At 45.9% G+C, this 60,633-nt stretch overlaps 1 protein-coding gene and 1 non-coding gene across 2 annotated transcripts; one reads left to right on the top strand and one right to left on the bottom strand.

Moving 5' to 3' along the window:
• Positions 1-2,972: 2,972 nt before the first annotated feature.
• On the top strand, positions 2,973-35,333 carry MYL3 (myosin light chain 3). Its single transcript, XM_035129918.2, has 7 exons — positions 2,973-3,193; positions 14,215-14,242; positions 19,031-19,180; positions 20,257-20,430; positions 22,093-22,170; positions 24,055-24,090; positions 33,737-35,333. Exons 1-6 carry the CDS (start codon positions 3,062-3,064, stop codon positions 24,081-24,083), a joined length of 591 nt encoding a protein of 196 aa, XP_034985809.1. The 5' UTR covers positions 2,973-3,061; the 3' UTR covers positions 24,084-24,090; positions 33,737-35,333.
• Positions 7,473-7,545, bottom strand: TRNAK-CUU (transfer RNA lysine (anticodon CUU)). Its single transcript has one exon. It is a non-coding gene; the product is annotated as a tRNA-Lys (tRNA).
• Positions 35,334-60,633: the final 25,300 nt, after the last annotated feature.

The raw sequence follows: 60,633 nt of genomic DNA, 5'->3' as shown, positions 1-60,633 counted from the left end.
ACAGACCATTTGCTTAATGATCTGCTCTATAATCTTTCCTGGTATTGATGTCAGGCTGACTGGGCGGTAATTGTTTGGGTCCTCTCTTTCCCCCTTTTTGAAAATAGGGACAACATTTGCCCTCCTCCAGTCTGCTGGAACTTCGCCTGTTCTCCAGGAATTTTCAGAGACTATTGCCAGTGGTTCTGAAATCACCTCTGCCAGTTCTTTTAATACTCTTGGATGTAGTTCATCTGGCTCTGGAGACTTGAATACATCTAAACTAGCCAAGTATTCTTGTACTACCTCCTTACTTATTCTGGGCTGTGTTTCCTCTGCTGAGTGGGTTTGGGATCTATGATTCGGCCAGGTCCAGTGCACAGCTTGAGTCATTGTAGGCAGGGCCGGAGCGTCCATGACAGCGAGACAGCGTGCATGCACACGAAAGCTCATACCAATAACAAGCTTAGTTGGTCTCTAAGGTGCTACTGGAAGGAATTTTTTTATTTAGCTTCTATATAGAGAGTAGGGACCCAGGTGGCACTGTGGGTTAAACCACTGAGCCTAGGGCTTGCTGATCAGAAGGTCGGCGGTTCAAATCCCTGTGAAGGGGTGAGCTCCCGTTGCTCGGTCCCAGCTCCTGCCAACCTAGCAGTTCAGAAGCACATCAAAATGCAAGTAGATAAATAGGAACCGCTACAGTGGGAAGGTAAACGGTGTTTCCATGTGCTGCTCTGGTTCGCCAGAAGCAGCTTTGTCATGCTGGCCACATGACCTGGAAGCTGTACGCCGGCTCCCTCGGCCAATAATGCGAGATGAGCGCGCAACCCCAGAGTCGGTCACGACTGGACCTAATGGTCAGGGGTCCCTTTACCTTTACCTTTTAAGCTTGCCATTGGTATGAGCTTTCGTGTGCATGCTGTATCTGAAGAAGTGTGCATGCACACGAAAGCTCATACCAATAACAAGCTTAGTTGGTCTCTAAGGTGCTACTGGGAAGGAATTTTTTATTTAGCTTCTACATAGAGAGTAATCATAGCATCCTATTTTTTGCTCTTCAAAATATGGCAACCCTACACTGCAAGAACTTTGCAATGGAGAACTAGCACCTGAGCTTGCTTTTCTTTTCCTCCCTCCGAACGCCCTTTCCTTTTGTGCCATGTCTTTTAGACATGTGAGCCCGAGCACAATGACTGTCTCATCCCTGGCATTTGTAAGCTGCTCTGCCAACCAGAGAGCTGGATATAAATAGCTGTCAGTCACGGCCAACTTATTTATATATGTACATTTCCCAGAGATTTGTGGTCTGCGAAGCACGGCCGGCCTCAATAGAACAATGCTGTCCACATAAGGCAGAATTGTTGCGGCTGTAACATTTAAAAGTTTTAAGTATATAAGGTAAGGATTTGAAGAGGAGGTGGGGAGGGAGTGAGCTAGAGGAAAGGTAACGGAGAGAAGCAGATCTTAAATCTCAGGAGTTCCAGTGAAAAGAAAAGTCAGAGGATATCTCAGGCTAAATGTCCGCTGTCCTTCCCTGCTCTACTGGAATCTGAGACTCTCGCTCTGCTACGTCTCTTCCTGCCAAGCTTCTACTTATCGCTGCTTCTACTCAAGCGCAAGCAAGTCTGAAGAATATACTGTGCAGCAGAGGATCGCCGAGGCTTTGCCAAACATTTCTGCCTCTGAAGCATCTAGCTGTCCGAAGGAAAACAACCAACATGCAACAGGTGTTGCTTGCCTTGTCTCCAAACTGAAAAATACCAAACAATGCAACATTTCTTCATAGGGAAGTCAAGTTGAGTTGCATGTTTTAGAGGGGATTCAAATGGAAGTTGCCCTGATTTAATCCTGCTCAGTGCTCCCCCCCCCTAAAAAAGGGGCCATCTCGGTAGTGGCACCCACCCTGTGGAACGCCCTCCCAGCAGATGTCAAGGCAATAAGCAACTATTTTACTTTTAGAAGACAACTGAAGGCGGCCCTGTTTAGGGAAGTTTTTAATGTTCGATGCTGTACTTTTTTAAATATTTGGTTGGAAGCCGCCCAGAGTGGCTGGGGAAACCCAGCCAGATGGGTGGGGTATAAATAATAAATTATTATTATTATTATTATTATTATTATTATTATTATTATTATTTTGGGGTACTCTCATTTTCCTACTCATATTGAAATACTGCCCCTCAATGAGGCCAAACTTAGATTCACAAAATGTTTAGGGGTATTTGTACCCCTGCGTCCCCACCCAGAAAAAAAGCACTGGTCCTGTTTGACTTTTAGAAGACATCTGAAGACAGCGCTGTATAGGGAAGTTTTTTTAATGTTTGATGTCTTATTGGGTTTTAATTTGTTGGAGTGGCTGGGGTAACCCAGTCAGATGGGTGGAATAATAATAATAATAATAATAATAATAATAATAATAATAATAATAGCAGCTGCAGGGGTTGGACTAGAAGACTCTTTGGGTCCCTTTCAACTCTCCAATTCTATGATGCTATGAAACCCAGCTGCAACCTGCCAGCTCTTTCTTTGATCACTCCTCGCCGGTTAATTTCCTCGAAACCGATTCGTTCCGGACAGCTTTGCGATGAACCAAGCGCCAGCCTCCCTCCTTTTCGCTCGGATGCAAATGCGGAGCCTGGAGCAACATTGGGGAACAGCCGTCCTCTCTGCACCTCGGGGGATGAAATCGATACAGCTGGCCACGTGCCCCCCCCACCTCACCCCAAGATGGGCTGTTCTGACCTCTCTCCAGGCTCCATACCCGATACCCTCCAACCATCATTCCATTTCAACGCTAATTCAGAACAATGCCCTAAGCGGACGCTCCAAAATAGCCGGGCCAGATATCTTCTCCTTTTATAGGAATGACCCTATTGTGAGACGTGGTATGTGTGGCTGGGGAGGGGGCAATGGATGAGGTGGTGGGGGGTGGTTTGGTTTGGAAGCCAAGTGTCATGACGTGTGACATCCAAGGACCAGGAGGTGGATAAAGGCCTCTGCGAGGAGGGACATCCTCCGCTCTGTTGAATCGCCCCCCGAGCGGCCAGCCTCTCCTTCTCCTTCATCCCGGTGCAGAACCAACACCATGGCCCCCAAGAAACCAGAACCCAAGAAAGCAGAAGCTAAGAAAGAGGAGCCCAAGGCGGCCCCTAAGCCAGCACCCCCACCCGAGCCAGAAGTCCGCAAGGAAGTGGAGTTTAACCCAGCACACATCAAAGTAAGTGCCTCTTTTTGCCATCCTTAAATTGTGCATTAACAGGGCAGGGGAGGACTGCTCTTTCTTTGGTTCCTGGGTGAAGCTTCCTCCACCTCCTCCTCCTCCTCCTCCTCCTCCTCCTCCTCCTCCTCCTCCTCCTCCTCCTCCTCCTCCTCTTCTTCTTCTTCTTCTTCTTCTTCGCTACAATGTGATTGACATAAAAACAAGGACAATCGCTTTGAAAGCAGCACAAGTCAATCAACCACAGCTAAGGACAGTGTGGCGAGTTTGGGAGGGTCAGTTTGGATGATTCCCTGAGTCCCTTCCAAGTCTTGGGTTCCTGTGCCCAGTGAGAGTAGGAATCTAACGGTTTCTGAACAAGTTTATTTGTAAGACAAGGAGCTTAGCTGGTTACTTTCAGTGCCCTCATCCGCATCCCAAAAGAATGAGTTCAGTTATAGGAGCTACAGCTAATTAAGCTAATTCGTTTAAAGAAGAGCGTCCGCTTAGGGCATTGTTCTGAATTAGCGTTGAAATGGAATGATGGTTGGAGGGTATCGGGTATGGAGCCTGGAGAGAGGTGAGAACAGCCCATCTTGGGGTGAGGTGTGTGGGGGGGCACGTGGCCAGCTGTATCGAGCAACGGATTCAAACTACAAGAAAGAAAATTCCACCTAAACATTAGGAAGAACTTCCTGACAGTAAGAGCTGTTCGGCAGTGGAATTTGCTGCCAAGGAGTGTGGTGGAGTCTCCTTCTTTGGAGGTCTTTAAGCAGAGGCTTGACAGCCATCTGTCAGGAATGCTTTGATGGTGTTTCCTGCTTGGCAGGGGGTTGGACTGGATGGCCCTTGTGGTCTCTTCCAACTCTATGATTCTATGATTCTATGATTCTAAGATTGGAAAACGTTTATTGAATATATGGGGGGGGGAATTGTGTACACTTGAAAACGTTGGCAGCATTAAGATAAATCCAGCAGTGTAAATAAGTTTTGATGACTGCAATAACGGAATACTGAATGGTTTAGTTTATGTAAAAATATACAGGGATTTATGCTATGCAAAATGAACCATGGAAAGAGAAGAAGGGAAGTCACTGGTATTTTAAGGTTGTTTAAATGAATATTCTAAATCCATATATATGTATGCATCTGGATGTGATGGAGTGTGAATTCAGTTGTGTCCCCTTGGGGCACCTGAGGAGGAAATTTCCTGCATCTGGGGAGACCTCGTAGAAGGTGACCGAGCGAAGGAACCAGCATTCCCTCCTGTGCTAAACCAGGCAACCCTAGCACACAATCATGCTTTGCAGGATCAAACCACGGTCCGTCTCGGCAGGGGTGGAGGAAGGGGCGGTGCGGTGGGGGCGGGCCGCCCCGGGTGCCATCACTGAGGGGGGTGACATTAGGCCCGCCACCTGCCCACCTGCCACTCTCAAGCGTACCCCGAGCCGTCGGGGGAAGGGCCGGAGCTGCGCCGCCTTGCCAACGGCCTTGCCCCCTCCCCATTTCATTTTGACAGCTTTGGGGAGTGTCATTGCTTCCGGGCTGCTTACTGTGGGGGGTGGGAGCCTCCCCCGAGCTGTCAAAAGGAAGAGGGAAGGGAGGAAGGCTGCTGGCAAAGTGGCACAGCTCCCTCCCCCCCCGCCCAGAAAGCAGCCCATCATGGGTGGGCATCTCGGCTCCTGTGACACTCGCCCCGCCCCCTTGGGATGCTCACCCCGCCCCTATGGCCCCACCCCCAGGTGCAGAGCACGTGCGGCGAGCCAGGTGCCGGAGCAGCTAGCTCCGCCTCTGCGTCTCGGCCAGCGTTCTGGTTCAATCACTCCCCAACCGGCTTCCTACCTAGGAACATAAGAAATTCTGTTGGATCGAATCTAGCATCTAGTTCTCCCCGTGGCCGCCAACTGGTCAGGGATGTGGCCTGGGAAAGGTGAAACAATCTGATAAGAGTGTTGGGGACCAGATCGTTCCTGAGGTTCCTCATCTCTGCTGAATAATAATAATAATAATAATAATAATAATAATAATAATAATTTATTATTTATTAGTGTCATTCAGCCCGTTCAGTAAATGGGCGCTAGCCGGGCAGGAACAGAGGGGAAGCCCTGGGACACGAAGATCGGTGGGCGCTGCTTGCCGGGGCTTGTCAACCCTGGCAAACAGCGCCCGCCAATCTTCGGCTCTGTCCCCCGATGAGCTACGGCTCGGGGAAGCAGGCAGGGAGACAGCAACAGGCCGCAGCTTCCCGGGCTGTTGCCGTCTCCCTGCCTGCTTCCCCAAGCCAAAGCATGCGTGGGACGGAGCCGAATTGCGGCGCGGTGGGGGCTTTTCGCCGTTTGCCTTCCCGAAGCCAAGGGGGAGGCAAATGGCGAAAAGCCCCCACCGCACCACAATTTGTCTTGGGGACTGGCTTGGCGGCGGCGGGAAGAAGGGGAGGAATTCATGGTATGATATGTGTAAGGGGGAGAGATTATAGAGAACCTCCCCCTCTCATCAGGAGCAGTTCGTCCCCAAGCAGCCATGGTAGTGCAGGGTCTGAAGGGGCTAGTCAGGAAACGGAGAGAGAGTGCCAGGTCTCTGGCAGCATGGGAGAGCCCCTGCTCCACAGGCGGGAAGAGAGAGAGGCGGAAAGGGGGGAGAGGGAAAAGACGGAGCGTAGACCCTTTCCCCCGGCACCAGAATTACGGAGGAGGAGAAAGGGGAGGAGATTCACTGTCCTGAGGCTGTTATGTTGGTCAAAGTCATGAAAAGGAGCAGTGCCGGATCCTGAAACGGAATGAGGGGACATGAAACCGACAGCTCACTACACTGTAAATAACGTTCACCAGTAAAGACTTTTAAAAGACAAGTATGTGGAAGGTCTGTACTCAGGAGTAGCCGTAACAACCCCTGACAATATGTTATGAGAAAGTACGGAAAATGATAACAGGAATTGGATAAGGAATGTAAGTACATTCAGTGTTACAAATGTAAAGGATTTGGGGAAATGACAGGAGTCTACACGTTTAGTTGAATTTTTGTTTATTTAACATAGTTAGGTTAATCAAATGTAATATTTGAATATGTGACAGTCCAATGCAAACACCGTAAAGGAAAAGAAACAGGAAGCGTGTACTCTTAAAGTGTAAATTGTGTCTAATAGTGTATGTAACTAATGTTGTACATGTGCAAAAGACTGTGTATGGATTAACATAATAAAATAAAAGGAGAAATTCAAAAAAGGAAAGAAAAGAAACCTGGTAGGATTGGGTCCAGTTTCTCTCTCATCCACCCCAAATATCCCATTGATTTAGCTCTGAAGGGTTACCGCCACCCCGCTGACCTGGTAGAGGCAAATCGTTGTGGGTTCCTCTCTCTACATACATTTTGAGCCATTTTGGCTGCGTCGGGTGTTATTGAATGCCAGGAATTGCTGGTAGGGAGAGTTGGTCCTGCGTTCAGATCCTGCCTGTGGTCGGCCACTGGGAGAACAGGATGCTGGAATGCATGGGCCATTAGGGTGTGTCGTTTCCAGGGGTGAACTTTTGCAAATTTCTTCAGCCAGCAGTCTTTCAAATATGTTTTTGGGTGTGAGGAATCTGCTGTTTTTGTTGCGACTGAACAACATTTATCTCCCTAAGGTCTGCCTTTGATGAACGACAGCTTTCGGGAAAATCGAATAATTTTAATTTTACCTTCCGAAAATGTCAGGTAATGCTAATGAATGAATGAATGAATATCACACACACTCTCTCTCTCTCCCACACAAGCTGCAAGTACTTAGAAATCATTTTTCATGGTTTCTATGCAATTTCACACCCACTTTGCTTACCAAGCAAAACTAAATGATATTAATTTACCCAAAATATCTCTTGGATTCCCAAGTCATGTGCCAACATTTTAGCACCCGTCATTTTTTGGGACTTTGAAAGTTGGAAATTCAACATGCCCTAAAGGGCTCCTGGCCTCATCCTGCAGGTCCCTTTTATGTTCTTGAAGTAAAAAGGATAGTCTGTATTCTGTGTTTCTAAATTTGATGAGAAAGAGAATATTAAAGATGACCATTTCCTGCCCACAAAGAACAGAAACGGTGGTTTGTTTACATGGTTAAGTCATCTCAGACTATTAAGAACAACGCCTTGTTTCTTTGGAGACCTCAGCGAGGGACGGTTGTGAAGTTTTCACATTAAATGTATGTCTGTTTCATTGAGTAACTTCACCCTAATCCCTTCCTTTCTGTTATCAGAGAATCATAGAATTGTAGAGTCGGAAGGGATCCTGAGGATCATCTAGTCCAACCCCCTACAATACAGGAATCTTTTGCCCAACGTGGGGCTCGAACCCACAACCCTGAGATGAAGAGTCTCATGCTCTACTGACTGAGCTACCAAGGCAGATCTCCCACATTTCACATCTACAGGCCCCTTTCTTACATAATTTTCAAATGTTTCAGTCTGTTCTTTGCCTGGGCTTGAGAAGGGCAGAAGTAGAATCATAGAATCATAGAGTTGGAAGAGACCACAAGGGCCATCCAGTCCAACCCCCTGCCAAGCAGGAAACACCATCAAAGCATTCTTGACATATGGCTGTCAAGCCTTTCTGCTTAAAGACCTCCAAAGAAGGAGACTCCACCACACTCCTTGGCAGCAAATTCCACTGCCGAACAGCTCTTACTGTCAGGAAGTTCTTCCTAATGTTTAGGTGGAATTTTCTTTCTTGTAGTTTGAATCCGTTGCTCCGTGTCCGCTTCTCTGGAGCAGCAGAAAACAACCTTTCTCCCTCCTTTATATGACATCATTTTATATATTTGAACATGGTTATCATATCACCCCTTAACCTTCTCTTCTCCAGGCTAAACATACCCAGCTCCCTAAGCCGTTCCTCATAAGGCATCGTTTCCAGGCCTTTGACCATTTTGGTTGCCCTCTTCTGGACACGTTCCAGCTTATCAGTATCCTTCTTGAACTGTGGTGCCCAGAACTGGACACAATACTCCAGGTGAGGTCTGACCAGAGCAGAATACAGTGGTACTATTACTTCCCTTGATCTAGATGCTATACTCCTATTGATGCAGCCCAGAATTGCATTGGCTTTTTTAGCTGCTGCATCACACTGCTGACTCATGTCAAGTTTGTGGTCAACCAAAACTCCTAGATCATTTTCACATGTACTGCTCTCAAGCCAGGTGTCTCCCATCCTGTATTTGTGCCTTTCATATTTTTTGCCCAAGTGTAGTACTTTACATTTCTCCTTGTTAAAATTCATCTTGTTTGCTTTGGCCCAGTTGTCTAATCTGTTAAGGTCATTCTGAAGTGTGATCCTGTCCTCTGGGGTGTTAGCCACCCCTCCCAATTTGGTGTCATCTGCAAACTTGCTCAGGATTCCCTCAAGCCCATCATCCAAGTCATTGATAAAGATGTTGAACAAGACTGGGCCCAAGACAGAACCCTGTAGCACCCCACTAGTCACTACTCTCCAGGATGAGGAGGAGCCATTGATGAGCACCCTTTGGGTTCGGTCAGTAAGCCAGTTACAAATCCACTGAATGGTAGCATTGTCTAGCCCGCATTTTACCAGCTTCTTTACAAGAATATCATGGGGCACCTTGTCAAAGGCCTTGCTGAAATCAAGATAGGCTACATCCACAGCGTTCCCTTCATCTACCAGGCTTGTAATTCTGTCAAAAAATGAGATCAGATTAGTCTGACATGACTTATTTTTCAGGAACCCATGCTGACTTTTAGTGATCACAGAGTTTCTTTCTAGGTGCTCACAGACTGTTTGCTTAATGATCTGCTCTAGAATCTTTCCTGGTATTGATGTCAGGCTGACTGGGCGGTAATTGTTTGGGTCCTCTCTTTTCCCCAGCGGGGTGAGCTGTCAGGCTTTTAATAGCCGGACAACTGCGCCTGCCTCCTCTCCCGTTTACCTGGCTCCTGTTGAGCTCGCCCTTTGTCACCGTCCCAAATAGAATCACTAGTTTGAGAACGTAAAAGGAAGGAGGAGAGTGAGCGGCGGGCATGCTTTTTCTTGGCCCAACTCCCGTCGCCTTTTGCAACTGTCCGGCTCGAGGAAAGCCGCTGCATCTCCCTGCCAGGAAGGGTTTTTCGCCTGCAAGGATGGTGTTTCAGCCCTCAAGGGCATCTCCATGTAGCGCTAGGAGAGATCCCCTGCCTGAAACCCGGGAGGGCTGCTGCCAGTCAGTGCAGGCAATATTGAGCTAGAATAGGGTTGCCATATTTCAAAAAGCGGAAATCTGAACACAGAAGTTGTTGAGCATTTCTTGGCAAAAGTTGCTGAGCTTCTTTCAGTTTTGCCCAAAGCAGTTGACCTTTTTTCTTCTTTTTATCTCAAAAAAAAAAAGAAGAAGAAGAAGAAGAAAGAAAAAAGAAGAAGAGATTACTCCGAATCTCGAAACTTCTTCCCATCCCCTTCCTGGGTCCTATTGTCAACATTTTAGAACTGCATATTATTCCATAGTCTATATTTTATACCAATTCATATTGTCCACAATGTTTGTTACATTACAAGTCAGATTAAAATCCTGCTTGCAGTGGTCTCTTAAATAAAATATATTCCCCCCCATTCTTTTTTTAAAAAGTTTTTGCCCTCCTCATTCCTGAGCTTTCCAGTCAGCTTTTGCCATTTTGGCGTAGTCCAGTTCATGAGCTATTTTTTAATGAAATTCACAAACAACTAAACTTCCAACATGGGTTGAAATATGTCTGGATTTGCCGAGACATTTAAGTGATTTCTGCCTGAACACTTGTTTCCAACGACCGAATCCTGGGAAATTCTGGACGTGTGACAATCCTAATAGATCAGGCATCCCCAAACTGCGGCCCTCCAGATGTTTTGGCCTACAACTCCCATGATCCCTAGCTAACAGGACCAGTGGTCGGGGAAGATGGGAATTGTAGTTCAAAACATCTGGAGGGCCGAAGTTTGGGGATGCCTGTAATAGATGGACCCCTGGCCTGATTCGGTCAAAGGCAGCTTCTGATGTTCCTAAAACATCAGGCAAAACTGGGTATCATTTTCTGTGTAAAACAAGAGCAGGGTTTTTAAATTTATTTACAGTGGAACCTCAGTTTACGAACACCTCGGTTTACGAACGCCGCGGACCCATCTGGAATGGATTAATTCACTTTCCATTACTTTCAATGGGAAAGTTCGCTTCAGTTTATGAACGCTTCAGTTTATGAACAGACTTCCAGAACCAATTGTGTTCATAAACCGAGGAACCACTGCATTTATTAATCCCAGGGGTCACATTCTCTTCTGGACAACCTTTCAGGAGTCACGTGGCAGTGGTGGGTGGGGCCAGAGGCCAATGTGGGAGGAGCAATAAATGCAAATTTTGCCTTGGGGTGGTAAGTTAGTTTCTACAGCCGCTCACACACCCTTCCCAGCCTTCATCCAAGCAAGCAAGAAGCATCGAGAGTTCGAGGATGCACTTCAAAGAGGCAAGCACACTCTGAGCAGGACCAACGAGGGGTGTGGCCTGGGGAGAAGGGGCGTGGCTAGTGAGAAAATCTATAAAATCACACGTGGCCTGGAAGATGTGGGTAGAGAAAGGGTTTTCTCCCTCTCACAAAACACTAGAATTCTTGGGCATCAAATGCACATTGGAAGATTTGGGACAGAGGAAAGAAAACCCTTCTTGAATTCTGATTCTGTTTTCTTGTGGGATTAACCGCCCCTCCCAGTTAGGTGTCATCTGCAAAGATTCATCCTTTGCCTAGCTTTTAAACCCCAACCAATATGGTTTTAACGATTTCTTCTTTCATGTGATGCAGCTGCCTGTTGAATTTTTCAACTTTCAGACTCCAAAATTGAGGCGGTGCTAAAAAGCTGTAACGTGACTTGCAGATACGGTAGTGTAGACAGTCTAAAAGCAAAAGACAAACAAACAAACAAACAAAGCAAGCAAACAACTGTCCACGCTTGTTTTTGGTAAGCCTGTGGAAAGGTCAAGAAATAGAGAGTTTCACCCCCTCCAAGTGTCCCTATTTTCAAGGGATGTCTCTGATTTAGAGAAGGAATCACGGTTTCTGATTTGATCCCAAAATGTCCTGCTTTTTCTTAGGATGTCCCTATTTTTATTGGATAAATGTTGAAGGGTATGGAGTTATTCGACCCCCCCAATCCATCTGAAGGCAATCCTGTATAGGGAAGGGTATTTTTTTAAAAAAAATGTTTAATGTTTCATTATGTTTTTTTATATATGTTGGAAGCTGCCCAGAGTGGTTGGGGCAACCCAGTCAGATGGGCGGGGTATAAATAGTAAATTTTTCATTATGGAATGGGACATCCCTATTTTCATCGGAGAAATGTTGGAGGCCATGGAATCTGAAATCATGTTTCTGAAGTCCATTAGCCGGCGGGACAGTCATTCTGTGAAATGCTTTGTATTTTTGGTCATGCACTTGCCAAAAAGCCCATGTCATTTCTCCGAAAAGTCTGCACTTCTCCTTTGCCAATGCTTCGCACTAATTCCCGCCAGGCTGTGGAAGAGGATGGAGGCTTTGCACCGACTCAGTTTAGGAGTCAAAGGAACAAGGCAGACAAACCACACGCTCAAGGTGCCAGTCCTCATTAGACTCCCCCAAACATGTTGTAATAGCACCAGGAACATTTGGGAACGCTGGGGTCCCATTCTCTTCGCCTGGTGTTCTGCCAGGAAATCATCCTAGCAAAAGGAACTGCATTTCTCCTGAGTATTTCGTGGGTTTTTTTAAAATATAAAACCTGCTGCTGTTTATGTACAGTATTGGTTTGTAAAATGAAATTAAAATTCCACCTCCCGAGGAAACCTTCTTAAACTGTTGAGACAAATAAATGTTACACAAGACCCCAAGACCGACACACTTTACAGGGTATCTGTTTCCATTTAGGATAATAAGGCACAATAGAGACTGTGGTGTACTTATGAGAAAAGGTTTTTGTGTGTGTGTGTGCCTGGGCATGTAAGCATGTTGTCTTTGTGTCAATATCCCCGAAGAGTGGAGTCCCCATCTCCTTTTCCAAAGTTGAGCTTTCTGCCTCCATCCATTGAGGTAACGGAACAAGATATTCGGAGCAGGAAATGGGCGTGGTTTGGGCCCTTCCCGAATGCTAAAAAAACCCACAAAGGTTACAAGGCATTCAAAAGGAAATATTAATTTGATAGAGGGTTGTAGCTCCTTCATTTTAGCCCCTGCATTTTAGTCCTGTGTGAGTGTCTGGAGGCGGCTGGAGGATGGATGGCGGCTAACAGATTGAGGTTGAATCCTGACAAGACAGAAGTACTGTTTTGGTGGGACAGGGGGTCTGTGAGGACGGGGGACTCCCTCGTCCTGAATGGGGTAACTGTACCCCTCAAGGACCAGGTGCACAGCCTGGGAGTCATTTTGGACTCACAGCTGTCCATGGAGGCGCAGGTCAATTCTGTGTCCAGGGCAGCTGTTTACCAGCTCCATCTGGTACGCAGGCTGAGACCCTACCTGCCCGTGGACTGTCTCGCCAGAGTGGTGCATGCTCTAGTTATCTCTCGCTTGGACTACTGCAATGTGCTCCATCTTTGAAGGTGACCCACAAACTACAACTAATCCAGAATGCGGCAGCTAGACTGGTGACTGGGAGCGGCCGCCGAGACCACATAACACCGGTCCTGAAAGACCTACATTGACTCCCAGTATGTTTCCGAGCACAATTCAAAGTGTTGGCGCTGACCTTTAAAGCCCTAAATGGCCCTGACCCGGTATACCTGACGGAGCGTCTCCACCTCCATTGTTCAGCCTGGACACTGAGGTCCAGCTCCGGGGGTCTTCTGGCGGTTCCCTCCCCGCGAGAAGTGGGGTTACAGGGAACCAGGCAGAGGGCCTTCTCGGTGGTGGCACCCACCCTGTAGAACGCCCTCCCATCAGATGTCAAGGAGATAAACAACTATCTGACTTTTAGAAGACATCTTTGGAGAAGTTTTCAATGTTTTATGTTTTATTGTGCATTTAATTTTCTGTTGGGAGCCGCCCAGAGTGGCTGGGGTATAAATAATAAATTATTATTATAGTATTATTATTATTATCGAATCTGAATTACTGCAACATGCTCTACGTGGGGTTGCCCTTGGGTCCAGTCCAGATGCTTCGACCCATGCAGAATGCTAGACTGGGGTTGGGGACATACTACCGCAAACAAATGACACAGGTGTCAGGGATTCTCCAGCTGTGATTGCAGGGGGTTGGACTAGATGACCCTTGGGGGTCCCTTCCAACTCTGCAATTCTCTGAGTCCATGAAAACCCTTGCACGGGCTTCCCTACTGCTACGAGGTCAGGTTCAAGTTTCTTGTATTATGGCACAATGCCCCGAACAATTTAGGCCCGGGATACTTTAAGTCATAATTGCCAAGTTCCTCTCTGAAAAATAAGGGACCGGACCGAAATTAGCATACCGGAAGTAGCGCGGCGGCCATTTTGGAACTGGGCGGAGCATGCTCAGAAGTGACTTTTGATGCTGCTGTGCCCAGTTCCAAAATGGCTGCCGCACCAGAAGTCGCACTGCTGCCATTTTGGAACTGGGCAGAGCAGCATGAAAAGTCGCTTCTGAGCATGCTCCGCCCAGTTCCAAAATGGCTGCCACACTAGAATAAACCGGGGGGAAACCAAAAAAATCCGTTTTTTCGGCTGGGGACAGCCGGAAAAACGGGGGTTTCCCGGGGAATACGGGAGACTTGGCAGCTATGCTTTAAGTACCACCTTTAAGTACCATATCACTGAGATCATATGGGGCTGCACTGACCCGGCCATGAACCAGAAGCACATATCCTATCAACGAGGGGACATTCCTTCAGTGTAGTGAGGTGGCCCTAACTGTTGTCTTTCTGTATTTTATTTCTTGCACCAGGCTTAGAGGTGATGTGGTTAAGAGATATATGAATAATTCAAATTAATGCATAAACAACACAGCACTCGCTTCAAGTAAGAGAGGCAAAATGAGCGCGCCGAAAATTGTCAGCCTTGTCAATCTCATGGGACGTCAGGGAGAGGCATCATAGTGAATAATCTCTCTCTTTACTTTCAGGTTGAATTCACTAATGAACAGCTTGAAGGTTAGTAACTTTTCTGTCTTTCACAAATCCCCCTGTTCTCGGAAGCAATGTTAACAGTTATTCCAGAGAGAGAGAGAGAGAGAGAATCATAGAGCTGTAGAGATGCTTGCTCCATCTTCTTTGAGACAGCCTTTGCGATATTTGAAGATGGCTATCATATCTCCTCTCAGCCGCCTCTTCTCTAGGCTGAACATACTCAATTCCTTCGACCGTTCCTCATCGGGCCTGGTTTCCAGACCCTCGATCATCTCGGTTGCATTTACGTTTGCAAACCAGGAAAGCCCAAAGCTAAAAAAGCCAATGCAATTCTGGGCTGCATCAATAGGAGTATAGCATCTAGATCAAGGGAAGTAATAGTACCACTGTATTCTGCTCTGGTCAGACCTCACCTGGAGTACTGTGTCCAGTTCTAGGCACCACAGTTCAAGAAGGATACTGACAAGCTGGGACGTGTCCAGAAGAGGGCAACCAAAATGGTCAAAGGCCTGGAAACAATGTCTTATGAGGAACTGCTTAGGGAGCTGGGTATGTTTAGCCTGGAGAAGAGAAGGTTAAGGGGTGATATGATAGCCATGTTCAAATATATAAAAGGATGTCATATGGAGGAGGGAGAAAGGTTGTTTTCTGCTGCTCCAGAGAAGCAGACACGGAGCAATGGATTCAAACTACAAGAAAGAAGATTCCACCTAAACATTAGGAAGAACTTCCTGACAGTAAGAGCTGTTTGGCAGTGGAATTTGCTGCCAAGGAGTGTGGTGGAGTCTCCTTCTTTGGAGGTCTTTAAGCAGAGGCTTGACAGCCATCTGTCAGGAATGCTTTGATGGTGTTTCCTGCTCGGCAGGGGGTTGGACTGGATGGCCCTTGTGGTCTCTTCCAACTCTATGATTCTATGATTCTACGTTCCTCTGTAAATGAGAGCCATGCAAAGCTTCCCTCCCCAGCATTTGACGGCCCAAACAACAACCCAATCTCTTTCCATACGCTGTTTAGATTAAAATGTTTTGGCTCCACCCCCTGCCCCTTTGCGAAATCTGGCGGGGATGTGTCCCTAAGGATGCAGCGCTTCCCAGAAGACTCTCGTTTTCTTTCTCCTGCTTTTGACTCGTTGCAAAGGCAGACCTTCCGTGGAGGAGAAGTCTCTCAATGACCACTAGGCATGAAAGGCAACACTCTGCTTCCATAGGCAGCAAATGAGCAGGGCAACCAAGATGTCTGGAAACTAAGCCTTACAAGGAGGGCTTGAAGGAGCTGGGTATGTTTAGCCTGGAAAAGAAGAGAGTGAGAGGAGACAGGAGAGCCATCTTCAAATATCTCAAGGGCTGTGGGACATGGAAGGTGGAGCAAGCTTGTTTTCTCCCGCTCTGGAGGGTAGGACTCGAACCCATGGCTTCAACTTACAAGAAAGGAGATTCCAACGAAACATTTGGAAAAAAACTTTCTGTCAGCAAGAGCTGTTGGAAAAGTGGGAAAGACTCCCACGAGAGCTGGTGGACTCTCTTTCCTTGGAGGTTTCAAAGCAGAGGTTTAGGGTGGCCATCTCTCATGGATGCTTTAGCTGAGATTCCTGCATTGCAGGGGGTTGGACTAGATGACCCTTGGGTCCCTTCCAACTCTAAGATTCTATGATTCTGAAGATCATTTGCTGGAAGCCACGGGAAGGGAGAAGGATCCTGAGTTCGAGTCCTGCTTGTGGCGTTCCCACAGGCCAAGGACCGCTTTATTCCAGCATCCTGTTCTCACAGTGGCCATCCAGATGCCTTTGGGAAACATGCAAGCAGGATTTAAGCCGAAGAGCTACTCTTCCCTCCTGTGGCTTCCAGCCATTTCTACCTCCAGGGCTGTTTTTCAGCCAGAACTCACCAGAATCTCAGTTCTGGCTCCTCTCAGGCGGGTGCCACTGCTAGTATAAGAGAACAAAGGAGGCGTTCGTGGCAAGCTCTGGCACCTCTTTCTAGTCAGGGGTGCCAATTTGAATAAAATATTGGGGGGCCCAGGTAATCCCCGCCCCACATAATTGATCATATGACATGACACAAACACATAATTTGAATGGCAATGCCCATCAACAGCGGGGGGGGGAGGGAGCTCAATTTTGGGGGGGGGAGGGCAAAGGGACATTGGCCCCTAGGAACTGGCTCCTATGTAGCTAGCAGTCATTGATAGCTTTCTCCTCCTCCTCTTTCAAAGGCATCCAAATTGTTTCCCGTCCTGTGGGAGTGAGTTCCACAGTTTAACGATGTGTTTCAGGAAAGGCTTTATTTCCTCTGTCAAGAATCTCATTTGGAGCCCCGCTCCTGAGTAGGGGGGGTTGGGGGACCCCCTGGAGTAGATTTAGGGTACGCCCAGGGAGAGGAGAGAAAGGGATAGTCCAATTGCATGGCAGAGGGTTGGACTAGATGGGCCTTTGCGGTCCCTTCCGATTCTACGATTGTGCAAACAGCACCCCACTTGCAGAGTGCTGGATACAATCCGTCATTTTAAGAACCTTAAGAAAGCAAAAGCTTCTAGGCGAGACATATTGGATATGATCAATGCTCTGGGGCTTCTGGGGGGATTTGACCCAGATTGCCTTCCCGAAGCCTTTCCTCCTTCTATTGCGAAGCCGCCCCCCACAACCCCATCCCACTGTCTGTGGTCAGTGAAGCCGGAGATTTCTCTCTGTGGTTCATGCATGAACCCAGGGACTGAGCGGATCCCGCTGACGAGGAGTTTAGATAATGATAGGCCCTAACGAAAGCAAAAGAAGAGGCTGATATTTTTATTGTTCACTATTATTCTTTTAAAAAAGTTTCCATGTTTGTTCAGCTGCCACCAAGTGGGAGCTGCTGCTGATGCCGCCATCGTGTTCCCTCGTTAAAAAAAATAAAACAACAGGCCTTGCGTCCGGGATTCTTTGCAGACAACAGGGTGAAAATAGAAGCTTTTGTTGTGCGAACTCTGCAAGGGAGGCTGCACCCGAGAGTCTGGTGTTGCAATTTCAGGGTCGAAATGGCCATTGTGGTGGGAAGAAATTGGGGTAGGTGGAAGGACAGATCCTGAAGCTGAGGCTCCAATACTTAGGCCACCTCATGAGAAGAGAAGACTCCCTGGAGAAGACCCTGATGTTGGGAAAGATTGCGGGCACAAGGAGGAGGGGGCGACAGAGGACGAGATGGTTGGACAGTGTTCTCGAAGCTACCAACATGAGTCTGACCAAACTGCGGGAGGCAGTGGAAGACAGGAGTGCCTGGCGTGCTCTGGTCCATGGGGTCACGAAGAGTCGGACACGACTAAATAACTAAACAACAACAACAGAAATCACAGAATCATTGAGTTGTAGAGTTGGAAGGGATTCCAACCTCCTGCAATTCAGGAATCTCAGCTGAAGCATCCATGACAGATGGCCACCCAACCTCTGCTTAAAAACCCTCCTGTCCAGCCAAGCAGTATAGACAACATTCAGCTGTATTGCCCAACACAGTTTGACTCCTTCCTAGGAGCTGACAATTCATGCTCTGAGGGGGTTGAGACCCCAGAGATTAGGCGAAGGAAAATATGGAGCCCACAGTGTGATGCAGCAGCAAATAAAGCTAATGTTATTCTGGGCTGCATCATCAGAAGTCTAGTGTCCACGTCAAAGGAAGTCGTAGTATTGCTCTATTCTGCCTTGGTCAGACCACACCTGGAATATTGTGTCCAGTTCTGGACACCATAATTTAAAAAGGATGTTGACAAGCTGGAAGGTGTGCAGAGGAGGGAGATGAAAATGATGAAGGGTCTGGAAACTAAGCCTTATGAGGAACATTTGAAGGAGCTGGGTATGTTTAGCCTGGGAAAGAGGACACTGAGAGGAGATATGGTAGCCATCTTCAAATATCTGAGGGCTGTCACACGGAAGGTGGAGCAAGCTTGTTTTCTTCTGCTCCTGGAGGGTAGGACTCGAACCCATGCCTTCAAATTGCAAGAAAGGAGATTTCCGACTTGACATCAGGAAGAACTGGCATTAAGAGCTGTTCGATGGTGGAACGGACTCCTTTGGTAGGTGGCGGACTCTCCTTCCTTGGGGTTTTAAAGCAGAGGTTGGGTGGCCATCTGTCATGGGTGCGTTAGCTGAGATTCCTGCATTGCAGAGGGTTGGACTAGATGACCCTTGGGTACCTTCCAACTCTAAGATTCTATGATTCTGCAGATCATTTGCTGGAAGCCACGGGAAGGGAGAAGGATCTTGTGTGCTACACTCTTATGTGCTACATTTCTATGTGTGATGATTTTTTGGGGGGGCATTCAGAAATGATGGCTGATGAACCCTCATTGTCACAGACCCCCACAATGCCCCCCAAACTATTGAATTATAGAGATGTTAGAGACAAAGGGGGACGTGCTGGTGGTGTTTTCATTTTCATTTTCATTTTTTTGCACTGAGGACTGCTGCCCTGCCCTGAAACACCACAGAGGTCAATCTCTGACACGGGTTTCTGAGCAATTCCCAATTTTTCCTAGCTTCCTGACCTGGTTCTTTCTCTGCCGCAGTTCCTCCAGGATGTCCACAGGAGATGGAATGTAAACATCTCTGATATCAAGATCAACAGCGAAGTTCATTAAAAAAAACAAAATAAAAAACAATACAAAACACAAGGGGACAGGATCCCTTGAAAATAACAATGATAATGAAGGCTTGACTTTTTCATATACAAGTGAAACTTTTTCCACGATCGCATCCATTCCCTTTTACCTTTCACTTCCTTTCTTCTCCTCCACCTTCCCACTTCCTCAGCAAGCGTTTTTTTGTGTGTCCCCTCTCCTATACAGAATTCAAGGAAGTCTTCATGCTCTTCGACAGAACTCCGAAAGGGGAAGGGAAAATCACGTACGCGCAGTGCGGAGACGTCTTGAGGGCTTGCGGGACAAATCCCACCCAGGCGGAAGTTCTCAAGGTCCTTGGCCGGCCCAAGCATGATGGTGAGAGACTTCTCGTCCTGTTTTCATGATGGCAACTTCATGGGACAGGTTTGGCTTCTCGGGTCTGTCTTAGGAGTGTTGGCGCCAATGAGCTACAGGTTATTGAGGAGGGGCCTCTCTCTGACATTTTATTCATCTGTGCATAACACCTTCATTGGCTCTCAGTACGTTTCCAAGCACAATTCAAAGTGTTGGTGCTGACCTTTAAAGCCCTAAACGGCCTCAGTCCAGTATACCTGAAGGAGCGTCTCTACCCCCATCGTTCAGCCCGGACACTGAGGTCCAGCTCCGAGGGCCTTCTGGCGGTTCCCTCCCTGTGAGAAGTGAGGTTACAGGGAACCAGGCAGAGGGCCTTCTCAGTGGTGATGCCCGCCCTGTGGAAAGGCCCTCCCATCAGATGTCAAGGAAATAAACAACTCTCTGACTTTTAGAAGACATCTGAAGGCAGCCCTGTTTGGGGAGGTTTTTAATGTTTGGTGTTTTATTGTATTTTTAATGTTTTGTTGGAAGCTGCCCAGAGTGGCTGGGAGGCCTGGCTAGATGGGTGGGGTACAAATAAGAAATTATTATTATTATTATTATTATTATTATTATTATTATTATTATTATATACCTGAAGGAGCGTCTCCACCTCCATCGTTCAGCCCTGACACTGAGGTCCAGCACCGAGGGCCTTCTGGCGGTTCCCTCCCTGCCAGAAGGGAGCTTACAGGGCCTTCTCGGTGGTGGTGCCCACCCTGTGAACGCCCTCCCATCAGATGTCAAGGAAATGTACAACTATCTGACTTTTAGAAGACACCTGAAGGCAGCCCTGTTTAGGGAAGTTTTTAATGTTTGATGTTTTATCGTGTTTTTAATATTCTGTTGGGAGCCGCCCGGAGTGGTTGGAGAAACCCAGCCAGATGGGTGGGGTATAAATAATAAAATATGATGATGATGATATATCCCTTACCGTGATCTCAGAGCCTTCATGTTATATTTTGGGTGTTCCCCTCGTTCCTTATTATTTGCATCCTTAACTTGCATGCAAAACGGACGGTCAGCTCTAACCTGATTTCCTGTTTGTCCATCCTCAGAAATGAACCACAAGATGTTAGACTTCGACACCTTTCTGCCCATGCTTCAGCACATCTCCAAAGCCAAAGACACCGGGACCTACGAGGATTTCGTGGAAGGCCTGCGGGTTTTCGACAAGGAAGGGAACGGCAAGGTCATGGGAGCCGAACTTCGCCATGTTTTGGCCACTCTCGGTGAGCTGATCTATAGTCCTACAACGCGGCCCTCTAAGCCGATTTTGCAGGAATCGTAGAATCACGGAACTGTGGCTTTTGTTCTGTATTTTTTACATTGTGAACTGCCCTGAGATTTTCAGATGAAGGGTGGTATATAGATTTAATAAATAAAATAAATAAATAGAATAGTTTGGAAGGATCATAATCATCATTAAGATTTATATACCGCCCTTCAACACAAGATCTCAGGGCAGTTCACAATGTAAACTAGCTGTATACATTTAGTGATATATCTATCTATATCAATCTAATCGTAATGTATAACAAGCATGTAAGAGTGTTGTCACGCTGAAGTTCTCTTGGCCACAGACAGGTGGCGCTGCGAGCTGCGAGCTGCGAGCTGCAGTGTAACGATGGAGGGGCAGGATTGCTGCAATAACATCCATCGTTACTTTCTTTTTAAAAATTTTTTTAAAAAAAACTTTATTCAGATAATTTTAAAAATACAGAAGCAAAAATACAAAATCAAAATCAAAATCAAAAATACAATAAAAATTCAAGAAAAAGGAATCATATAAAACATATAAAGAAAACCCAGTCATACATAAACACAAAAAATACAAAAATGCATATACTGTACTCAAAAAATAGAAAACAACGAAAGAAAAAAGAAAGAAAGAAAAAATAAAAGAAAAAAAAGACATCAAAGAAGATTTACAACACGCTTCCCTATGTAAAGTCATTTTCCATTGCTGTAACTACTACTATGCCTATTTAAAGATCTTTCCATCATTCCTTTCATGATGTTTCTGTTCAAATCCTTTCTCTACTGCCTTAAACGTAACACTGATTTCTATAACATACATATTAAATTCCTTTAACTTTTTTAAAAATTATTTATACTTTTCAGGTTTATACATTTCACTGATTTTACAATCATTTTTGACATTTCAAAACTTGACTTCCTCCCCTCTCTTTCTGCAGTTCCTTAAATTTATTTTTAATATCTTCTGCATATCCAGATTAACTTAATTTGCTCATTGATTCATCTATTTTAAATATGTACTTTAAATATATTACAATAATCATGCCGATCTGTTTACAATTTATCTGTAAATATTCAACAAACCATTTCCATTCTTTTATAAAAAGTTTGTTCTCTTGATTTCTTATTCTTCCGGTAAGTTTTGTCATTTCGTAAGTTTCGTAAGTTTTTGCATCCATTCTTCCTTTGCTGGGACTTCTGCTTCTTTCCATATTGCATTCCTTTATCATTCTCATTCCTTTGCTTATATTTCCTGTCCTACCTGCTGTTTCATTTGACAATAATAATTTCTCCAAGGATCTTCACTCCTCCACAAACATTTCTTCTTTTGGGTCTCTTATTTTTGCCATTAATTTTGCCATCTCCGTCCAATAGTTTTAAAAGTCCACTCCTTTTTCTTTGGAACAACTTCTTTCCATTTCTGGGTATACAGAATTCTGGCTGCGGACATAATATACAGAAACGTTTTAACCAACTTTTTTGGCCCAACGCGGCCAAAACTGGAATCTTGCCCCCCAAATCAGTTAGTGATTTGAGCTTTGACCGAATCACATAGTCCTACTTGTAATTTGCTTTGGGCTCTTACTTAACCCTGAAAATTTGAGTCAACTTGTGTATCTTTTTTTCTGTTCCAGGCGAAAGGCTGACTGAGGAGGAGGTCGATAAGCTAATGGTTGGCCAGGAAGACTCCAATGGTTGCATCAGCTATGAAGGTACCTTGGTTCTCAAACTTAATCCATTCCAGAAATCCGTTCAAAAACCAAAGCGTTCCAAAACCAAGGCACGCTTTCCCATAGAAAGTAATGCAAAACAGAACATCCGTTCCAGACTTTTAAAAACCACCCCTAAAACAGCAATTTAATATGGATTTTACTATCTAACGAGGCCATTGATCCATAAAATGAAAGCATTAATCAATGTACTATACTATAAAATAAGACAGAATGGTAGATGATAAAAATTAAAACTACTTTTTTTCTTTCTTACCTGAACTGAGAATAGTCATTGTTTGGATGGGGGGCTTTTATCCATTTCCACAGCCACACAATCAATCAATTGGTGGCTGAACTGGGTTCCGCACAGTCACGAAAACAAATTAACCGGAAAGGCCCCAGAAAACAAAAAAGCAAAATAAATAGCAAAAACAAAAGCGCCAAACCTAATCCGTTCCGGAAGTCCGTTTGACAAGCGTTTGGCAAGCGCTTTCCGGGCTTTGAGAAGGTGCCCTCCTTGGCTTTGCGCCCGGTGCAACCGCAACCGCTGCTCGCACTGCCCTAAACCCACCTCTGAGCTCTATGTGGTTCTCCTTTTATGCCATTTTACCCTCACAACATCCCTGCGAGGTAGGCTAGACTGAGAGACTGGCCCCCAAGGTCACCCAGTCTCAGGCTTTGGGGACTCGGCTTCCTCCCTGCCTTTGGAGATAGATCAGCAGGACCAAGCGAAAAGAGTCGTTTGCCATTTAAAGAGTCTTTAAGGATCACAGCAAAAGAACAAAGCAGCTATTCTCGGAACGAAGGTGTTCCCAATTAAGGTTTCCACCCGCTTCCCCCCTAGTCACTTCTGTGCCTTGCAACCTGATCTCGCAACCACTGTGCTTTTTATGTAGCCACCTTATCTTCTCTACGTGACCTTGGACTGATAGGCTGGACATTTTCCAGTGAGAGAGAGTCTGTTAGCTCTCTCTCTCTCTCTCTCTTCCAGTTCTTCTTCACTTTGCCGTTCGCCTCTGTGGGAATGTTCAGGGACGCAGGAGAGGATATATTGTTTATTAATATCCTTCCTAACTTGCGCTAGCAAGTTCCGTTACTTAGCAGAGTTTTATATTCCCCTTTAAAACGCACAGCGGGTAGGTAGCCTCTCACTATCATATAATTCAGTACTGAATTGTATGTTCCTGGTAAGTCCCCTTATATCCCTCTTAAAAGAATAAAGATGCCACAATCTTGTGTAAAGTCAACAAAAGAAGCCTACTTACAACATCAGTTCACAGGTGGATCCCTGAAGACAGACTTAGTTACATAGTATATACATGTGGAAGCCAACAGAGCATCTAGCTCAAAAGCTGCTCCAACGATGCAGGAAGTCAAAGAGAGAGAGAGAGAGAGTGCTGCGTGCCTTGTCCCTTTTGTTACCTGGACAGGTAAGGTCACGCCCACCTCTAGTCACATGCAAAGGAAGTATGTCCCAGCCAGGAGGAAACAGGAAGTTTTCGACTGGCTGGACCAAACATTCCCCTGCATGTCCACTCTAGGAAAACAAGGAATGTTGCACTTGACTGCTACTTATGTATCACATTCCACAGTCTCAACTTTTGCCTTCAGAACTATGCCCCTCTGCAAACCACTGCTCCATATCTTTACTGCTCCACTGTTCCTGGGCAACTTTAGGATCCTGGTCAGGAGCAGCAGGAGGGGGAGGCTCCCTCCATTCCTCGTCAGAGCAGTAGTCCTCAGCCTGGTCTCTGACACCCAGTGAGATTCATGACTGAGTTAGGATTCAGACCCTCGTATCCCAAGCTCTAGCCCAACACTCTAACCATTACACCACACTGCCTCTGAGATACCAATGGCTCTCTTCTGTTTTTTTTCCCCCAGCGTTTGTGAAGCATATCATGGCAAGTTGAATGTCAGGTAAGCCAACCAAGGTCATCATTCTTTTGTTTTCAAAACCCCACCCCACCCACCGACCCAGATTGATGCATATACAGCAAAAAGGTGAAGAAACTGATTCTCCAGATGTTGTGGACTGAGGGGAGTTGGCTTGCATCTAGAACATCTGGAGAATGACAGTTATTCACAAATGGGTTGGTTTTGGGATGAATGGGACTATATTTATATAGCTTTCCATTATTAGATAATTTCAGTGAAGGGCTTGCTGATTATCCAAATTGAAGGGCTTTATTCGACAAGCTGGAATGGGTGCAGCGGAAGAAAGCCAAGATGATCAAGGGTCTGCAAACCAAAACTTTTGAGGAACAGTTGAGGGAGATGGGTATGTATAGCTTGGAGAAGAGGAGATATGATGGCCATCTTCCAATATCTGGAAGGGCTGTCCATGGAAGATGGAGCAAGCTTGTTTTCTGCTGCTCCAGAGGGTAGGACCCAAACCATTTTTTTCAATTGACAAGAATCAAGTGGTTTGGGTTTCGAGTGCACATTAGGAGGAACTTCTTGACGGCAAGAACTGCCCAACAGCAGAACAGATTTCCTCAGAAGGTGGTGGAGTCTCCTTCCTTGGAGATTTTTCAACGGAGGTTGGATGGCCATCTGTCATGGATTATTGAGCTGTGATTCCTGCATTGCAGGGGGTTGGACTAGATTACCCTTTACCCCTCAAAGAGCTGCCGTTCTCAGAGTGGTTTAACTATCAATCCCTCTTCCTTAGGGAACTCTGGGGATTGCGGCTTTGGGCAGAGAATAGGGACCTCCCAACAACTCTGACCACCCAGAACAAACTACAGCTCCCAGCAGGCCCGTCCTAGCCATAGAGGCTAGTGGCGCGGAGAACCACGGCGCCGGGCGCTGGAGGGCGCTGGAAGGGCGCCAAGTGAGCGCAGGGTTCCGGCGATCTGGCCAGGTCTGCGCTCCACAAGATGAGAGGCTGCGCCGTGTCTCTCTCCTTCTCTGAGGACTCCACGCTGCGCCTCCTTCTCGTTTCCCCAGCGCTGGGTTCCGCTCAGTCGAGCTTCGCCACCAGCGCGCGCACAGCACCCAAGCAGCTCTTGCTGGTCCCGCGGTGCGCATGCTGGTGGCGAAGCTTGACTGAGCAGAACCCAGCGCTGGGGAAATGAGAAGGACGCAGCACGGAGTCCTCAGAGGTGGCCTCCCGCTGCTGCCGCGGTCCGCTTGGCACTCCCGGGTCCTTGGAGGGGCTCTGGAGGGGGGCGCTGGAGGGACCTTAGCGCCAGGGCGCTGGATGGGCTTAAGACGGCCCTCGCTCCCAGGATTCTTTGGGGCAAACCAGAGCTGTTTAAGGTGGTATCATAGAGCTTTAAATGTATAACGCAGCCGATTTTGCCATTGCAAAGGAGCGCCAATCATCTCTTCCGCAGTCACTGAGGACAGTATCTTCCTGGAAGAAAAACACACAGAGAACAACAACAGAAACATCTGATTACTAAGAACCTCTGCTGATATCTTTTAGGCTGGGGGGAGGGGAATGACCTAGGATGCAACCACAATTTTGTGGGGAAAAATACTCTGTGTGTCTTAGATAAATTAGAAAACAATCCAAACTCTGTCCTATCAGTTCCTGTTTTCCTGCTGCTCTGGTTTATTTATCTGTCGTTGCCTCCTGATCTTGTTTGCTTAGGGAGATCTGAAATTATCCCAGCTTGTGGGGCCAAAGCCCTTTAAAACATGGGCTTTCATCCGGTCAGCAAAACCCCAGGGAGAGAGCAAACAAGAGGAGAAGATAAACTCAGGATGCTGAGTTCGAGTGGATGGCGAGGAGAAAGAGGACAGAGAACAATTTCCCTCCCTCTCTCCATTTGGGACAGATAAAAAATGGCCTTATACGTACCACAGAGTTAAGCTATGGAACTCCTGCAGGAGTCAGGAACGGCCACCAATGTGGATGGCTTTAAAAGAGGATTGGGCAAATTCGTGGAGGAGGAGAGGGCTACCGATGGCTTGTAGCCGGGATGGCTATGCTGAGCTTTCACGGAGCCAGGAAATCTTTCTGAATATCAGTTTCTGGAAACCACAAGGTGGGGAGAGGGCTCTTGTGCTTGGATCCTGCTTGCTGGTTTTCCACAAGTTGGCCCCTGTGAGAACAGGATGCTGGGCTATCTCGGCCATTGGCCTGATCCAGCAGTCTCTTCTGATGTTTTCATGTCAGTCTTGATGATTACGACTGAACCATACCTTCCAGCTCTCCTCCTACTTCTCAACATATGCATGCCATTCCCTCTGTCTCTGCCCTTCTTCTTCTTCTTCTTCTTCTTCTTCTTCTTCTTCTTCTTCTTCTTCTTCTTCTTCTTCTTCTTCTTCTTCTTCTTCTTCTTCTTCTTCTTCTGCTTCTTCTTCTGCTTCTTCTTCTGCTTCTGCTTCTGCTTCTTCTTCTTCTTCTTCTTCTTCTTCTTCTTCTTCTTTCATAAACACGGTTTTAACAATGGATCCGTAAGTGACTGTGGAGGCCAATTCTGGATCCACACTTCCTTCCACAGTGAGGACATTGGTTTCCAGGCGGGAGTTGATCACAGTGTGGATTTGCCAAGCGTGCCTTCCTCTTAGCATGTTTCTCCCTTGTGTCCTGAGATCGAGTGTCTTCAAAGCCCATGACACCTTTGGTCAAGGCTGTTCTCCACCTGGAGCGCTCCCAGGCCAGGGTTTCCCAGCTGTCGGTGTTTATACTACATTTTTAAAGATTTGCCTTGAGACAGTCTTTAAACCTCTTTTGTTGACTGCCAGCATTACGCTTTCCATTTTTAAGTTGGGAATAGACTAGTTGCTTAGGGACCTTAGGGACCCAGGTGGCTCTGTGGGTTAAACCACAGAGTCTAGGGCTTGCTGATCAGAAGGTCGGCGGTTCGAATCCCTGCAACGGGGTGAGCTCCCGTTGCTCGGTCCTAGCTCCTGCCAACCTAGCAGTTCGAAAGCACATCAAAAGTGCAAGTAGATAAATAGGGACCGCTCTGGCGGGAAGGTAAATGGCGTTTCCGTGCGCTGCTCTGGTTCGCCAGAAGCAGCTTTGTCATGCTGGCCACATGACCCGGAAGCTGTCTGCGGACAAACGCCGGCTCCCTCGGCCTATAGAGCGAGATGAGCGCCGCAACCCCAGAGTCGGACACGACTGGACCTGATGGTCAGGGGCCCCTTTACCTTTAGCATTACGCTTTCCATTTTTAAGTTGGGAATAGAGTAGTTGCTTTGGAAGACGATCATCAGGCATCCGCACAACATGACCAGCCCAACAAAGTTGATGTTGAAGAATCATTGCTTCCACACTGGTGATCTTTGCTTCTTCCAGTATACTGGTATTAGTTCGCCTGTCTTCCCAAGCGATGTGTAAAAATTTTCAGAGACACCGTTGATGCTTCCCCATCTCAACCCCTCACCTTCCCTGGGATGGATGTTTTTTTGGGGGGGATTTGGTTCAGTTCACACCTGAAGGCACACCTACCTCATTGAAAACAATACACGAACCATAACCTTAAAAAAACAAAACGCACTTCCCTGAATTTTGCAATATACTTCTCTGGCTAAGGAACACCTACAAAAAAAATTCTATGCTAGGGTAAAGCATGCAGAAGAATATACAAAAATGCACCGCCACTTGGGGCGATTTGCTGGCCAGATGTGTACTTTGGACAAAATGGGCAAAATGGAATATAATAATGTGTATATAAGGAGAAAAATGTTGCATGGTGCTGAATTGAAAATTACTCAAAAGGGCTTTTAAAAAAATGATAATATCAGAAACTGATGTGGAAATTTGGACTGAACCTAAGGCTGGGAAAATAAGGAGCAGAAAGGAAACAAAAATGTTGGAGTCCCTCGTCGTTCCTTCTTTTCCTTTCATCACAGCAAATTGCTGTGTTACTCAGATCTTCCTTTTGGATAGAGACCAGAAAAAATTGTTTGGTCTACTTTCCACAGTGGACCCAACCAGATCTGAGGATCCCAAACTTGCGCACGTCCCTGTGAGATGGCACACTTCTCTGGATTTTCTGAAGCAGCATGGGATTTAATGAAGCAGTCGGTAGTCTGCGAAAGATGAACTCAGAAAATATATATTTTATGTTCAAATCTAATGGAAAGGGTATGTTTTCTAGATGAAAGAGTTGAAAAGCACCAGAGAATTCTTATTTTACATTTTCAGAAATGTGTAGTTTCCATCCACTTTTGCGTACGCACATATTTCAAAAAAAGTTCACATAATCTGCACGAAAAGGAACAGATCTGCAATTGCATTCCAGTGAAATGAAACAGGACAGAATTGGCTACTCTGTCCATCTCTAATATATGGACTCCACAGCAAGTAATTTGTGAAGGAACCTGCTGGATCCCTGTCCCCTCTCCTGGGATCTTTACAGTCCATCTCTCCTTGTGAGTTGAGTCACCCACACTCACCTTGGTTCTCAAACGTAATCCGTTCTGGAAGTCCGTTTCAAAACCAAGGCGTGCTTTCCCATAGAAAGTAATGCAAAACAGATTAATCCGTTCCAGGCTTTTAAAAAGCAACCCCTAAAACAGCAATTTACTATAAAATAAATAAGAAAGGATTGTAGATGATAAAAATTAAAATTATTATTATTTTCTTAGCTGCACTGATGATAGTCATTGTTTGGATGGGGGCTTTTTATCCATTTCCGTAGTCACACAATCAATCAATCAATCAATCAATCAGTAGTTGGACTGGGTTCCACACGGTCACAAAACCAAATCAACCAAAATAGCCTCAAAAATAAAAACACAAAATAAATAGCAAAAACCAAAAGTGCCAAATACAATGGTACCTTGGTTCTTGAACTTAATCCATTCCGGATGTCCGTTTGATTGTCGAAATGTTCAAAAACTAAGGTGGGGCTTCTGGTTGGTGCAGGCGCCCCAGAAACAATAGCCGACAGCTGCATTGGACATTCGGCTTCTGAAAAATGTTTGAAAACCGAAAAACTTACTTCCGGGCTTTTGGCGTTTGGGAACCAAGGTACACTGTATTAAGGAAAATATGGGGGACTTCCTGATGTGGACTGTTCCTCAATTACTATTATTTTTTAAAAAAATTGTTGCTTTGGGGAAGCTCACAAGCAGGGCATAAAGAAAACAGATTGCCAGTCCCAGCAGCTTTTACCGAGAGAGATGTTGTTGTTGTTGTTTAGTCATTTAGTCATGTCCGACTCTTCATGACCCCATGGACCAGAGCACGCCAGGCACTCCTGTCTTGCACTGTCTCCCGCAGTTTGGTCAAACTCATGTTCGTAGCTTCGAGAACACTGTCCAACCATCTCGTCCTCTGTCGTCCCCTTCTCCTAGTGCCCTCAATCTTTCCCAACATCAGGGTCTTTTCCAGGGAGTCTTCTCTTCTCATGATGTGGCCAAAGTATTGGAGCCTCAGCTTCAGGATCTGTCCTTCCAGTGAGCACTCAGGGCTGATTTCCTTCAGAATGGATAGGTTTGATCTTCTTGCAGTCTATGCGACTCTCAAGAGTCTCCTCCAGCACCATAATTCAAAAGCATCCATTCTTCGGCGATCAGCCTTCTTTGTGGTCCAGCTCTCACTTCCATGCATCACTACTGGGAAAACCATAGCTTTAACTATACGGACCTTTGTAGGCAAGGGGATGTCTCTGCTTTTTAAGATGCTGTCTAGGTTTGTCATTGCTTTTCTCCCAAGAAGCAGGCGTCTTTTAATTTCGTGACTGCTGTCACCATCTGCAGTGATCAAGGAGCCCAAGAAAGTAAAATCTCTCACTGCCTCCGTTTCTTCCCCTTCTATTTGTCAGGAGGTGATGGGACCAGTGGCCATGATCTTGGTTTTTTTGATGTTGAGCTTCAGACCATATTTTGCGCTCTCCTCTTTCACCCTCATTAAAAGGTTCTTTAATTCCTTCTCACTTTCTGCCATCAAGGTTGCGTCATCTGCATACCTGAGGTTGTTGATATTTCTTCCGCCAATCTTAATTCCGGTTTGGGATTGGCCCTGCATGACATAGCTCATAGCTTCACTGAGTTATTCAAGCCCCTTTGCCACGACAAGGCATTGATCCATGAAGGGGAGTTGCTGGTAGGCCTGTCTAAAGCCATCCAAGCGCACAACTTGCCAGGGAGCAGCAAAACCCACCACGTGGAAACCTTTGCTCCTTCCCTAGCCCAGAGCCCGTGAGTCACTCTCCGTCTCTTCCGATACCTTTCCCAACGGGGATGTTGCTGTTGTTTAATTTTCAGCCCACACACAGAGCAGCCTCCTTTGCTGGCTCCCTTTCTTGCACAGGCTGCAAAATCTTGATAATCTGGAGCAATTTGTTACATCCGCCCGCAGCTTATTTTTTTTGACCCCCGGGGGTCAAGTACTCGCCTGGCTCGCAGCCCGTTCTCGTCAGATAACTTACAGCTCCTATATAGGCACTTTTCCCAGATTCCGTCTTCTGCGACTTCTTGCCTTGAGCAATGCAGCGAAGTTGTAGCCTACGACTCCCATTGCCAGCCATTTCCCTTATCTCTCCCTCTCTCTCTCCCTCATGGAGATGTACAGTATTGGGATCTTTACAGTAGCAATTCATTCTGAGTCAGCTCTTAAAGTGCCCAAACCTTTTTGGAGGGGGGGCACTGCCCCCTTGGTTCCATAAATTCATCCCTAGCATCCCCTGACCTATGCTATTTGTTGTTGTTTAGTTGTTTAGTCATGTCCGACTCTTCGTGACCCCATGGACCAGAGCACGCCAGGCACTCCTGTCTTCCACTGCCTCCCGCAGTTTGGTCAGACTCATGTTGGTGGCTTCGAGAACACTGTCCAACCATCTCGTCCTCTGTCGTCCCCTTCTCCTTGTGCCCTCCATCTTTCCCAACATCAGGGTCCTTCCCAGGGAGTCTTCTCTTCTCATGAGGTGGCCAAAGTATTGGAGGCTCAGCTTCACAATCTGTCCTTCCAGTGAGCACTCAGGGCTGATTTCCTTCAGAATGGATAGGTTTGATCTTCTTGCAGTCCACAGGACTCTCAAGAGTCTCCTCCAGCACCATAATTCAAAAGCATCAATTCTTCAGCGATCAGCCTTCTTCATGGTCCAGCTCTCACTTCCATACATCACTACTGGGAAAACCATAGCTTTAACTATGCCTGGCGTGCTATGGTCCATGGGGTCACGAAGAGTTGGACACGACTAAACGACTAAACAACAACAACTATACGGACCTTTGTCGGCAAGGTGATGTCTCTGCTTTTTAAGATGTTGTCTAGGTTTGTCATTGCTTTTCTCCCAAGAAGCAGGCTTCTTTTAATTTCGTGACTGCTGTCACCATCTGCAGTGATCAAGGAGCCCAAGAAAATAAAATATCTCACTGCCTCCATTTCTTCCCCTTCCATATGCCAGGAGGTGATGGGACCAGTGGCCCTGATCTTGGTTTTTTTGATGTTGAGCTTCAGACCATATTTTGCGCTCTCCTCTTTCACCCTCATTAAAAGGTTCTTTAATTCCTCCTCACTTTCTGCCATCAAGGCTACAGACCTATGCTATAAAAAGCATTATTCAGAAGAGCTGTTTGCATGACCCACAAAGGAAGATAATAACACGATAAAATTCAAAGCAGAAACAATTAATGGCACACTACTATAGAAAAGGACAGATCTGTCAATTTTGGCAGAACCTTTTCTACCCCATCCTTCAGCGGGCTGCATTTCCACAGAATTTGCAAATCTTCATTTCCAAATGGATTGCAGGAAAAGCCATAGGCCGGCACGTTTTCCTTACAGGATTGAGGTTGAATCCTGACAAGACAGAAGTACTGTTCTTGGGGGACAGGGGGCGGGCTGGTGGGGAGGACTCCCTGGTCCTGAATGAGGCAACTGTGCAGCCTGGGAGTCATTTTGGACTCACAGCTGTCCATGGAGGTGCAAGTCATTTCTGTGTCCAGGACAGCTGTTACCCGCTCCATCTGGTACGCAGGCTGAGACCCTACCTGCCTGCAGACTGTCTCGCCAGAGTGGTGCATGCTCTGGTTATCTCTTGCTTGGACTACTGCAATGCGCTCTATGTGGGGCTACCTTTGAAGGTGACCCAGAAACTACAATTAATCCAGAATGCGGCAGCTAGACTGGTGACTGGGAGCGGTCACCAAGACCATATAACACTGGTCCTGAAAGATCTTCATTGGCTCCCAGTATGTTTTCAAGCACAATTCAAAGTGTTGGTGCTGGCCTTGAAAGCCCTAAACGGCCTTGGTCCAGTATACCTGAAGGAGCGTCTCCACCTCCATCATTCAGCCCAGATACTGAAGTCCAGCTCCGAGGGCCTTCTGGCAGCTCCCTCCCTGTGAGAAGAGAGGATACAGAGAACCAGGCAGAGGGCCTTCTCGGTGGTGGCGCCCGCCCTGTAGAACGCCCTCCCATCAGATGTCAAGGAAATAAACAACTATCTGACTTTTAGAAGACATCTGAAGGCAGCCCTGTTTAGGGAAGTTTTTAATGTCTAACATTTTAATGTATTTTTAATCTTTGTTGGAAGCTGCCCAGAGTGGCTGGGGAGACCCAGCCAGATGGGCGGGGTACAAATATATTATTATTATTATTATTATTATTATTATTATTATTATTATTATTATTTGGGAATTATTGTAAATAATTTTGCCCAGTATTCACATTCCTGCATGCAATCTTGCACTTTTTTTATTTTTCACTAATATTTGCAGTTTTGTGCACACATGTATTTATTTTTTGGCTGGAAGAACTGTGCTGCGTGATTCATTTTATTTTATTTTTTAAAGGAAGGACAATTTTGCATTGTTTTTTGGTTTGGGAAGTGTGAATCAGATGTTAACACTGAACAAATACTGTACGTCTATATCTACCTAGGCAGCTAGCTATCCAGCATCTATGTAGTAGTAGTAAGGTAAAGGTAAAGGGACCCCTGACCATTAGGTCCAGTCGTGACCGACTCTGGGGTTGTGCGCTCATCTGACATTATTGGCCGAGGGAGCCGGCGTATAGCTTCCAGGTCATGTGGCCAGCATGACAAAGCCGCTTCTGGCAAACCAGAGCAGCACATGGAAACGCCGTTTACCTTCCCGCTGTAGCGGTTCCTATTTATCTACTTGCATTTTGACCTGCTTTCGAACTGCTAGGTTGGCAGGAGCTGGGACCAAGCAACGGGAGCTCACCCCATCACAAGGATTCGAACCGGCGACCTTCTGATCGGCAAGCCCTAGGCTCAGTGGATTAACCACAGCGCCACCCGGGGCCCAAGATGTAGTAGTAGTAGTCGTAGTAGTATATTCCACCTTTTCTTCAAGGAGCTCAAGGTGGCAAACAGACTTCTCCCCATTGCCATTTTATCCTCACAGCAACTCTGTCAGGTACTGTAGGTTGGACTGAGAGGCAGCAATTGGCCTACGGCCACCCAGTGAGCTTCATAAATGAGTTGGGATTTCAACTCTCATCTCCCAGGTTGTAGTCCAACACCCTAGTCATTATGCCAAACTTACTGTTTTATCTATCTATCTATCTATCTATCTATCTATCTATCTATCTATCTATCTATCTATCTATCATCTATCTATTCATTGATCTATCAATCTATCAACCAACCAATGAATAAAACTTTGTTTCCAAAATTGTTTTTAGGCTACGTCCACTGGAACTGGATACCGAGATTGGATTTCAACCAAACCCGTGGAATGGAATTAGTATTTCTACTCGTCAGAATCGATGCTCAGATCCCATCAACTGTCTTGTGTTTGTCTCTGTCCCTCTGGGATGGGCTCTTTTTCACTCTGTCTGGCCACCTCACACCTTTCGCCATGTCGTTCCCTCTGCTTGGAACAGCCACCTCCGCTTCCTTCTCCTGAATAAGCCCAGCCCTCTCCACAGACCCACTTCCACTGGTTTCTCTCTATCCCCTTAATTCTTTGGAGCAACTCCATCCTCTGCCTGTCTTTTTCCTGTAATAAAGACACCAGACCCCTGAGCTGGGATGCTGAGACTCAGTGTTCTAGGCAGAGAGCAGTGTTGGCACTCAATTAGCTTGAAATTGTAGTCCTCTACTACTACTACTAGTAGTAGTAGTAGTAACACAATAGTAATTTACTACTAGTAGTAACACAATAGTAATTTACTACTAGTAGTAACACAACAGTAATTTACTGCTAGTAGTAACACAATAGTAATTTACCTCTAGTAGTAACACAATAGTAATTTACTACTATTAGAAATAGTCCTGGCAACTAACCACTATTAGGCCTCTCTTACTGACACACGCAAAAGCATTAATCTTTGGCTCTTGTATGTAGCTGTGCTAAAATGGCTATATCTAGCGAAGCTACCTCATGTTCCAGAGAAGTTAGCCAAACTGGTTATTGGGATGTATAATAATAATAATAATAATAATAATAATAATAATAATAATAATAATTTATTTGTACCCCGTCCATCTGGCTGGCTTTCCCCAGCCACTCTGGCGGCTCCCAACAGATGAAAAACAGAATGAAACATCAAGCATTAAAAACTTCCCTAATCAGGGCTGCCTTCAGACGTCTTCTAAAAGTCAGATAGTTGTTTATGTCCTTGACATCTGATGGGAGGGTGTTCCACAGGGCGGGCGCCACCACCGAGAAGGCCCTTTGCCTGGTATATGCCTTATAAAGTGCCGGTTTCAGAATCTGGGGAAACTCAGAGGCCTGGACATCCATCTGTGCCTCTCTTTAGCTCAGGTGTGCTGAGACTCTGGGGGTCCTTGGGGGGTGCCAGCTTATGCCTAGGCATGCCACCCTCTTGAACCGGCTGCAGCCTCAAATGTTAGCAGGAAGAAACCCCAAAGATCGTGGGGGAGAGTCCCAGACTACACAGCTTTGTGGTTCGGCACAAAGCCAAACGAAGCTTTCCAGAAAGAGCAGAGGACTCTGCTTTTATACTGAGTCGCGCCATTGCTCCACCTAGGTCAGCGTTGTCCCCACTGAGCAAAAACAGTGGCTCTCCTGGGCTTCAGCCCAGGGGTTCCAGAGACCCACCGGGAGATGCCAACAAGGATCGAACCTCACACTTTCTGCGGGTAAAGAAGAAGAGACATCAAACAAGCACATTCACACTTTATCCCTGTCCGTCTGGCAACCTGGGAACAGAAGGAGAAAAGTCCCCTCCGTCTAGCTATCTGGCTCTTGATGACTAACAGTTGTCCAGTTTTGCTGCCTGGTACCTGGATAATAAATATTTGCATCGTCATTTATTTACCGGTATTTATTTGCTTGCTTACTTTCTTAGGAATATTTATACCCTGACTGCTACTCAAAGTTTTTGTCACATCTTTTTTTAAATTAAGTTTTACATTGCAAATTAAAATTCAAAGATCAACATTTGGGGCAGGGGTTAGCGACCTTTTTCAGCCATGGGCCGGTCCACTGTCCCTCAGACCTTGTGGGGGGCCGGACTATATTTTGGGGGGGGGAAGAAAAAAAGAACGAATTCCTATGCCCCACAAATAACCCATTTTAAATAAAAGGACACATTCTACTCATGTAAAAATATGCTGATTCCAGAACCGTCTGCGCATACCTGCCAAGTTCCTCTCTGAAAAAAAGGGACCGGACTGGAAGTAGCATACAGGAAGTAGCGCGGCGGCCATTTTGGAACTGGGTGGAGCATGCTCAGAAGTGACTTTTGATGCTGCTGTGCCCAGTTCCAAAATGGCCACCGCACCAAAAGTCACGCTGCAGCCATTTTGGAACTGGGCAGAGCAGCATAAAAAGTCACTTATGAGCATGCTCCGCCCAGTTCCAAAATGGCCGCCGCGCCAGAATAAACCAGGAAAAAACAAAAAAAATCCGTTTTTTTCCGGCTGGGGACAGCTGGAAAAATGGGGGTTTCCCGGGGAAAACGGGAGACTTGGCAGCTATGAGTCTGCAGGCCGGATTGAGAAGGCAATTGGGCCAGATCCGGCCCCCGGGCCTTAGTTTGCCTACCCATGATTTAGGATTCCCTGAATCTTTCGACAACCCTCTGCCCTTCCCTGGTTACCATTATAAAAAAATAATAATTCAGCTGCTTCTCTTATTTCCTCTATTTTTTTAAAAATAGTCCATTTTAACCATAATTTTTAGTACATTACAAGCATCACTCAAATCCTGCCAAAGTTTTTAATTGTTTACAGTGTTCTCTTAAATACATTTTAAAAAATTTGTCATTCCTTCTTAAAGTTCTTCTCTTCCTGGTTTCTGATTTTCCTGGTCAGTTTCACCATTTCGACATAGTCCATCACCTTCTGAAGAAGTGTGCATGCACACAAAAGCTCATACCAATGACAAACTTAAAGGTAAAGGTAAAGGGGACCCTGACCATCAGGTCCAGTCGTGTCCGACTCTGGGGTTGCGGTGCTCATCTCGCTCTATAGGCCAAGGGAGCCAGCGTTTGTCCGCAGACAGCTTCCGGGTTATGTGGCCAGCATGACAAAGCCGCCTCTGGCGAACCAGAGCAGCGCACGGAAACGCCGTTTACCTTCCCGCCGGAGCGGTACCTATTTATCTACTTGCACTTTGATGTGCTTTCGAACTGCTAGGTGGGCAGGAGCTGGGACCAAGCAACGGGAGCTCACCCCGTTGCGGGGATTCGAACCGCCAACCTTCTGATCAGCCAGCCCTAGACTCTGTGGATTAACCCTCAGCGCCACCTGGGTCCCTCAATGACAAACTTAGTTGGTCTCTAAGGTGCTGTTGGAAGGAATTGTTTTGTTTTGTTCCATCACCTTCATCAACCATTTCTCTCTGGTCGGGGCTTTATTTCCTTTCCATCTCTGGGCCAGTAGTATCTGCGCTGTTGTCGCATACATAAATACGGTAATCGTTTCTGCTCCTTTGGTATCTCTGCACCTAAGATTCCTAATTGGGGGGGGGGAAGCCTCTGGGGTTTTGGGTTTTTTTTACAAACGTTATTTATTTATTTATTTTTAAAAAATCAACTCATTATAAATCATTTCCCAGAATGCTTTACTCAAAGTTTTCGAGGAGGTTTGCAATATGTTTAGGTAAAGGTAAAGGGACCCCTGACCATTAGGTCCAGTCGCAGATAACTCTGGGGTTGCGGCGCTCATCTCGCTTTATTGGCTGAGGGAGCCGGCGTACAGCTTCCGGGTCATGTGGCCAGCATGACAGAACTGCTTCTGGCGAACCAGAGCAGCGCATGAAAACGCCGTTTACCTTCCTGCCAGAGCGGTACCTATTTATCTACTTGCACTTTGATGTGCTTTTGAACTGCTAGTTGGGCAGGAGCTGGGACTGAACAACAGGAGCTCACCCTGTCGTGGGGATTCAAACCGCCGACCTTCTGATTGGCAAGCCGTAAACTCAGTGGTTTAACCCACAAGAAAATAGACAGTAATACAATGGTCAGCTGCTTGGGAGAGGAATGGGGGGGGGCTGGAGTCCCCCTGGCAACAGCACTCCTTTCTCATCGGACAGTTAATCTGCAGAGCTCAGATTTAAATGCATGGCACACTTTATTTGGATTTGTTAGTCCTTGGAGGAGACAAAAACACACATTTCCATAGCTCAGTTGGTTAGAGCATGAGAACGCCAAGGTTGTGGGTTCAATCCCCATATGGGACAGTTGCATTTTGCTCAGTGTCCCTTCCAACTCTATGATTCTATGATCTTCACACTCCTCTGTGGCTGCATCCACACAACAGTTTATTCCATTTTCCTGAGGTCTCCTATACTGTTTATTTCCACATTACACCTGAGCTTTCGTGTGATGCAAAAGCCACTTCTGGAAATAAAGCACAATATAGCACAAGTTTAGGGCTCATTATCTGCTTCCAGGGGAAAAAAAAATCTCTTTGCAAAGAACTTGGAAATGAATCCCAAACTTGTGCTGTCTTCTGCTATATTTCTGGAAGTGGATTTTACATTGTGTGAAAACTCAAAGAATGAGGAAATTAACTGTTAGGGAAAGCTGAAGGAAAGGGGATGAACGGAGGTGTGAATGAAGCCTATATTTAGCTATCCAGAATGTTTGCAAGCAGATTTAAATTGGGAGAAAACTTTTTAAAAGAATGGCCTGTTTCAGCTCAGATAAGACCTATCTGCATTTTATTTATTTTAACCCGCCCCCAATCCCATGGAAGCCTTGTTTGCATTCTCGGACCCTTATGGGCTGGTAACCTGAGAAGACATAAATTTAGGCCTGCAGGACATCTCTGGAGAGCATATCAGTTTCTTCACCCAGCTATTTTTGAGCTATTTAGAGCTCCTTTGTTCTGTGGGGGGAAGGCATATATATATATATATATATATATATATATATATATATATATATATATATATATATATATATCCCCCCGCCCCCGCCCAGCATTGCCTTTTGTGTTTGTCAGTCTTTACGTGTTTTATGACACAGCTGCCCCAAAGAGAGCCACGCTTCTTCACAAGGAAACAAAGCCCGTAGCATGAGCCCCCCCCCAAATCGCCAAACCACGCAGGTGTTTCGAACTCGTGACTGACAGGAACAGAAGCGAGTGCCCTGCCGGTGCTAAAGTTCAGAAAGCTGCAACTGTCCCAAGCAATCAATTCATGCCTCTCTCTCCAGAACAAAGGGCTCTCCAGAGGAGGAACTGTCCTGGACACAGTTGCTCTTCCAAGAAGCTAAAAATAATCACCAGATCTGTCCTTGGCATGAGCCAAACGCTACCCTGGGACATCTCCTTTCAAGTCCTGAAGACAATTGACTGGGTGCACATGTGAAAACAATTGCTGTGTGCGCGGCAGGGAGAGGGCTGAACATCTCAAATGTCACAAATGCATGTCAAGAGCCCCACTTGGGGTATGTTCTCAAAGATGCTTTGAGCTGATCTCTTCCTCTCCATCCAGGGGCGTAGCAAGGTCAGGTGGTACCCGGTGCGATGTCTTGTCATCCCACCTCCCACAACACTCGAGCGGGGGTGCAGAGCAGGAATGGGAAGAGTACAAAGGGCCAGAAAATGGGTGGGTGCATTTAACTCTTGGGTTCCCAATCCCTGCTCTCTTGCCTACCTGCCATGGTTGCCAACTGCTCTCCCTCCTCCTCCTCTACCTAATCGTTGCTGCCACCTGTTTGCTCATGCCGGGCACAGCCAATGAGCAAACAGGTCCTGGCAGGTGATCTAACTACTCCCCACCACTGCTGCTGTTGATTTGCTTGCCAGAGCAAGAGGCCAGAGAGCAAGTAGGTTGCAATGGTGAAGAGGAGGGGCAGGCCTAGGGGGCTCTTTTCAGCAAGCCCTTGGCTGGGGTGCAGACCCTTGGCGCCAGCACTGTTTTCTGGCAATCTTGAGCAATGCACAACAAAGTGATGTCCTAGTATTGGAGTCCACAGGGCATTTCAGCACCATGGAGAGTTCCAAGTAAGACACCTGCTCCAACAAATGTGGAATGCAAACAGGGCCTTAGAAAGCTTTTGCCTCTCATACTAGAATCATAGAATCATAGAGTGGGAAGAGACCACAAGGGCCATCCAGTCCAGCCCCATGCCAAGCAGGAAACACCACCAAAGCATTCCTGACAGATGGCTGTCAAGCCTCCGCTTAAAGACCTCCAAAGAAGGAGACTCCACCACACTGCTTGGCAGCAAATTCCACAGCTCTTACTGTCAGGAAGTTCTTCCTAATGTTTAGGTGGAATCTTCTTTCTTGTAGCTTGAATCCATTGCTCCGTGTCCGCTTCTCTGGAGCAGCAGAAAACAACCTTTCACCTTCTTCTATATGACATCCTTTTATATATTTGAACATGGCTATCATATCACTCCTTAACCTTCTCTTCTCCAGGCTAAACATACCCAGCTCCCTAAGCCGTTCCTCATAAGGCATCGTTTCCAGGCCTTTGACCATTTTGGTTGCCCTCCTCTGGACACGTTCCAGCTTGTCAGTATCCTTCTTGAACTGTGGTGCCCAGAACTGGACATAGTACTCCAGGTGAGGTCTGACCAGAGCAGAATACAGTGATACTATTACTTCCCTTGATCTAGACGCTATACTCCTATTGATGCAGCCCAGAATTGCATGGGCTTTTTTAGCTGCTGCATCACACTGTTGACTCATGCCAAGTTTGTGGTCTACCAAGACTCCTAGATCCTTTTCACATGTACTGCTCTCAAGCCAGGTGTCTCCCATCCTGTATTTGTGCCTTTCTTTCTTTCTTTCTTTCTTTCTTTCTTTCTTTCTTTCTTTCTTTCTTTCTTTCTTTCTTTCTTTCTTTCTTTCTTTCTTTCTTTTTGCCCAAGTGTAGTACTTTACATTTCTCCCTGTTAAAATTCATCTTGTTTGCTTTGGCCCAGTTGTCTACTACCTCTCCCAGGCTCCACCCCCTTGTGGGGACCTTAGATCATAAGAAAATAGAGCCTGCTGGATCAGGCCAATGGCCTATTCAGTCCAGCATCCTGTTCTCAAAGTGTCTAACCAGTTGCCTCCAGGAAATCCACAAGAAAGAGCTGAGAAGAACAGCAACACTCTCCCGTCCTGTGGTTTCCAGCAACTGGTCTTCAGAAGCATTCCTGCCTCCAATCATCAAGGGAGAGCATAGCCTTAAGGACACATACCTCTGATCTGATGGTGGACATTCCTCCTGCAAGAGCACCAAAATCTCAAAAGTGGTTGATGGGGAAGGAACAAATTGACAACCAGGAATTAACAAAGCACTTTGTTGAATTCATCAAATTATTCCTGCATTGCAGGGGGTGGAACTGGACGACCCTTTGGAGCTCTTCCAACTCTACAACTCTATGATTCTAAGATTTATGTATCAGTTAATAATGGGGAGGGGGACTCTTAGGCAATGCCAACCTTTGGCCCTTCAGATGGTACGGGACTCCAACTCCCATCTGCCCTAGCCACCATGGCCAAAGGTCAGGGGTGGTGGGAGTTGTAGTCCAACAAAATCTGGAGAGAACCAGCTTGAGGAAGGCTGACCTATGTAGCAGAATCAAGCACAGCTTCTGAACCCATTAGCACAAGTTTTGTTTTCTGAAACCTGACTTTCTGATGATCTTGCCTTTCTGAACAACTTGTGCCGCAAAGTGACCTCGGTACGTGACCATGAAACCATCTTGCGTATCGTAAATCAGCTGGAGTGACCTCACCCAACTGCTTGTCGTTTCCCATATCCATCCTGCAGCCCACTGGCAAACTCTCTCTCTCCCTCTCTCCCTCGCCCACAGATACACAAGCAGCCCAACTCACCATAACCCAAATCCCAGGAACAATGATTGAGCGTTTACATCCTGTCTAGTAGTGCTTCGGGTCACGGCCAAGGAAATGGGCGTTGTGGCTACTCGCTCCCACAAAACACTGTCTGCCTTGGTCACTTCCTTACTCACTGAGGGCAACTTGGCCATTTTGTTAAGACTGGCACCTTCCAAACGATTCCTAAAAAGGGGGGGAGAGGTTCGCGGTTAGGATGGGAGAAGGGTGCTCCTTTCTCTCCCTGTCTTTTGGTCAAGTCAGAAATTGCCTGGACACCACCAAGGCGTGGGTAGGTGAAGCAGATTGGCAGAGCAGCATGGAATGGCTCGTGATTGGAGTCCCGGGAAATGTCATTTCCCAGAATTCCATTCAGGGTGTTGTTCTGGACTGACAGAGGGTGCAGGGGAAGGGCTGGAGATACCAGTGGGGGAACCCGCAAGGGAAGAAGGCTCAAAGCCAGGGGAGTGGTGGTGAGATGACGATGAGTGGTTAGAGCTCACAAAATTTAAACCAGGCATCCCCAAACTTCGGCCCTCCAGATGTTTTGGACTACAATTCCCACCATCCCTGACCACTGGGCCTGTTAGCTAGGGATCACGGGAGTTGTAGGCCAAAACATCTGGAGGGCCGCAGTTTGGGGATGCCTGATTTAAACCAAAACACAAGCAGGCATTTTGAAAGGAGAGCCAGAAATGGGCCGAGTGAGTAAAATGAATATATGAATGAATAAATAAGCAGCCAATGAGAAATAAGTTTGCATGCAACGTCAGTGAAGAAGGTAAAGAAATTGTTCTCTGGGGGGGGGGGGGGAATGAACAATAAATTAAAATTAAAAGCATTTGGCAATTAGGTCTGCATTATAACAGATCACAGGATATAATATTTCCAATGAGCCGATCGGTGTATTATTAAATTACCTGGAAGGGTTAAATTACTTGGAAGGCTTGATCTCTACTGTATCTTCATTACTTAATGCAACAGTTACAGGAAATGTGTGTGTGAGAGATATCTGTTCATTATTTTTAATTCTCTGTTCATTTATGTACTATATTACAATGTCAGGGATGCGGGTGGCGCTGTGGTCTAAACCACAGAGCCTAGGGCTTGCTGATCAGAAGGTCGGCGGTTCGAATCCCTGCAACGGGGTGAGCTCCCGTTGCTCGGTCCCAGCTCCTGCCCACCTAGCAGTTCAAAAGCACGTCAAAGTGCAAGTAGATAAATAGGTACTGCTCCGGCGGGAAGGTAAACGGCGTTTCCGTGCGCTGCTCTGGTTTCGCCAGAAGCGGCTTAGTCATGCGAGCCACATGACCCGGAAGCTGTCTGCGGACTTGGCGAGTAAAGCGAGATGAGCGAGCAACACCAGAGTCGTTTGCAACTGGACTTAAAGGTCAGGGGTCCCTTTACCTTTTTAAAGCAATACAAACACAGAAAATGGCAATGAAAAAATGTATCTCCCATCCCTCTCTCAGTCCCTGAGATAAGAAGTCTCCTTCCAGAGTCCATTCAAGTCCACGTTGTATATCCAGGTTCCTGAGGTCTGCAAAAGATAACACAAAGATAACAATTATCAAACCAAGCAAAAGGGCGAAATCTTTTATAGCCATGCTTCTCTGTATGCATAATAAAACTCTACCAGTCTGCTGTAAAGGACCACTTTTATACCTTGTGCTATTCAAAGGCCTGGAAACGATGCCTTATGAGGAACGGCTTAGGGAGCTGGGTATGTTTAGCCTGGAGAAGAGAAGGTTAAAGGGTGATATGATAGCCATGTTCAAATACATAAAAGGATGTCATATGGAGGAGGGAGAAAGGTTGTTTTCTGCTGCGTCAGAGAAGTGGACACGGAGCAATGGATTCAAACTACAAGAAAGAAGATTCCATCTAAACATTAGGAAGAACTTTCTGACAGTAAGAGCTGTGCGGCAGTGGAATTTGCTACCAAGGAGTGTGGTGGAGTCTCCTTCTTTGGAGGTCTTTAAGCAGAGGCTTGACAGGCATATGTCAAGAATGCTTTGATGGTGTTTCCTGCTTGGCAGGGGGTTGGACTGGATGGCCCTTGTGGTCTCTTCCAACTCTACAATTCTATGATTGTACGTTTATTGATGAATTTCTCAACAAAGTGTCCATTTCCAGACCTTATTATACCAATTCACAAGGGAGGCTCCTTCCATTTCATTTCAGTTTCACTTTTTCCTCCAAGGTATTCAAGGTGGTACACAAGTCCCACCCCCACCCCATTTAATCCCCACAACAATCCTGTGTGGTAGGATAGGCTGTGAGAGGCAGTGACTGCCCCACAAGGTCACTCAGTGAGCGTCATGGCCAAGTGGGGGGATTTGAACCCTGGTCTCTCCCGGTTCCTAGTCCTGCACTCTAACCACTGCACCACGCTGTCTCTCCTTCCATACCATCTGTTTATCTGTATACATATTTGTGAGTTTCTTCCTTTTCTTTTTAAAGATGTACATCTAGGGAAACAAAATCATTCTTCATTGTGAAATAGCTTCATAGGATGCAATTCCTAAATGCAGTAATAAATGAATAAATGGAGACAGGACAGAAAGGAGAGAGAGAGAGAGAGAGAGAGAGAGAGAGAGAGAGAGAGAGAGAGAGAGAGAGAGAGAGAGAGAGAGAAGAGAGAGAGAGAGAGAGAGACGCTTTGGAAAGCATCAACAGAAGCAGAATGGGCAAATTAGAAATATCTTGTCAAAGAAATCCCTGTAATTATTGTTTAGAAAATAAGCCAGCTGGCATTTGCCATAGCTGCCAAGTTATCCCTTTTTTTAAGGGATTTTCCCTTATGCTGAATAGGCTTCCTCGCGAGAAAAGGGAAAACTTCGCAGCTATGATTTGCTGATCTGAATTTGCTGATCCTTCTCTGAAGCAACTGGCAGCAGTGAGGAATGGAAGAAAAAACCCCAAAATTGCCAGCCCAAACCCCGAAAGGCAATGAATTTTGTATAGCAATAAGCTGTAGAACATCTGCTTAGATGATCTGGATGTGCTGTTTTTTCAACATATCGCTGCATGCATGACATGTGATGGCCATGGGGCTAATTGCCCCTATTGCATGGGTGTCTTCTGACCAGGAGCTAATTCCATCCCGTGTCAGAAACAGAGAACCCACCAGTATTGATTCATTAAATTGGTATAGAGGCCTTCATCCGAACATCATGCAGTGGTTCTAGGGTTGCCAGACTCAATAGAGGACGGGACTTCTGTGCCTTTAATTGCCCTGCTCTCTTTTGAGTCTGGAAACGTTAGAGAGAAACCAGCAGACCCTTTGCTTGGAAATTTAAACAAAGGGTCTGCTGGTTTCTCTCTAACGTTTCCAGACTCAAAAGCGAGCAAGGCAATTAAAGGCACAGAAGTCCTCTCCTCTATTGAGTCTGGCAACCCTAAGTGGTTCACAACATAAAGATACAAAATGCGAATGCAAAAGACTGGCAACTGGATGCCGAAGCGTCATAAGAGGAAATCCACAAGGAAATGATTGGGAAAAGGCTTCCAGGTGTGTTGAGGAAGATGAGGAGGATGCAGAGAGGCTGAGGATGCTGACAGGCAAATGTCTCGACTGCTTGACTAGACCAGTGGTTCCCAACAGGTGGTCCGGGGACCCCCAGGGGTCCGCGAGCTATGCCAGAGGGGTCCTCAAGATCCTATTAGAATAAAAAATATATTAAATATATTTCGTATGATAACAATTTTTTTGTTTTGGCCGCTTCCTGCATGAGCAGAGTCTAGCGCAAAACTAGAATTAGATAGAGGCAGTAGTTCTGCTGTATGCCGCAAGGACTACAAGAAACTTGGAGATAAGGCAATGAAAAAGATCCTTCCATTTGCAACCACATATCGGTGTGAGCAAGCATTTTCTTCCATGTGTTTCATGAAAAACAAATATAGGAATCGGCTCGACATGCGGTCGGATTTCAGAGTGAAAGTTTCAAGTTTGGAACCTGATATTTCAGAAATAATGGACTCAAAGGACAGATTTAACTCATCTCATTAAGAACTGAAAATTAAAACTAACTGTATACTGATGGAGTACTCTGTTGTAACTGTAAAAAACGTATAAATATAAAATATAAAAAGACTCTTAATTTGGCTCTCACTTTTTAATTTTAGGATTAGGAATTAATGGGGGTCCTTGTCACAATAGCGGCTCGATGAGGGGTCCTCGAGAAAATTTTGTTGGGAACCCCTGGACTAGACTGATTGGCTTATCCTTGAGAATCTGCTTGACTTTAAGGAAAGTGGTAATAGATGCTGTCTGACTGATTGCTCATTTTGCTGTGAGTGGGAAGGAAATTTGACACTATCTTCTGATCAGGCGCACCAACTCTAAGGGGCCTAGGTGTCTTCAGCCCCCTCAATATCTGTTGGGAAGGATCCACACCCCCTCAATGTTGAGGAGGCCAAGTGCGGTGCAGCTTCAATGGCCGGCTCCTCCTGAGTGTGGCATGGGACGCGGGTGGCTCTCTGGTCTAAACCACTGAGCCTCTTGGGCTGGCTGATCAGAAGGTAGGCGGTTCGAATCCCCGGGACGGAGTGAGCTCCCATTGCTCTGACCCAGTTTCTGCCAACCTAGCAGTTCAAAAGCACACCAGTGCAAATAGATAAATAGGTACCAGTGTGGCGGGAAGGTACAAGGTGTTTCCGGGTGCTCTGGCACTCGTCATGGTCCTCCGTGCGCCAGTTTAGTCATGATGGCCACATGACCCGGAAAGCTGTCTGTGGACAAAGGCCGGCTCCCTCAGCCTGAAAGGCGTCCTTTACCTTTTTACCCTGCGCAAACCTTTTCAGGATTTTACTAGCCCAGAAATTTGTCCCATCCCTTGTGGCCAGGTGTCGTCATGCCAGTTTGTGGCCCTGCAGTTTTATTGCTCTCCTTCATAGAAGATCAGTTAAGAAACAACAGGTGGGTGCTTTTCTGTTTCAGAGGTACTTTGCACATGCCCAGTGGAACTCTTTCTCTTAAAATCAGTTAACAGGGACCAGAGGGAATGGGCAGAGTCTCAGAGCACTGGGCCAATTTTTAAGGAGAGCAGCAACACCCCCCCCCCCAAACCCAGCTACCTCACTCTCCAAAGGTTTTTTTTTTTTTACTCCCCTCTGCTCTTAAGTAACACCTTTATTCTCAGAGAAGGTGATTGGCACATGCTCAGAGGAACTCGGTATTTGCTGCCTGGTGTTGATGGGACTTTATTTATTTAAAGGTTTCTCTCTCTTTTTTGAAACTTTTCAGCATACAATAAAAACAAACTAAATTTAAAAAAAGGAAGGAAAAGAAAACATAAAGTAGAGGAAAGAGAAAAAGAGGTTTTTTAAAAATACTGTACACCTTTTTTTACCTACCTGAGTGTGAGAGAGGCGGAGACACCGGCCATTGAAGCCGTGCCATGTCAGGCTCCTTCCACAGCCTCCTCCTGGTGATGTGGCGTCACACTGATGACATCACACACATCTCTTTTGAAGGAAGGAGTTGGAATGCAAAGCACGGCAAAGAAGTGGAGGGAATGTTCTTTCATATATGGTGGACTTGTAAAAAGGTAAAAGAGTATTGGGAAATGATCCATAACGAAATGGGGGGGGGGGATGTTTAAAAATACTTTCTGCCCCGAAACCAAAGTCTTTTCTGTTGGGGATAATTCAGACTGAAATTCCCAGGTGTCAAAAAAGGTTATTTATGTATGCTACTCCTGCGGCCCGTGTTTTGTTAGCCCCAAAATGGAAAACGAGCGAGGTCCCAATCAAAGAAGAATGGCAACTTAAGTCAACAGAATATGCGCAACCTGCAGACTTAACATATAGAATAAGAGAACAAGAACAACATACGTTTAAAGAGGATTGGAAAGATGGTGTTTGCATCTTGACATCAGTAGACCTTAGCCCTGATGGCTAAAGTCTCCTCGCTTTCTACAGAGCAAAACGCTGCTAGCTTTGTGTGGATCCAGCCCCACCTAGAGTCGCCCCAGCAGCCTGCGTACCTCAGATGTGTGCAAGGGAGGCGCCGCCAAAGCATCTGAGTGTGGGAAGATGGATTTGGCAGGAGGGAAGACTGGAGAGCTATTTCTAGCCCGTACGCTTTCTTGGAAAGGCTTTTCATTCATCTCCTCTTTGCTCAGCCGCGCTGTTAACAAGGAACACCTGGCTTGGAGAAAACAGGGGCGATGCTGCTGCTGCTGCTGCTGCTACTACGCTAAGAACCCGGAGAGATGAGGCCGCTTCAGTTGGCGCTCTGCTGGAAACGAAACTTCACTCCTGCACACTTTCTTCCCAGTTGCCCTCCAGCAATTGATGAGAAAAGAAACGGGGGTTCAAAAATGATCAAAGGGAAGAGAGAAAACATTGTTCTAAAACTTATGAGCAAGACGCCGTTTTGTTGTTTAGTCATTTAGTCGTGTCCGACTCTTCATGACCCCATGGACCAGAGCACGCCAGGCACTCCTGTCTTCCACTGCCTCCCGCAGTTTGGTCAAACTCATGTTCGTAGCTTCGAGAACACTGTCCAACCATCTCATCCTCTGTCATCCCCTTTCTCCTTGTGCCCTCCATCTTTATTCTTGCCATCTCATTTTTGACCACATCCAGCTTACCTTCATTCATGGTTCTTACATTACATTCTGAAGAAGTGTGCATGCACACGAAAGCTCATTCCTATGATAAACTTAGTTGGTCTCTAAGGTGCTACTGGAAGGATTTTTTATTTTTATTTTGACTGCGTCAGAACAACACAGATACCTACCTGTAATAAGTTTCTATACAGTTTGGGTAGTTCTGTCCCTATAAATCTACCAAGCTGGGGGGGGGGTTAAAAGGGTTTTCTCAGACCGGTGGAGGGTGTGTCCCACTGGCGAAGTGGTGGCAGCCCTTCTTCTGATAGCAAATGCTCTGTGGGGAGGAGAGAGAAGCGGGGGATCGAGGGCAGTCAGCTGCAGGGGAGTGAGAAATGTCCGTATTTTCATCTGGGGAAAGTTGGAAGGTATGCCTCTGAATTGGCCTCTGAATCTGCACTGCTCTCTGCCACAGACTCTTCCTGCTCACTAAACCCTGTTGCCACTTCAGCTTCTGCCCTCTCCTCTTCCGAATCTTCTCCCTCTTCTCCCAATGTCCACTCTTCATTGTCACACCACCACTCCCTGGACTCTGAGCCTTCTTCCTGTGGGAATGTTCAGGGAGGCAGGAGAGGGTATAGTGTTTTTTGATAGCCTTCCAAACTTGCGCTAGCAAGTTCCTTTACTTAGCAGAGTTTCACATTTCCCTTTTGAACGCACAGCGGGTAGCCAGTTGCAGGCTTGTGTAAGCCTCTCACTATCAGGTTCCTGGTAAGTCCCCTTATATCCTTCTTAAAAGAATAAACACGCCACAATCTTGTGTAAAGTATATAAAAGTAGTTTACTCACATTCAGTTCACAGATGGATCCTTGGAGGCAGACTTAGTTACAAAGTATATACATGTGGAGTTATTCCATATGGGGATAATCCCAGTGTCCTTTGTTGGCTGGAAGCTGACAGAGCATCTCTAGCTAAAAGCTGTTCCAACGATGGAGGAAGTAAAAAAGACAGAGAGTGCTGTGTGCCTTGTCCCTTTTGATAGCTGGACAGGTAAGGTCACGCCCACCTCTAGTCACATGCAAAGGAAGTATGTCCCAGTCAGGAGGAAACAGGAAGTTTTCGACTGGCTGGACCAAACATTCCCCTGCATGTCCACTCTAGGAAAACAAGGAATGTTGTACTTGACTGCTACTTATGTATCACATCCTACACTACCTTTGAGGGTTCCTCACCTCTTAACATTCCTCTGTGCCCAACCAGGCCATGACAGGCCCCATAGGTCTGAGGTTCTCCATGCTGGAGTGGCAGAATGCCAGCGTTGACAGCCGACTTTTCTACGGAGAGTTTGACTTCCACATGCTACCTCACATTTATAAAACTGCTTCTCTGCTTTCTCATCCCAAGCCCTAGAAATGGCCCAAAGCCTGGACTACATAAAGACTTTATTCCCCCACGGGCGTGATTCCATTTCTCCTCTCGATTCATATTTTTTTCTCCTCCCTGCCCCCTTAACTCTCTGCCCTCTGCACCACCCCCGCAAAAGTCTCTGCCAATGTTTTTCCAGACATGGTTGGCCACCGACCAAGAATAACGGGCCTGAAAGGAAGGAATTCTAAAATTATTCTATATGTATATATAACCATCTATTAAAAGGGTAATTTCATAGTATTATTTTTCTACCCCTAGCGAGAAACCATTCAGAGGTGTGAGAGAACGGGGGATTTAATATTTCGCTGGAAACAAAATATCCTGTCTTTTTATAGAAGGGGGAGCACAAACGCAGCCTGCGGAGCTTTTCTGACGAATACGTATTATTTAGCTGGCCCAGATGGGATGGGGGAGGGTGTCTTAGCCTGCCTAGGGCATCCACGGGGCATTATGCCTACCAAAACCGGGATGGCTACCATCAGCTGGTGGAACTTTCCCCTGCTTTATACTGAGTCAAACCATTGGTCCATTTAGCTCCATACTGTCCACACTGACAGGCAGCAGCAACCCATGGTTCTGTCCCAGCCCTACCAGGAAATGCTAACTATGCCACAGTCCAGGGCATGTTGAATTTTTCAACTTTCAAATTCCAAGAGAGAGAGAGAGAGAGAGAGAGAGAGAGAGAGAGAGAGAGAGAGAGAGAGAGAGAGGTGCTAAAAAGTTGTAACCTGACTTAGGAATTTAAAAGAGATTTTGGTTAAATCAATATAATTTAACTTTGCTTGGTAAGTAAAATGCATGTAAAATGGCAGGGGAATCATTAAAAAGGATTCCAAGTACTTTCAGGTATACCATATATACTGATATTCAGGGTGGATTTAAATCACTAGTCAGTAAGGCTTGATTTAAATCATAGTTGATTTAAATCATAAAGACTAATTCTTGCTGGTATAACTTTATTATGCAAGTAGATGAAGATTTTTAGAATAACAACTTTTCATATTAGTTATTTTATCCCCAGTTTAATAGGTTAATCATTCATATTTGGACAACTTTACTGTTGTACTTAGGAAGGAGAAAAATAATCATTACCTTAATAATAACAATTTAAATAGATTTATTCAACTGAAACAATAACATTTCAGCAAATGTTATTTGCTTAAACAAACATCTATGTTTGTTAACTAATTTGGCTAAACAAAAACAAAATATATATATCTTAAGAAACTTAGACCAGTCAGCCCAGCCTACACATGAAAAACTTAAATACTGTCCACTCCAAACAATCAGAAAAATATTGTTTCTATTCTATTCACTGAACTTCTTGAAACTTTGCACTGAAGGGGTTGTTTCTGTATTCATAGATTTGTAGAACAATAGGATTAAGGTCTTTTTCTCAACTCTGTTCATGTTATAACATTCTTGCTGTGAAGAAGAGGCATGTGATCTCTGTTGAGTCAAATTCAGTTTTGAGAACTGCAAAAGTAAACCAAGCACCTGAGATAATATCTTGTAGGCAGAGAAACTGCCCAATAATCTTACAAAAACCTCTGGAAGAGCTGAATGGATTAATGGAATTTATTTACCCCAAAAATTAAACATATACAACCTTATACTACATAATTAAAAAACTAATCTTTATTTCATGATGGAATAACCTTTGGATGGTAATATGTTTTCCTCAAAAAGCATTTTATTTAAAAAAATCCAATTTAAATCAAAAAAATTGATTTAAATAAAAAAAATCCGATTTTTTTTTATTTTTTTTAAAAAATCATTGATTTTTATCCACCCTGATGATATTATTTTATTTGCTACTACTATTTTTTAGCATTACCTGTCATTTTCAGGAGAAATTGTTTTGTTTTGCTTTCTGAAAGCAGTTTATGTGTTGTCACTTATCAAACCTTTATTAGGCATTTTACAAATAAAACCATAAAAGAGAAAATCACATATAAGAGCCTTGATTGGCTACATAGACTGGTGTGTGTGTGTGTGTGTGTGTGTGTGTGTAGAATCTGTGGTTTTTTCTGTTAATCTGCTCCTTGGAGGACTCCTACCAAAAACTCGACTACCTCCGCCGTTACCCTTTGGTCTTGTCATCAAATGGAGACTTACCAAGCTAAATGTTGCCCAATCACAAAAATAATAGCAGATTTGAATTCCACATGCCCCAAAACATATTTTCATGACCACTAAATTGAAGACATTTTCAAAAATTAAGTTTCATCCCATAAAACAATTGCTACACTCTTCCTCTCAATTTTTAAGCCACTGGGACCCCTGTCTCATAGCTTCCTCGTGCCCTTGGATCTTCTTCTTCTTCTTCTTCTTCTTCTTCTTCTTCTTCTTCTTCTTCTTCTTCTTCTTCTTCTTCTTCTTCTTCTTCTTCTTCTTCTTCTTCTTCTTCTTCTTCTTCTTCAAAATAAATCTCACATTTAATTTAAATTTTAGAATCAAATGAGATTCTTCTGAATCTTAGGACCTCCCTCCTCCCCTCTGTGGGTCCTTTGTATATCTAAGTCAACTGCATTATTATAATTTCTCCACATTGAAGTTCTCCACAATATCCAAATCTCTGTAACACTGCAGGAGTTGTCAAAATCCTGCCAAATAACTCAGGTGATTACAGTGTTCTTTAAGATGCAGTCTGTATTTGTCCCATTCCCTGTTGAAGTTTTGACCCTCCTGATTTCTGATTTCCCCGGTCAATCTCGCCATCTCTGCATAGTCTAATATTTTCATCTGCCAATCTGCTTTTGTCGGCATCTGCTCCTCTTTCCATCGCTGGGCAAGTAACATCCTTGCAGCTGTACAGAAATAGTCTTCTCATATATGTCTGCACCTAGAATTGCTAAGAGAAAGGCTTCCGGTCTTTTGACAAATGTTATTTTAAACATTTTCTTTAATTCATTATATATCATTTCCCAGAATTCCGTTATCTTTTTACAATTCCACCACATATTATAAGAGGTGCCCTCCTTTTCCTTACATCTGCAACATACATTTGAGCTAGTCCTATACATTTTTGCTTACTTAGCGGGTGTTAAATACCAACGGTACATAATCTTCATGTAGTTTTCTTTCAGCATGTAACACGCTGTAAATTTTAAATCCTCTTTCCATAGTTTTTCCCACAGAGTGTTTGAGGACCAGGACATTCGCAGGGAAACCACAATGTAGTTTACAAAGTTATGGTACTACCAACCTTACTTTATGCTTGTGAAACATGGACCACTTATAAACTCCTTGAAAGATTCCATCAACTGTGTCTCCAGAAAATTGTACACATCACTTGGGAAGACAAGCGAATTAATACCAGTGTACCGGAAGAAGCAAAGACAACCAGTGTTGAAGCAATGATTCTTCGACATCAACTTCGTTGGACTGGTCCTGTTGTGTGGATGCCTGATGATCGTCTTCCAAAGCAACTACAGTCGTACCTCGGTTTACGAACCGCTCGGGTTGCGAACAGTTCGGGTTACGAACTCCGCACCCCCGGAAGTGTTTTCGGCATGCGCGCGGCCCGCGCATGCGCAGAAGCGGCGTGTGCGCTTTGCGCAAGCGCAAATCACGAAAATTGCGCTTTGCGCATGCGCAGAAGTGGCGCTCGGTTTGCGACCTTTTCGGGTTACGAACTGCGACCCGGAACGGATCGTGTTCGTAACCCGAGGTAGTACTGTACTCTATTCCCAACTTAAAAATGGAAAGTGTAATGCTGGTGGTCAACAAAAGAGTTTCAAAGACTTTCTCAAGGCCTACCCTACCTGCCTGCAGACTGTCTCGCCAGAGTGGTGCATGCTCTGGTTATCTCCCGCTTGGAATACTGCAATGCGCTCTACGTGGGGCTACCTTTGAAGGTGACTCGGAAACTACAACTAATCCAGAATGCGGCAGCTAGACTAGTGACTGGGAGTGGCCGGCGAGACCACATAACACCGGTCTTGAAAGATCTACATTAGCTCCCAGTACGTTTCTGAGCACAGTTCAAAGTGTTGGTGCTGACCTTTAAAGCCCTAAATGGCCTCGGCTCAATCTACCTGAAGGAGCGTCTCCACCCCCATCATTCTGTCCGGTCACTGAGGTCCAGCTCCGAGGGCCTTCTGGCGGTCTCCTTGTTTCGAGAAGCCAAGTTGCAGGGAACCAGGGAGAGGGCCTTCTCGGTAGTGGCACCCGCCCTGTGTAACACCATCCCATCAGATGTCAAAGAGAAAAAGTTACCAGATTTTTAGAAGACATCGGAAGGCAGCCCTGTTTAGGGAGACTTTTAATGTTTAATAGATTATTTTATTTTATTTTTCTGTTGGAAGCTGCCCAGAGTGGCTGGGGAAACCCAGCCAGATTGGCGGGGTATAAATAAATAAACAAATAAACAGATAAATAAATAAAGAATTTTTGAAAAGTACTGTACTATAAACACCGATAGCTGGGAAACACTTGCCTGTGGACTCTCCAATCGGAGGACAGCCTTTTCCAAAGGTGACATGGGCTTTGAAGATGCTCGAACTCAGGACGCAAGGGAGAAACGTGCTAAGAGGAAGACACGCTTGGCAAACCCACACTGTGATCAACTCCCGCCCGGAAACCAATGTCCTCACTGTGGAAGGACATGTGGATCCAGAATTGGCCTCCACAGTCACTTATGGACTCATTGTTAAATCTGTGTTTATGGAAGACAATCTTACTCAGGTACGAGTGATTGCCAAAGAAGAAGAAGAAGATATCCAAAATCTCTCACCCATTGAATCATTACAGATTTAACAAGTTGGTTTGATGCGTTGATGTGGACGTGGTTAGGCAGTTGAATACGCATGTGTTCTCCATCTGTTTCCCAGCCATCCCCTCCACACTGCCCCAGGTACTCGCAAAGCCACGCTACGCCACTGATGGTGGAGCAAGTCAACCATAGAATCATAGAATTGCAAAGTTGGAAGGGTCCCCGAGGGTCATCTAGTCCAGCCCCTGCAATGCAGGAATTCTGCTCACAGCTGTCCCTGGGTGGGCTCAAACCACCAACCCCCTGGTTCACAGTCAACTCCATTGACCCATTAACCCACTCTTAAAATGAATTAAAAGCAAACCCTTGTGAAATTCATACAGAGCCACAGTCTCCATACGATATCCCAGGCTAGAATATTTGAAATTATGCAGATTCTCCACTTCCCCCGGAATATAAACACCAAACGCCCGTACCTAAAAATAGACCGAGGTACACTAAAAAGTCAAATTCATTGGCTGTCTTTTCCGCAGCAGGTTTCAAAGGGGGGGGGACAGGAAGGTCTAGGGTCAAAGTTAGCATAAATTCGGTGAAAATTACAGAGCCCGCTGCCAAAGTCAGCAACAGTCGAAAGCTAATGCAATCAGATCACCATTAAAACCTTTGCAAGCAATTAACTTTACTGCTGGGCTCCCTAGACATTTCCTTAACTAAATACACATTTGAGACTAATTAGAGAGGCCATCGTTGGGGGGGAATGGTATTGATTTGCACAAGGCTGCACACTGAAGGTCTAGGAATGCGAGCCTGGAACAGTTTGCAAGCTCCAAGACCAAAGGAATAAGAAGATGGCTCACAAGCTGTTGGTCCATTGAGCTCAGTATTGTCAACCCTGGCTGGCAGCAGCTGTCCAAGGTCTCACGTCACCTGTCCTGATACCTGAGACAACTCCAAGTGTGGCAACCGCTGTATTTCAGCTCATCAAATAGTGTCCAATAGTGTCCGTGATATCTCAGCTGCCGAATTCAAATATCAATGTGAAATATCGGCTGCTGAAATAAAGAATGATAGAATCATAGAATCGTAGAGTTGGAAGAGACCACAAGGGCCATCCAGTCCAACCCCCTGCCAAGCAGGAAACACCATCAAAGCATTCTTGACATATGCCTGTCAAGCCTCTGCTTAAAGACCTCCAAAGAAGGAGACTCCACCACACTCCTTGGTAGCAAATTCCACTGCCGAACAGCTCTTACTGTCAGGAAGTTCTTCCTAATGTTTAGGTGGAATCTTCTTTCTTGTAGTTTGAATCCATTGCTCCGTGTCCGCTTCTCTGGAGCAGCAGAAAACAACCTTTCTCCCTCCTCTATATGACATCCTTTAATATATTTGAACATGGCTATCATATCACCCCCTTCACCTTCTCTTTTCCAGGCTAAACATACCCAGCTCCCTAAGCCGTTCCTCATAAGGCATCGTTTCCAGGCCTTTGACCATTTTGGTTGCCCTCTTCTGGATCTCAAATAGCAAACATCCTGTGAAAATTCTGCAAATGGCTAAATATTGGAGACTCTCCACCAAATAGTCAACAGCAGATGAGAATTTCGAGAGGCCCCTTTTGGAATACATTCATTTCAGCCTTATATGAACTCCTCTAGGTGTGATCGACCACAACCCTAGATACTTTGCATCTGCCAGCACCTCCTATGGTCCCTGCAAAAGGCCTCCGTAAACATCCACAATGCAGCAAGAAATTGTTTGCTCTTCCCGCTCAGTTCCTGTTTGCATTGGCTCAGCCCCCTTAAGCATACCTCTCTCGCCCTGATCTGGCCACAGTGATCCATGCGCCGGTCACCTCCAGGCTTGATTATTGTAACTCGCTCTACGCGGGGCTGCCCTTAAAGCTGACCCAGAAACTCCAGCGGGTGCAGAATGCCGCGGCGAGGCTCCTTACGGGGTCCCGGCCGCGGGATCGCATTCATCCAGTGCTTTACCAGCTGCACTGGCTCCCGGTGGAGTACAGGATCAGGTTTAAGGTGCTGGTTTTGACCTTTAAAGCCCTATGCGGCTTGGGACCCTCGTACCTACGGGACCGCCTCTCCTGGTATGCCCCGCGGAGGACCTTAAGGTCCACAGACAACAATATTCTGGAGATCCCGAGCCATAAGGTGGCTAGATTGGCCTCTACGAGGGCCAGGGACCTTTTCAGTATTTGCCCCAACTTGGTGGAACGCTGTTTCACAGGAGACCAGGGCCCTGCGGGATTTGTCATCTTTCCGCAGGGCCTGCAAGACAGAGCTGTTCCGCCTGGCCTTTGGGCTGGACTTAGTCTGACTCCTGTGTTTTTCCTCCCTCATGGTTTGGATTTATGGACTACTTAAAATGAGGCTGCATTTTAAATTTTAATATTGTATTGTATTTTAATCTGTATTTTAATTAATTGCTTTTTATGTTTTATTGTAATTTTATTGGTGTTAGCCGCCCTGAGCCCAGTTTTGACTGGGGAGGGCGGGTATAAATAATTTATTATTATTATTATTCCTTAGGGACACAGTGTTCCCCCCCACCTTGCGGTCAAATTCGCGCTGCCTGCATCTGCCTTTGGCAGGTCCAGAAGGACATTTTCCTCCAGAGCTCCTTCAAAGTCCCAGAAGATAAAACACACGGGGGACATAAGAACACAAGAGGAACCTGCTGGATCTGGCCAGTGGCCCATCTAGTCCTGCATCCTGTTCTTAAACTGGCCGACATAGCTGCCAAGTCTCCCGTTTTCCCCGGGAAATCCCCGTTTTTCCAGCTGTTCCTAGCTGAAAAAACGGATTTTTTTTTTGTTTTTCCCCGGTTTATTCTGGCTTGGCGACCATTTTGGAACTGGACGGAGCATGCTCAGAAGCGACTTTTGATGCTGCTCTGCCCAGTTCCAAAATGGCTGCAGTGTGACTTCTGGAGCGGCGGCCATTTTGGAACTGGGCAAAGCAGCATCAAAAGTCACTTCTGAGCATGCTCCGCTCAGTTCCAAAATGGCAGCAGCGCTACTTCTGGTCTGCTATTTCTGGCCCGGTCCTGCATCCTGTTCTTAAACTGGCCAACCAGGTACCTGTGGGAAACCAGCAAGCAGGATTTGAGCGCAGGAACACCTTCTCCTCCAATGGTTTCCTGCAACTGGTCTTCAGAAGCATTGCTGCCTCTGACTGTGGGAGCAGAACAGAGCCGCCATTGCTAGTCCATACCTGCCAAGTCTCCCACTGAAAAATGCAGGCTCAGGAGTGGTGCGGCAGTTGCATAGAGCATGTGTGGGCACTGGAAATTCCCATGTGTGGGCACTGGAAATTGGGCAGAGCGGCACCGGAAGTCGCTTCTACGCATGCCCGGTGGCCATCTTGGTGGTAATAATAATAATAATAATAATAATAATAATAATAATAATTTATTTATACCCCGCCCATCTGGCTGTTTCCCCAGCCACTCTGGGCGGCTTCCAACAGAAATATTAGAATACACCAATTTCTTAAAGATTAAAAGCTTCCCTAAACAGGGCTGCCTGCATGGCCAAGATGGCTGTCGCCATGCAGCCAACACCAAGATGGCTGCCGTTCATGCGTAGAAGCAACTTCCGGTGCCGCTCTGCCCGATTTCCTGTGCCCACACATGGGAAGAGCGGCATCCAAAATGGAGGATCCCTGGCAGGTAGGAAATCCAGGGGATTTCCGGGATTTTTCTCCATTCGGGAGAACGGCGGGAAACAGATTAAAATCCGGGGGTTTCCCATGAAAAACGGGATACTTGGCAGCTAAGGGCTAGTCGTCATCAATAGTTCTCTCCTCCATGAATTTATCCAATCCTCTTTTAAAGTCATCCAAGCTGGCAGCCATCGCTACGTCCTACAGAAGCAAATTCCATAGTTTAAATATGCGCAGCATAGAGGTTCTGCTTTACTTCAGTCATGATTCATTGAATCATAGAATTTTAGAGTTGCAAAGGAACCTGAGGATCATCTAGTCCAGGCATCCCCAAACTTTGGCCCTCCAGATGTTTTGGACTACAATTCCCATCTTCCCCGACCACTGGTCCTGTTAGCTAGGGATCATGGGAGTTGTAGGCCAAAACATCTGGAGGGCCGCAGTTTGGGGATGCCTGATCTAGTCCAACCTTCTGCAATGCAGGAATATGCAGCTGTCCCATATGGGGCTCGAACCTGCAACCTTGGCAACCTTATAAGCACCACACTCTAATCAACTGAGCTAAGTCAGATGATTCCATGGGCAGGTTTGGATTGTGAGTTTGATGGACAGCCTTTGCTCTCCCCACTGTAGGAATGCATTTAGGCACTAGGAGAGGATATATTATTTAGTGATTATCCTTCCTTGCTCACATGAGTGAGATCAGCAGATTACCATCCTTTTTAGCTGTAAACCTGAAAGCTATGACAAGGTTGATTTAACTTTCTAGAAACAATAATCCAGGTTGCTTTAAGGCAGACTGATTTTTTACCTCTTTTCTCCCTCTTAAAAATGGCAACCGCACAGACATTGATTTGTGAAGAAGTAAAAGTAGCAATTACTTGCATAATCTTGAAGTAGCAATTACGGTAGCAAAATGAGGGCAGGTTTCTAACTAATATCTAAGTTACAAAAGTTCAAAATGTAAGTTCAAAAATGGTGTCGGAGCTGCAGAGCTCAGAGATGCACATGTGGTCAGCTCGGAGGCATGATGAAGAAAGAGAAAGCGGGTTGCGGAAGGGATGTAGAAATCCTCCTGGTTTGGGTGGGTGCTGGGGATCAGCAAGACAGTGTGATTAGGGGGCGTGCATGAATGAATGCGTAATTCTGATTGGCTAATGGGCCCCCTATTTATTCCTGGCATCTTTTGAATTTGGTCACTCGTGCTGGTTTTGAATCTCCCTCCCACCCGCCACTGGAGGTGCTAGCCTGACATTGCTTTGCCTTTCAAGGGGTCGCCTGTATTCAGGGGCCCAGTAGGAATTTTGCCATCTGGCTGATTGGCCTTGCCATTTGGTTTTTGCCTACTGCTAAGCAAAACGTCACAACTTGTTAGGTTGGCGGTTAGGCTTTTGGTTAATTAATTTGTTGGAGGAGGGGTGTGGCATCTACATGCCGACCCTCTTCTTAACATTGCTCCATATAGAAGTATTCCGTTAAAGGAATCCTGGGGCTTTGTCTCTCGTCCTTACATCCCCGCCAAATGGCGGGGCTGGGGGGCCTCTTTACAGAGACTGAGCCTTGGGGAACACTCATGGACAAGAGGGGGGAATGTCTGGGCACAGCTACCTCCTCTCCCATTGGGTGTTTACTTGACTTCCCTTTACGCGTGGGGAAGTTGGAGCTGGTCCTGTCCAAATTGGACAGATGGTGATGGTCCTGACCCAAGTGGTCAGATGGAAATGGTCCTGCCCCTATGGGCAGATGGAAATTGGTCCTGTCCCAAAGTGGGGGACAGATGGTTTAACCAAAAGCCTAAGCCAACACTCAACTAAATAATTGTAATTAAATAAAGTTGTGGCCAAAATAATGCCAAAAACCCAAACCAAAATTAAGTGTCCTGGTGTGAGTTATTTGGGGGGATTTCGGGCATCCTCGTCACGCAACAGGGCCAGCTCTAAGGCAAGGCTGGGTGGGGCAATACGCCAGGCCGCCGGGCCGCCAGGGGGGCGCCGCATGGCTGTGCCTGTGGCAGCCGCGCTGCGCCCGCCAGACAGCCACACTGGGAAACAGGGCGGGGGGGCGCGCCGGAGGGATCTTCGCACCACGGTGCCAGGGCGCCAGATACGCTTAAGATGGCCCTGAAAGTGAATGCTGCTCAGGCAGGAAGGAAGGATGAACAGCTTCCTGCCAAGGCAGACAAAGGAAGTGATCTCACAGAGTTCTCTCTAGCAAGTTTTATCGGAAAGCTCTATGAGCCTCAGCCCCTTCGTGTGCCTGTCTGGCAAAACATGAATTGTTGGTTTGACGACAATAATATGCCATACCTACACCAGCATTCCTAATTGTAATAACTTCCCTCTAGCTGATTTCATATCATTTTTTTGGACCTATCCTAATAACTAGCCAATTCTGAAACAATATTTTGACGATTATTCAATGGAGAACAGGCAGCCGCCTGCCTACAGACTCCTAAAATAGCCTCATTGTGTCCTCCAAAATAAAATAAAAATAAAAATGGGGGACTGACAATTAGTATTGAATTTATTAAGTGCTGCCAGAATGTGTCCTTTCTTGCACTGGAACCACAGGAAGCTAACTATATGCTGCATCCATCTAGCTCAGTGTTCTCTACACTGACTGGCAGCTGCTCTCCAGAGTTTCAGGCAACACCCGGAGATGTTGAACTTCAGACCTTCTGAAGCATGGACCATAGATTAGTGGGTTTTTGAAAAAGCGGAAATCACACTTTTAAGAAAACCAATTTATTTCACAAGAGGTTCTTCTAAATCCCAAGCTGACAGATTTATAGAAAAGTGGTGACTCTTTATTAACTTTGGGAATGAGGATTTTCATGGCAACCTGCGAGGATGTTAATGGCCCAAAGATGGAAAGAAGACAAAGAAGAATAGCAGAGAAGATGGATTATGGCGAAATGGCAAAAATGACTGGAAGAATCAGAAATCAG

This window comes from Zootoca vivipara, chromosome 12, assembly GCF_963506605.1.
Source record: "Zootoca vivipara chromosome 12, rZooViv1.1, whole genome shotgun sequence".
Lineage (NCBI taxonomy): Eukaryota > Metazoa > Chordata > Lepidosauria > Squamata > Lacertidae > Zootoca > Zootoca vivipara.
Note: the sequence above shows the minus strand (reverse complement) of the source record. Positions and strands in the feature narration are given on the sequence as shown.

Coding starts and splice junctions, on each gene's coding strand:
- MYL3 (XM_035129918.2), top strand. CDS start 3,062: ATGGCCCCCAAGAAACCAGAACCCAAGAAAGCAGAAGCTAAGAAAGAG. Junction 19,181..20,256: donor TGGCCGGCCCAAGCATGATG/GTGAGAGACTTC, acceptor GTCCATCCTCAG/AAATGAACCACAAGATGTTA. Junction 22,171..24,054: donor TGGTTGCATCAGCTATGAAG/GTACCTTGGTTC, acceptor TTTTTCCCCCAG/CGTTTGTGAAGCATATCATG.